At 37.5% G+C, this 72,089-nt stretch overlaps 5 protein-coding genes across 5 annotated transcripts; 2 read left to right on the top strand and 3 right to left on the bottom strand.

Annotated features, from left to right (window-relative positions):
* Positions 1 to 252: 252 nt before the first annotated feature.
* On the top strand, positions 253 to 822 carry LOC145090104 (non-classical arabinogalactan protein 30-like). The gene has a single exon (XM_079028447.1). It carries the CDS (start codon positions 253 to 255, stop codon positions 820 to 822), a length of 570 nt encoding a protein of 189 aa, XP_078884573.1.
* Positions 823 to 3,147: 2,325 nt separating this feature from the next.
* On the top strand, positions 3,148 to 3,878 carry MOP10 (Pollen Ole e 1 allergen and extensin family protein). The gene has a single exon (XM_079027012.1). It carries the CDS (start codon positions 3,216 to 3,218, stop codon positions 3,738 to 3,740), a length of 525 nt encoding a protein of 174 aa, XP_078883138.1. The 5' UTR covers positions 3,148 to 3,215; the 3' UTR covers positions 3,741 to 3,878.
* Positions 3,879 to 3,897: 19 nt separating this feature from the next.
* Positions 3,898 to 6,018, bottom strand: LOC145088636 (Mad3/BUB1 homology region 1). The gene is made up of 4 exons (XM_079027011.1): positions 5,841 to 6,018; positions 5,608 to 5,752; positions 5,057 to 5,214; positions 3,898 to 4,972 (listed from the first exon to the last, which is right to left on the bottom strand). The coding sequence occupies exons 1-4, from the start codon at positions 5,939 to 5,941 to the stop codon at positions 3,946 to 3,948; spliced, it is 1,431 nt and encodes a 476-aa protein (XP_078883137.1). The 5' UTR covers positions 5,942 to 6,018; the 3' UTR covers positions 3,898 to 3,945.
* An 18,840-nt stretch (positions 6,019 to 24,858) lies between these two features.
* LOC145090103 (uncharacterized) lies at positions 24,859 to 26,625 on the bottom strand. Its single transcript, XM_079028446.1, has 2 exons — positions 26,609 to 26,625; positions 24,859 to 25,411 (listed from the first exon to the last, which is right to left on the bottom strand). Exons 1-2 carry the CDS (start codon positions 26,623 to 26,625, stop codon positions 24,859 to 24,861), a joined length of 570 nt encoding a protein of 189 aa, XP_078884572.1.
* Positions 26,626 to 55,358: 28,733 nt separating this feature from the next.
* LOC145088635 (serine carboxypeptidase-like 17) lies at positions 55,359 to 60,711 on the bottom strand. Its single transcript, XM_079027010.1, has 14 exons — positions 60,456 to 60,711; positions 60,154 to 60,299; positions 59,167 to 59,243; positions 58,772 to 58,894; positions 58,228 to 58,330; positions 58,024 to 58,061; positions 57,814 to 57,915; positions 57,665 to 57,751; positions 57,014 to 57,172; positions 56,682 to 56,750; positions 56,460 to 56,608; positions 56,245 to 56,358; positions 55,771 to 55,825; positions 55,359 to 55,654 (listed from the first exon to the last, which is right to left on the bottom strand). Exons 1-14 carry the CDS (start codon positions 60,632 to 60,634, stop codon positions 55,571 to 55,573), a joined length of 1,485 nt encoding a protein of 494 aa, XP_078883136.1. The 5' UTR covers positions 60,635 to 60,711; the 3' UTR covers positions 55,359 to 55,570.
* Positions 60,712 to 72,089: the final 11,378 nt, after the last annotated feature.

Here is a 72,089-nt window from a genome sequence, read left to right as displayed (position 1 = left end):
GTAGAAATCAAATGGTGAGGTAAGAGGGACAAAAATAACAACAAATTAAGTTTTCAAGTCGATACGAGTAAAAAAAGAAAAAACAAAAGAAAGGGATGAGACTTGTAAACTACCCAAAACGAAAGGGGTCATTTATGTAATTTACTCTAAACCTTTATATATAACGCACACGCCATCACCCGTCATCTTCATCCCACAAACAACTTTCTTTACTAATACTCTTCTCTTCGCTCTGCAACAAGACAAACAAAAATGGCAAACAATCAAATGATCATTACCATTTTGATCCTCCTCCAATTAGCCTTCTTGAAGGCAAACACCACCACCCATGAGGTAGCCACCAGATATAGAGATGACCCGAGAGATGACTACCCGCCGAGAGATGACATTAACACAGCCCGCGTTGTGGTGGAAGGAAAAGTGTATTGCGAGAGATGTAAATATGGCGGACCATGGTCTCTCTCCGGAGCTCAGCCAATTGAGGCAGCCAGAGTCAGCGTTATCTGCAAAAACTATAAAAGACGACTGAGTTACTACAAAACATATTCCACCGATCATGATGGGTATTTTTACGCAGAGCTTAAAGGTTTCAGGATGTCCCATTATTTATTGGATCATCCTCTTCAAAGTTGCCGTGTGAAACTGGTGTCATCTCCTCTTGACCATTGCAACCTTATATCGAATGTCAACAATGGCGTCGGTGGCTCACCTTTACGATTTGAGAACAAGGTGCTGTTTAGGAGGAATACTGAAACAGTCATTTATGCTGCTGGACCTTTGGCTTTTCGTCCTAATGATTGCTACGCACAAACCACTCCCTAAACTTGATTTGATTTCATGCATGATTAATTATGGTATTTATATTATAGCGGGTTAATCAAAGGTATTGACGAAAAAACTGTCACCAAAGCTCTAATTCAGTTCAACAGAATAATAAACATTAAATTTTGTTTCAGTGTGATCGATCTCAACCAAACTTGTTATAATGAGTGAAACAAGTTTTCATGCCAACATGATCACATCCAACTTGGCTTCTTCGCGACATTTTAATTTTTAAATATATATTGACAACAAGTTATTTAAATTTTTTTTATTTAGATATCAAATTTCTAATTAAGTCAAATTGAGTCATAAACATCAAAATTTCTACAATCCTGTCCAAGATGGTGGGCACCCAGGGCCCCAAAAATTTTATTAGCTATTTTATGTCATTATTGTTAAGAAAAATAGATTACGCATGCTAGGAGCCCAAAAACGAGGCCCAGTTTGATAAAGAATTGGACTTTGGAATAGATCATTGTCACATTGTATAGGCTTCCTCTTCTATTATTCGTTGAATCCTTGCTTCAAAAAATCCCAAATCTCGGGAAAAAAATCAAACGAAGGAGGTGAGATGCGATTTTTCAAGAGGGAAATTGCGTTATGGAAATCTAGTCGTTGGGTATGGAATACAAGTCAATAACCCCAACAATTGATATGAAGGAAATTTATATTTTTGAGGCTTTTTTTTGGGCCAAAATATGTTTAGATTGGCCTGAATGGTGCCAAACCCGTTGTGTCAATGCCAACATCGCATCCAACTTGGCTCCATGTGGCAAATTAGAATTTTATTCATATTCCATGTTTTAATTTAAAATAACTTAATTTATATCATATTAAGTGACAATAATTTGTTCTTGAATGAAGATAGTGTGTTCACCAATTTCATCTCGTTTTCTTTGAAAGAAATTATTCAAGAAACAATAAAACCATAAAATATATTCAAAATCAAATCGTACAAATAATTAATGTGTGACTTTTTTTTTCGTGGATGGACGATATGTGTTTACAATTACATCGTGGGGTTTGAATTTTTTGGAAGTATTTCTTGCAAACTCTCAAATATCAAATTGATGACACGTCTATACGCAATGCCAATGTGGAAGCTAAACAATTGAATTAGGATACAAATTTCAAGAAGAATTATAATAAGGATGTCCCTATTATTTATTGGTGAGAAACACGTACAGAACGAGAGGGGGAAAAAACAAACAAATCTGAAAAACTGGAATGTGAACTTATCCCTTTTTACGTTTGTTTCTGTCTATATGGTCAAAACTAGAAGTTAACCCTATTGACAGAAATGGTGTCTGGACCATAGTATTTTTGTCACAGTTTTAACCAACAATCTCCACCTTGACCAAAAAAAAAAAAAAAAAAACTAAGTCCAACCAATATTTTCAATACTCGTCAATACATAACATGAGCAGGTGAAATATATTTATATTAGCTAACTAATATATTTATATTAATTAATTAAATAAAATAAAAAACATGATATTTAGATGTACAGTTATTGTTCAGCAAACTTAGGCGTTTATTTTGTCAAACCCTAATGACAAGTGTGGTTGTATGAAAAAAAATGCATCCATAAATATATACGTCCAAAGTAAATTCTCAGATGCAAATTTAATGTTCAAGATTTCTATAGAGGAGACAATTGAGAGGTATGGTAAGAAAAATATAATAGTTTAAGGAAAATAATATACTACAAAGTACAAACAACCCTAATACCCTATATGTATCAATAAGGCTCAATTTATTAAGTATGTTAAATCACAAACAAATAACACCTTGTTTAACAAATCAAGTATAAAGCATCAAATATGATTCGATGGTTTGATCAAATTCAACCATATATAAATTAGTAAAGAAGCGTCATTCACGTCTTCAGTAATTGCACATCAGTAAATCACAATATCCAATATAGCCTAGAAGAACTCTAGACACCACGATTGCAGGATGAATATATTCATAATTTGACTCATGAAATATGTAAAAATAAAACTAAATTATAACAAATAATGTTAATAATTAAATAAATAATTAGATAGGTTTAAACTTATATAAAGACACAAGCTGTATACCAATTTATAAATTATTAAAAAAATTGCAAATTTAGTATGTAAAATCAACATAATATGATTTGATTTATAAAAGATTCGTTTCAATGAGTGGCTTTCACGTAGAATTTTCATTTAAAAATGGGTTCATAAATTTGCATAGTAGCTACCACGTCTATCCAAATCCAAAATCAACTTTACTTTATAATTTTTTTTATCAATCATGTAACATTCACAACAAAACTATAAATAACACACACAATCTCCCATCATCTTCATCCCATAAACAGCTTTCAATCTTTTTTTCAAGTCCGCGACCCACAAAAAACAAAAATGGCAAACAATCAATTCATCATCACCATCTCCATCCTAGCCCTCCTAGCAGCAACCACCGCCGCCCATGAGGTAACACCCCTCAAACAAGACAAAACCGCCACTGTTGTGGTGGAAGGAAAGGTCTACTGTCAGAGCTGTAAATACTTCGGGTCATGGTCTCTCACCGGAGCTGAGCCAATTCCGGCAGCCAAAGTCAGTGTGATTTGCAAAAACCATAAAAAAAGAGTGAGTTATTACAACACGTTTGTGACAAATGAAGAAGGGTATTTCTACGCAGAGCTTAAAGATTTCAAAATGACACATTATTTGTTGGATCATCCTCTTCATGCTTGCCATGTGAAGCTTGTGTCATCTCCTCTTGCAACATGCAATCTTTTGTCGAATGTTAACAATGGCATCAATGGGTCGCCTTTGAAATTTGAGAACAAGGTGTTACATGGGAAGGATTATGAAGCTGTTGTTTATGGATCTGGACCCTTGGCTTTTCGTCCTTCTAATTGCGACCCTGAAACTGAAACCTAAACCGAAACCACTCCTTAAATTTCATTTCATTAACTGATTTCATGATTACTATGTTTTTTACTTTTTGTTGTATTCGAGTTGATTTTGTTACGTTCTATCTTTAATCATATTAATGCGCTTATTTGTAATGTTTAACTACACGAGTTTCTTCAAGGAATGACAAGAAAGGGAAACAGTTTAATGGCTCTTACAATTACAAAGTTGTTTAAAAGTCTAATGGCATTGCAAACATCTTGTTTATATCATCCATGGCCTCTTTTGTGCAAACAGTTTGCTCAAACAAATCGTTTTCTTTTCTTGAAGATGAACCACTCGGTTTGCAAATTTTTTCTTGAAATTTGTCATTTTCATCATCATCTGGAAGTATCAAAAACGAGCTGCAATTTTTCTTCTCCTCAAAGGGTTTCTCTTTCTCCTGCTTTCTTGGTCTTCTCTTCCTTACAAATTCTATAGGTTTCCCAAACATGCCATTAATGTCATCCATGGCCTCCTTCAAGTTCACTGTGGGCTCCACTAGACCATGGTGGCAAACATTTTCCACCTTTGGCTCGTCTGCTATGGTGGACCCCACAAACCTCAACATCACTGTATCTTCTCTGAATTTTTCTTGTGGACATTCTACAGGAATATCTTTAGGAATTTGAAAAACGAATGGAGCTTTTGTCATATTTGGATTCACTTTTTCCTCATTTTTGTCTTTTTGATTTTCTACTATTTTCTCATCTTCATCTTCATCATCATGATCACAATATATTTGAAATGGTTCCTCCACGGGTCGACCCGTGTCATTATCATTAAACACCTTGAAGCTGTCAGCATTTTCTTTATCTTTTTTTGGATTGGAGTTGGAGTTTCGAAAAGGTTCTGGACCTAAAGGCTCACGAAACATGCTGTTTATTGCATCCATGGCTTCTTTGGTGTTGATTGTGGGCTCCACAAGACCATGATGACGTGCATCTTCAGCTTTAGATTTACCAACAATTGCAGTCTTTGTAAATCTTACCACAACTGTTTCATCTACTCCACTTCCAATATTTCCCACCTTACCCTTCTCATCTTCTGTACTTGGTGAAATTACTTTTTTGTCCTCTACTTGTCGGGATTTTGATTGTGTTGAAGGCGGTTTATCCTTCACTAAACCTACCCCCCGGGTCTTTTTGTTTTTGTGTCTTTCCATTCTGTGAAGAAATTGATCGAATGATTTTTGAAGCTCATCCTGTGGCTCTGCAAGACTGCCACATATTTAGATGTTATATTATTAATTCATCATATAATCAGATAATTACTTGAAGTTGTAACAAATAACAATCACTTACTTTTGCACCCCTAAATGATACATCTTTTCAGCATCAGTAAATTTCTTCAATTTCTCATAGTAAAGAGCATAGGCCTGGTAAAATAGTGACCTCTTGTTCCCAATGTGATTTGCCTTCATGTTCTCCAGAACAGCACCAGGGTCATCAACAAAATCCAACTTCACATACATGACAATAATATAAAGATGAATGAGAATCATTTTGAGTGATAAATGATGATTTTTGTTGTTGAGTATGTTGTTCTTGGATTGATAAGTGTTAACTTATATGTGTTCATTCACATCTATAAAACATCAAATTTGTGGTTTTTAGTACTTTATATATCACATATAATGATGACTTTTCAATACAGCAGTAGGTTTGATCTAAAAATCAAAACGTATTTCTCTTTCGGAATAATATAAGTATAGTTAGAAGAAGCCTCTAAACAATGTTCAAATTAGTGTGTAAGCTTCTACATTCTCTTAAATCTAACATTTTACTATACAGATTAGAATCTCGAGAATTAGAATAAACAAGAGGATGCAATCAAAGTGAATGGCTAGGGTTACCAATTTCATCCAAACACGAAGATAGCGTAAATCATTGCGGTAACGGATGTCTGTTTCGAAAGTTTGAGCGCACTTTTGAAGAAACCGAGGAAGTTTCTGTTTGAGTAGCTGTTGTGGTATTAAATCCGTCATCTTCTTAATGCCTCTGTAAGAGATTATTCGATCATTCTATACAATCAATTCTGATATTTTATTTAACAGCGGGAAGAATAGATTTAGGGTTTTGTGCTTACCGGAGCCATGGGAGAAGAGGATCTGAGCCATTGTAGGTTTTGATATCACAAATCAATGAAGAAAATAGATTTTCATTGTTGTTGTTGGAGTTATTCGCCATTGTTGGACCTGGAGGTGAGGTGTGTGAGTGTGGGAACGTCTGTCAGGAGGGAGACCTAAACATTTGAATTCGGTAAAGGCGTTTGTCTTTTGTTGTACATATAATACATATCCCCCTCTTTTCCAGGTTTGATCCCTGTACTTAAAACATTATAACTTTGGTTCCTTAAAGTTTCAGAAATATCCCATCCACTCCTTTCATTTATTTTAGAGATTATTAACAACACAAACACAATAAAATGGGGTAAAGAAGATGGATGCAGCATGTCGAATATGCATCTTCCAAAGTTAGATTTATTCTAGTAATATAACACATGGATACCGCAGATAAAAAGGATACTTATAAGGCAGTTATTGAACAATAATAATAAAAAAAATTATAATTTATAAATATAGATGTTTTATCGGAAGTTCATAATGATATAATGATTGGTTGAAACTAAGAAAACATAGTGGTTTGAATATCTGATTTATAATTTTTATTTGTAGATATATTAGAAAATTATGGTTTTTTTTACAATGCAATATATATATATATATATATATATATATATATATATATATATATATATATATATATATATATATATATATATATATTCAACAAGTTGCTTACTAACCATGGTTACCACCTCTTTATCCCACCTGACCGTCTACACCGCTTACTTCCTATATCCATTTGTCGATCCTTTTCAAAGAGGCGTTCCACCGACCATCATCCTATTTTTTTCATCTGATTTTCTTCTTCTCTCCGCCACTTTACCTTCGATTAGACCAAGCCCCGATTGTTGATGTCTATGTTTTGCTGCATCTTCAGGATATGTACCTTCAAATCTTCAATCGAATGTACTTTTTCGTCCAATCATGTTGTCGAGAAGGAAATAGACTTCAAACTTATGGTTGAAGTGTAATAAGTGTGTGTGAGGGATGAACTTGATGGTTGCAGGTTGATGTTACAGATTAGGGTTTTCAGTGTTCAAGATCATGGAATGCTGCTTCGTCCTTGAGGGTATGTGTTAGCTCATTTAACTCTATTTCTCCATCAATCTGACCATTTTTATTTGTAAAGAAAAAGATTTTGTCTTTGCAAATTCGAACATTTGATTTTTACGAAATGCAATCTAAAACCCTATGTTTCCATTTGGAATTCTAGGGTTTTCTTCGTTTTTTGGTTTCATCTCTCTCATGAACTTGATTGACTGCAAAAATTAAGTTATGGCTCTGAACAATATGTGACACCTGTCAATTTTGGCCAACAGAAGTCAACCAATATTTAAGGTAAACATAATATATCCCTCACAACTATTACAATATATTAGAAAATCTTTCAATGGAAGTACATTTCCTTTTCAAATTTCAAACCGTATATAGTTTGGTACGTTTAACACTATAATACATACATGACAAAATAGATGATCGGTGAATGATTATCGGGTTATAACAACATAATGTCATACAATGTGTATGGAAATACAACATACAAACGACCTTTAGTGTTTAAGATCGTAATAAGTAATAAATGAACTATACTAACTTTCATATCACCAACCACTAATAACCATATGAAAAACTATTATGGTAACCAACTTTTATGACACTTTATCTAAGAATAAGAATTGATGTATTTTTATAAAAGTTAACATTGTTATAAAAACACCCTTATTTTATTAATTTATTATAAAAGAAAAGTCAACCCATTAAAATAATGCAAAAGCATTACAAGACATCATCATGGTGTCTACTTACATCTTTTTAATAAAAAAATCAAAATAATCAACCCTCCCATTCCCCAAAAAAATCAGCCCCCCATTCCCTATACACCATAGGGCATTTTTTGCCCTATAAATACTCCCTCACTTTCACTCATTCTCTTCACAACTCAATACTATACAAGAAGGCACACTCTTTTCTCTTTTTCTTCTTCTTGGCTGAGAGTTGCGCCACCACCACCATCACTCTCTAATTTCTTTATTTTAAGCTTCATCTCTTGTTCACACAACACTCACAACTCAAGATCTTGGAAGGAAATCTCAAGAACACCAAGATCCAAGCCAAGAACCACCATCTTAAAGATCTTTTAACCTTTGGACAATAACACAACAAGTGAGTTCACACCCCTTTTTCTATTAGTTTTCACTCATTTTACACTTTCGGGGGAGGTTACATGTCATGCTAACAAACTACATTTTGGACAATGACTTTACACAAAGGTCCTAGATCTAATATATGTTAGATAAAACTTTTAACATTTGGGTAATACTACATTATACAAGATTATATCCTAGTTACGAGAGTATATATACATATTAGATCTAATATATGTTGGATAAAACTTTTAACCTTTGGGTAATACTACATCATACATGTTTATGTCTTGGTTATGAAAGTATATACATATATTCGTATTTTCAAGGGAAGTACACAAATTTCGTTCCTTCATATGCATAAGCTTCTAAGTCTGGACCTATTGCATGATGGATAATACTATTACACAGTGGATAACCGCAAACTAACATTTTTATAAAAAAATCTAGATTTGAAAAATTAAAACTTTGTGTTTGCACATTAGATAAAACAATTATCCTGGGTAACCAACACACGTTTTGAACAATACACTAAACATGGAAAAACTTTTATTTCATTTACAACCTAAAATAACATACTTTTGACGAGTTATGTGAGACATTTCTCCAACCATTACGCTAAGTCCCGGACTTATAATCGTTAAATATTAAATGAGCGGGAGAGTTGTGTATAGATATATATAGGTTTGACAAGCCCCACCTATGGTTGCTAGCTACAACCACAACCGATGGGTCAAGGGTGAAAATTGTCTTAACATTTTCACGACGCCTGAAGAAGCGTTATGGCGGGCAGCATTATAGCCGATAGATCGATTATAAGGGCTCACAATAACATCGAATAATGAGATTCTAGTGCAAGGCACAATTATAAGTATGGTTATTTACTTATACACTACATTTATAAGTATGCTTATTTACTTATACACTTGATTTTTAGGATAATAAAATCACATGACAAGCCACACTTTTTATAAGTTTAGATGTTATAGGAACTTCTATTTTATAAATAATTTTAAATACATACTACACACATACATTCTTCTTTTACACTGAAGGCGTACAAAAACAAAAACTTTTTACAAGGAAGAGATACGATTTACACGTAAGCAAAAACAACTGATTTTCTACAGATAAAACTCTTATGAACTCACCAACTTTATACTAACTTTTTAAACAGAATGTAACCTTAGGAAACAATTAAGCTCGGATCAGTGGAGCTACTTTTGAAGTCAAGACACCAATTAGCATCGCTTGAATTTTGTGGCAAACTACTACATTTGATAACATGCTAAACTTGTAATGCGTTTTAATAGTACTTAACATTCAGATCATGTAACTTACCTAATCATATGATATGATGGTTGTTTATATACTTGTGTTTCAATATATTCAATTACTAGGTGTGAGACCCATGTAATACATGGGTTTATTTAAAAAAAATTAAATACCAAATTCTAAGCATTTGAGAATTTTAAATTTATAAGAAAAATAAGAAAATGTTAAATTATAAAAATTAAAGTGTTTTTTTTCTCTTTTAAGTTTAAACAAATAAGTTAGATAAATAAATAAAGAAAATTAATGAATCTTTAATTTAGTAATTTTAAAATTAGAATGAAAGTTTATTAATGAAACTGATATGCATTTATTATTACCTTTAAATACTATCTAAAATTTAATGAAATGAAAAAAAAAACCATATAATGACTTGTGGAATAAAAATTAATTTAAAATAACAACAAATTACACGTGGCAAAATAAATGAGAATGTGACATGTGGCAAAAAGATCTTTATTTATTAGGGAGGATTGTGATATTGTGTTCTCGTTCAACCCCCGGGCGTTTCCGCCATCCGGTTTGGGGATGTAACATCATATCCTCTAAGAAATCAAGAACAAAGACCCAAGAATCCATTTTAGGTTTGTGAATTTTCATAACCCTAATTGTTAGTTCGTTACCTAAATATGTATAGATGAATATTTTTTATCCTTTGTTTTTTCACAAATTTGTTTTGGAAAATTTAGAATTCATATCAATGTTGAACTTAAAGTTTGAATCTTTTTAGGAAAATGGCAAGTAATTCTGATGAAATATAGTTTACCCATTTTATTTTTTATTATGAGTTTAAGAATGTGTAAACTTTGTAGGAAAGCGCAATGGTGATTTAGTTTTATTTTCCACTTTTCAATTGCATCTGTTCACTATGAGAAAGGTTAAACATTCATATCATTTCACTGTTCACCACTCTCATCAGCTCATCCCCACTAGTGGATCTCTTGAAATTGCTTGTACATATAGTTGTTGCTTAATATAATGATTTCTGATGAGAATTTGGCAAGTAATGTGTTAATAATATTGATGATAAAAATACATTTTTATGAACAATGTATATAAATTTTGCTATATTTTAAAACCTTACATTAGTTAACCAATATTTTAGTAGTTGTGTTGATGAAGAAGAACTTTTTTTTTTGTGAAATCGGTTGGAGTAATCATAATATCTATACAAATTCCTCAGTTATTTTATATTTTATTACTTATATAAATTCATCAATGTTGTACATTGTATGTTTTCTTAAAAAAATATATTTACCAAAAATGTTGGAGTAATAAGTAAAGTAGAGAAATAACAAATTTGATTGTCAAACTTTGTATTTAATTCATCTAAAAGTGTTTATATGCTAATGGGTATTACATATTTATTCTTTCCATGCATTATTTTTAATGATCCATAATATAGTTCTATTAGTTTTCACTCATTTTACACTTTTGGGGGAGTTACATGTCATGCTAACAAACTACATTTTGGACAATGACTTTACACAAAGGTCCTAGATCTAATATATGTTAGATAAAACTTTTAACATTTGGGTAATACTACATTATACAAGATTATATCCTAGTTACGAGAGTATATATACATATTAGATCTAATATATTTTGGATAAAACTTTTAACCTTTGGGTAATACTACATCATACATGTTTATGTCTTGGTTATGAAAGTATATACATATATTCGTATTTTCAAAGGAAGTACACAAATTTCGTTCCTTCATATGCATAAGCTTCTAAGTCTGAACCTATTGCATGATGGATAATACTATTACACAGTGGATAACCGCAAACTGACATGTTTATAAAAAAATCTAGATTTGAAAAATTAAAACTTTGTGTTTGCACATTAGATAAAACCATTATCCTGGGTAACCAACACACGTTTTGAACAATACACTAAACATGGAAAAACTTTTATTTCATTTACAACCTAGAATAACATACTTTTGACGAGTTATGTGAAACATTTCTCCAACCATTACGCTAAGTCCCGGACTTATAATCGTTAAATATTAAATGAACGGGAGAGTTGTGTATAGATATATATAGGTTTGACAAGCCCCACCTATGGTTGCTAGCTACAACCACAACCGATGGGTCAAGGGTGAAAATTGTCTTAACATTTTCACGACGCCCAAAGAAGCGTTATGGCGGGCAGCATTTTAGCCGATAGCTCGATTATAAGGGCTCACAATAACATCGAATAATGAGATTCTAGTGCAAGGCACAATTATAAGTATGGTTATTTACTTATACACTACATTTATAAGTATGCTTATTTACTTATACACTTGATTTTTAGGATAATAAAATCACATGACAAGCCACACTTTTTATAAGTTTAGATGTTATAGGAACTTCTATTTTATAAATAATTTTAAATACATACTACACACATACATTCTTCTTTTACACTGAAGGCGTACAAAAACAAAAACTTTTTACAAGGAAGAGATACGATTTACACGTAAGCAAAAACAACTGATTTTCTACAGATAAAACTCTTATGAACTCACCAACTTTATATTAACTTTTTAAACAGAATGTAATCTTAGGAAACAATTAAGCTCGGATCAGTGGAGCTACTTTTGAAGTCAAGACACCAATTAGCATCGCTTGAATTTTGTGGCAAACTACTACATTTGATAACATGCTAAACTTGTAATGCGTTTTGATAGTACTTAACATTCAGATCATGTAACTTACCTAATCATATGATATGATGGTTGTTTATATACTTGTGTTTCAATATATTCAATTACTAGGTGTGAGACCCATGTAATACATGGGTTTATTTAAAAAAAATTAAATACCAAATTCTAAGCATTTGAGAATTTTAAATTTATAAGAAAAATAAGAAAATGTTAAATTATAAAAATTAAAGTGTTTTTTTTTTTCTCTTTTAAGTTTAAACAAATAAGTTAGATAAATAAATAAAGAAAATTAATGAATCTTTAATTTAGTAATTTTAAAATTAGAATGAAAGTTTATTAATGAAACTGATATGCATTTATTATTACCTTTAAATACTATCTAAAATTTAATGAAATGAAAAAAAAAAAAACCATATAATGACTTGTGGAATAAAAATTAATTTAAAATAACAACAAAATTACATGTGGCAAAATAAATGAGAATGTGACATGTGGAAAAAAGATCTTAATTTATTAGGGAGGATTGTGATATTGTGTTCTCGTTCAACCCTCGGGCGTTTCCGCCATCCGGTTTGGGGATGTAACACCATATCCTCTAAGAAATCAAGAACAGAGACCCAAGAATCCATTTTAGGTTTGTGAATTTTCATAACCCTAATTGTTAGTTCGTTACCTAAATATCTATAGATGAATACTTTTTATCCTTTGTTTTTTCACAAATTTGTTTTGGAAAATTTAGAATTCATATCAATGTTGAACTTAAAGTTTGAATCTTTTTAGGAAAATGGCAAGTAATTCTGATGAAATATAGTTTACCCATTTTATTTTTTATTATGAGTTTAAGAATGTGTAAACTTTGTAGGAAAGCGCAATGGTGATTTAGTTTTGTTGTAAAACTCGCAGAGTTGGCCGATTACTCGGCCGAGTACTCCCTACTCGGCCCCTTACCGAGACGAGTTACAGAATCCGAGTACTCCTCGATCGGCCCATTAGTGAAGTGAGCGGTGTTGTAATACTCTCACACCTTAATATATCCTTCAAAATTCGATCTACAACTTCAAATGCATGCTTGTGTACCATGGGTGCTTCATCCCAAATGAGCAATGAGCTTTTTCTTAATAAACTGGCAAGATCACTATCTGGCGTTATTTTACAACTAGAATCATTGTTAAGACTTAGGGAAATTATAAACTAAGAGTGTGTGTTGTCCTGCCTCCGGTCAATAATAATGAAGCAATCCTAATGAAGCAACATTAAAAACAATCTCACATTAGGCTCTAATTGTTGCAGAAATTGTCTTCCAAAAAAATGTCTTACCCGTTCCACCATAACCATAAATAAAGAATACATCTCCTTTATTATCTTTAATTGCAGTCTAGATATCAAGAAAAATGTTGTGTTGCTTATTTGTTAATGCAACAAAAGCCGATCAAACTCATTCTTTAAATTTGGTATGTCATATAATCTAGCATCTCGGTAATAAGACGATTGTTTGAAGATGAAATTGAATTAGCATCCAGGTAAATAAGATTATCTATTTTTATTGTTTTATATAGATGACTTTTCTCATGTGTACACATAAACCTGTAAATAGGATTTATCTATAATGATATTTATAAAAGTCATCATATTTTATAAATTAGTAGACAATTTGATCATCTATTTTGAAATATCCAAAAGAGAAATTAAATATCCAAAATGATCACAAACTTGGCCTGATAAATTTAGAGTTTCTAACTTCTTATTGTGCTCCTTATATCCAATATTTAAAGTGTTAGCCTTTTCTCAAAAGCAAATCAATTTTGAAATCTCGTATACAATGTTTTAAAACTCGGGTTTTCAGTTGATCCGGTGTGACGATCGGTTCACGGGTCAACCGGTTGAACCGTCGGGTCAACCCGGTTTATGGTTTTTTTCTATTTTTTTATTTTTTATATATTTTTACTTTCCTACATAATGCATAAACATATAAAACCAATAATTTGATGTCCACAAAGTTTAAATACTGAAAAACATTAAAGAAACCGCAAATGACTCGTTGTTTTGGTGTTCGCTACTTGTATCCAACTATCCAAACCCTATTAAAACGGGTCAACCCAGTTTTAACCGGTTCAACATAAGCGGTCGGACCGCGGTTCAAGGGAAACCCGGCCGGTTCGATCCGGTCCGTATTTTTACAAAAAAGCATTCTCAATTGACCCGCCTTTTATCCTAGGTCACGGTTCAACCGGTTGAACCGGCCGGGTCAACCCGGGTTTTAAAACATTGCTCGTATATCTATTGCTCTTTATAGGTAGTTTGAAACCAAATTCGGTGGTGTTATGTAGAAATTTTCTTTTTTGAGGTAAGATCTAATCCCTTTAGTTGTTTTATGATTTATATTGAACTTTTTAAGTAGTAAAATACCTTATTTCAGTTTTGAAAGCCTAGTTTTTCTCTGTTTAAAGTATTTAACCGTTAGTTTTGTGCATAAAGGGCACGATTTTAAATTAACCGAAAAAGATTTTTGCAAGACAACAAGTTTGAAACTCTTGTTTTACGTATTATGTTGTTAGATTTGTGCATAATTAATATATTGATTAGTAAGTGCCTTTTTTTTTAATAACACAGATCTCATTAAACAAGCCAACCTAGCAAGTGGTATCGCGTGCTTCATTTACTTTGAAAACAAGTTTCGAGATTCTTCTATCTTAAAACAAACTCTAAACTTCTATGAACAATTTCGAAACTTTGTGTTATTTGTTTTAAGTTTTATATATATATATATATATATATATATATATATATATATATATATATATATATATGTGTGTGTGTGTGTGTGTGCGCGCGCGCACATGTGTGCTTGTGCGTGTGCGCGCTCAGTAAATTGTTAAACTTGTAATAGAATGGTCTTGCGTTGTGCATAAACGCAAATAACCAAATTAAAAACTCTATTTATAATTTAGAATAAATTTGAAACTCATAAAATTATCAAAACTTGTTTCTTATGTTTTATTCATAACCAAGTTTGGAGGTTGTTTATGTTTTCGGTTGTCATGAAACCATGGACAAAAACACCCAAGTAATGATGAAATGCATGTATTTTTGTGATGCAAACGGTGGTGTTGATTGAATATATCTCAAATAACTTTATACCCAAAGATTCTTCTTCTTCTTCTAAGGGCCAAAAACCACCAAAAGAGATCTTAAGATCACCAATGGAGGTTAAAAATGATTTAGGCAGGAAAGAGGTGATTGAGGTTGAGGATGTGCAAACCCTAACCTCCCACTTCTCTTAAATAGGGAGCAAAACACGGGATTAGGGTTTTGCCTAGTCTCACGTCGTGAGACTCTAACTCTCACGTCGTGAGCCTTAAAATAGTCACATGCCTTAGACTGAAGTCACGTCGTGAGACCCTATCTCTCACGTCATGACCTTCGAAAATTTTGGGTTTTTACATTCTTATTTAGCTCAAAACATTAAAAGCTCGAGTATCTGCATTAAATGTTACAATTCTCCCCTACTGGAATTAGATTTCGCCATCGAAGTCTTGAGCCTCGATCAAAGCAGGATAATGGGTACACATCTCCTCATCGGGTTCTTAGGTCTACTATGATCCTTTACTGTGTTGCTACTACACCTTACCAAGTACACCACCTTATTTCGCAGGGTATTCGTCTTTCGGTCGACAATCGCTACTGGCTGCTCAACATAATTCAGGCAGCCATCCACCTGTATATCATCCAAGGGTACTACAGCGGTCTCGTCAGCCACACACTTGCGTAACTGGGATACAAGGAAGGTGTAATGAATCTGGATGAGCACATCCTATAAGTCCAAGCGGTAGGCTACTTTGCCCACCTTGGCTTCCACTCGGAAATGACCAATAAACTGGGACCCAGTTTTCCCAGCTTTATGAATCGGATGATGCCTTTCCAAGGTGACACCTTCATCAGTACCATATCCCCGACCTGAAACTCCAACTCAAATCGGCGTCGTTCAGTGCAACTCTTCTAGTGACTATGGGTTGTTTGCAATCTCTGCCTAACTTGTTGAATGAGCTTCGTCGTCTTGAGCACTATCTATGTGCTCCCCATGACGCTATGACAAACGTCTTCCCAACAAATCGGGGTCCTGCATTTTCTCCCATAGAGGAGCTCAAAGGGTGACATACCAATGTTAGTGTGATAGTCGTTGTTATATGAAAACTCAGCCAAAGGGAGTTAGGAGTCCCCACTCCCACCGAAATCTAGGACACATGCTCTCAACATATCCTCGAGCGTTTGTATGGTCCGCTCACTCTGTTCGTCCATCTGTGGATGGTAGGTGGTGCTAAGGTGCAACTGAGTACCCCAAGTCCTCATGGAACCTATTCCAAAATCTGGAAGTGAAGCGAATATCTCAATTTGACACAATCGAGGAGGACACACCATGGCGAGCAACCGCCTCTCGTATATAAATCTCTGTCAACTTCTCCGCAGAAGAGCACTCACAAATGGCCAGAAAATGAGCACTCCCCATCAACTAGTCAACAATCACCTATATGCACTACAAATAAAACGACATTTAGTGGCACAGAAAAAATGCCACTAAAAACCAAAAAATACCACTAAAGACCCCCTCGACAATCAGCGGCACAAAAAAGTGTCACTAAAAGAGCTGCAACTATAGGCTTTTAGTGGCACTTTTTGATTGTGTCGATGCAACCTTTTTGGGTTTTAGTGACACTTTTTTATGCCACTATAACACTTTTTGGATTTTTGTGACATTTTTTGATGCTACTATATAATTGATATAATTAAAAAAAACGTTTTTTATTTTTTTGGGATCACTTTTTTTACTACAAAACATTTATAGTACAAATTAGGTCCAATTTGTTTTTTTTAAATTGAAATGAAACATCAAATAATAAAAGAATAATTAAGATAATACATGAACAAAATAAAGCATTACTTAATTAAATCTAAATTGTCTTACAATAATATCCTCAATATTTAAAACAAAAATAACTTCCAAAATGCTTAATTAGTCTAAACATTGTGCTAGTAATTACATAAAATAAAAAACTATCAAACTAAATACTTGAACCATTTTCTTTTACAACTATCATCCTTCATACGAATCGAATGTACCCATGGTTATCTGTATCCTTAACTTTACAATATTCATCATTTGAATAGTTGTCTTCAGCATCCCTCTATTACGACCCAGGTCAAGCACTTTCTGGATTCACTTATGATATCTACCAAAAGAGACACGGATAGAAAAAGAATCTAAATGAAATGAAAGATAAAGAGTGGGGAATGAAAAAGAAATAAAAGAAATGGGAGAACTAAAAAGATGAGTAGTTGTAAAAATGACATGGTGCTACTCAAACACTATTAATTGATTTGTTGTTAAAGGATTTTGTTGAGATTCGAGCATTTAGTAATGTTAGTATAAACCTGCACATTGAATGAAAACAAAAATTTCACTTCATATTTCAAAACTGAAAACTAAATGATAATAACACGGTTTGGTGGGGCGGTAAGAACAAAATTTTGCCATAATTTACTTAATTTTCATAGAACTTAATTACTAAATTGTCCAAAAATATTTCTTAAATTTGTAGCAAACCTACTATGAGCACTTAAAATTGCATGGTTCAAGTCTAACACTCCTTATTTGTCTCCAGTGTTGCAGAAATCGGCCTTGGCGGCCGATTAATCGGCGATTAATCGTTTGGCAACCTTAAACCGATTACGATTAGGGTGTTTGGCGGAAATTGGTCAAAATCAGTCAATGTCGGGCTTGGCGGTCTCGGCGGTTATAGGCAGGAACTTTTTTAAAAATTTAAAAAAAAAATATTTTTCAAATATTACACCAAAATATTAAATTTTCAAAATTTTAAGCTTTAAAATTTTAAAATATTAAACTAAAATTTTCAATTTTTGAAAAAATTTAAATTTTAAATTTTCAAATACTTAGTTTTTTTAGGAAATATTAATTTTTTAAATAATTTTATTAATACATAAGGGTCCTCGATTAATCTCCGCCTAGTCCGATTAATCGTTTATCATCAGTCGACTGCCGAGCTACCGTCGAACGATTTTTACAGCCATGATTGTCTCATATTGTAGGCACCTGAGTAAGAGTGTTTTGTAAATCAGTAAAATATGGTCAAATTGATTGCCAATTGTCTATGTTAAGGAGCTGAACAATATCAATGCCACCTAGCACTATAGAAAATGATATAACTTTTATTATTTTTGGGAGCTTAATTTATATGTTGCTCAAAAGTGAATGATATATTGACATACCTAAAACAAAATTAAGATTTTAAAACAAGAAAAGAAAAAGTACCTCTATGTGATCTTATTTTGAGCTTTAACTGCATTAGAACGAATAATGGTACTTGCCACATTTCCATTAGCTCACCTCATAGGTTGACTGATAGTTTGAAGACATCTATCATGTAAAATTAGTCTTAAATTATTGGTTAGATAAGAAGAATCACAAAATGAAGAAGAAAAACTAGGAGGTAATAAGAATATACAAAACATAGATGAAGAAGAAGCACAAATTGATGCATGTTCTTTAAGCAGATGCTTCACAATCAACAAATCGACTCAAATGTAATTTTCTGTGATGTCTACTGACATCCACCTCAAAATGATAGAAGATTTATCTAATTTATGAAAAATAATCTTATTTAGGCCAATGGAGTAATTAAATTACAACTAGAATACACAACATCTCGAGGAAAAAAGTATTTATTCATGGGATTATGACATTTTCTCTCACAGAGATCACAAATTTATCAATTAGAAAGATAATCAGGAAAAAAATGAAAGATATCTAAACTTTGAATACGTACTATCATTATGACTGGAGAAACTAGTTTTATTGCTAAATAAATAAACACGATTAAGGTAATCAACCTCATAGGAGCATCAACTCCGAGGGCATAATTGCCCAGCCAGGCTATCTTTTTAATATGCTTTTAAACAAAAATCCAGATCACTTCAAATTGACAATATAAACTAAATACACCTCTATGCGCAGGGGATAGACCATCAAGGGCAGAATCGTCCAGATTGAAAAAAACCCTTTAAAAACCAATGCAACCAAAACGTGGTGACGATTACACCGCAATTTGGTAAAATTCCAAAGCCAAAACGAAAAACTAAATAAGAAAAAAAATTACATCTAGAAAAGCGAAGCATCAAATTGAGAACTGGGCAATTCCATAACAAGAGGGGCATGATCATACATAATAAGAATCAAACAGGAGAATACTTTCATTCCAACTCTAATGAGTTCTAGATTGCATAGATGAAAAATATTCTGAGGTTATAAAAATAAGAGCTTAACAGAAATCGAGAGACAATAGAGGATAGTTTATAGAAATCGAGATATAAGAGATGAGAGTTTATAGAAATTACGGTTTTGAAAAGAATCGATTCCATATACGAATAAGAGCCTCTTGACCAATCGAGCCCTCGTCTTCTACATCCTGACATTTCGGCTTTCAAGGCGACGATTGGGAAGATCGAATCGGACTCCTAAGAAGCGGCAGAACTGATAGGAGATGTTGGAATATTTGGGCCAGATACCTAAAATATTAACGTTATGGACTAAGAGCCTCTTGACCAATCGAGCCCTCGTCTTATACATCCCGACTCTGCCCATCAGCTAGTTCGTGAGCTTTTCTGGTGTGTGACTCGTGGTTCACCCAGGCAAACACAAACTAGGGATTGAGCATTGAGGAGAAAGTGTAACATCGTGAAAATTTACAACCAATTTAAACTTTTCAAAAACAACCCATATTCATTAAGTTATTACAAAAGGTTTTCAGTTCATTTATTATCAGAGTATCCCAGAAACATCAACATAAATCATAAAACATAAGGAGCGATACGATCACGCCTTCGCCTTGCCACGATCTTCTGAAGTACCTGAAACAATACACCGAAACTGTAAGCCCGAAATCTTAGTGAGTTACCCCCAAAATACTACATACATCATATATGCCCTTCCAGGCGATAACAGTACATACGCCCTTCCAGGCCATAACAACACATACGCCCTTCCAGGCCACAACTCCATAGGATCTTCCGATCTATATGTCTCAGGGGATTTCCATCCCATAACTCTGTTGACCTTCCGGTCCATATCATCTTGACCTTCCGGTCCTTACCATACATCGTATACATAGCACATACATAAATATCATCTTAACCTTCCGGTTGTTATCATACATAACATACATAGCACATACATATCATATAACCACATATAACATGATGACCTTCCGATCCATAATATACTGCTCATATCGTAACATAACACATACAATTCTCATAACATCTAACTATATATATCTCATACTCTTCATAGCACATAAGACCTTCCGGTCACACATATACCATCCTAACTATCAGGAGACCGACCTTAACCAGGTCCCTAATGTATACCATCCTAACTACCAGGATGCAAACATAGCAAAGCAATAATCATAACAACAATACCCAGATTTCCATCCGATAGAGGGCCAGCCTTGGTGTCGTAGAACCTGTCGGTATAGTTAGGATAACTCACCTGCAACTGCCGACTTGAAGAAATAAGATCATGCTGCTCCGACCACCAGTATGAGCTCCACCACTGAACATTACCAAATAACCAAAACCAATAAGCACCAATAATTACCAAAATACCCTTGGAAGTCAAACTGGTCAACCCTTGGTCCAAGTCAAAGTCCTTAGTCAAAGTCAACCTTCCTGGTTGACCCTACTCACCGAGTCAACTCGTTGACTCATTGAGTTCCTATGATCAGAAACTCCCCATGCCATGACTCAACTCGCCAAGTCACCCCAAGACTCGTCGAGTCCAACAATCTTTGAGTCCCATCCTGCTCAACTCACCAAGTCATCCCTCAACTCATCGATTCACTGCTCAACCAGAAAAGGCTAGGGTTCCACGACCAGACTCGCCAAGTCCAAGAACAGACTCGTTGAGTCCAAGGAAATCTTCAACAGACTCGCCGAGTTGTTCTTCCAACTCGCCGAGTCCACACAGGACTAATCGGACCAAACCCTACCCGACTCGCCGAGTCTTCTCCCAGACTCGCCGAGTCCACATGGGTTAATCCATAATCTGAAAATATAGAGCTTCTCCTTTGCTCCAAACAATAGATCAGGGTTCCCATGATTCATTAGCAACATAAAGTTGCTACCTTTACGTGCTTCCATGACCCATTCACCAAAAACCAAGCTAAAATGGAACTTAACTCATTAGGGCTGGATTTTGCATAGCTAAACAAAGGGCTTTCTTCACATAGAATCCATATAGAACTCAGATCTGGAGTTTCAACTCCAGATCTAGCTCATGCATCAAGATCTCATCATAAATCCCTCCAAACAAACCCTAAAGCTCCATGAAAGGTGGATCTAGAAGAAATAAAGCCAAGATGATGAATCCTTACCTCAAAACAACCTCTAACTGAAGAGTAAACCAAATCTCCTCAAGCCTCCTTGATCCAAGCTTCTTAATCTTTAAGACTTCCTTCCTAAATCCACTTATCAAACTCCAAAATGCTCCTAAGGCTCTCATTTATGATTTTAGGGATGCTGATTCTCAGGGGAGTAATAAGGGGCCGAAATGGGGGCTTAAGGCTCCTTAAATAGGGTGCAAACCCTAGGAATTAGGGTTTCTCATTCCAACACGGACTTGTCGAGTCCAGCCTCCGACTCGGCGAGTCCGATCACTTAACACATGTCCGACACATGCTTAGACTCGACGAGTTGTAGCTCCTACTCGTCGAGCTCCTCTTTTCCAAACTTACACTTTGCCCCCTGAACTCTTGATTCTGACTTGGGATGTTACAGAAAGGGAAGGCGGAATTTAGCAGAGCGGGTGATCGTTCAAGAGTGATGTTGGCTAGGGCTCTCAAATGATAGGAGGAATTAGGGAAGTTTTTGGTGTGGGGGAGAACTTGCTCAAAATCTAAAACATTGGGCGGAAACATTTTTATATTTGGGGGGAATGAAAAGCGGCATATGAAAAATTAAAATTTTCACCTATAGTGGCACAAAAAAAATTGTACCACTAAAATATATAATATAGTGGCGCAAAAAATATATGCCACTAAATGTAATTTTGTTTGTAGTGATGGCATCATACCCCTTTGTCATATTTGGTAACTTTATGATGAAATCCATGGTGATTTGCTCCCATTTCCAAAATAGGATCTCTAAGGGCTGCAATTTTCTATAAGGGTGCTGGTGTTCGGCTTTGACCTTCCGGCAGGTCAAGCAACGCTCCACGAACCAAACTATATCTCTCTTCATACAAGACCACTAATAACTATGACTCAGATCATGGTACATCTTCTCTACACCCGGATGAATGGAAACCCTCGATTTGTGTGCCTCATCCATCAAAATCTAACAGGTCCCACCCGAGTAAGGCACCCAAATCCTACCATGAAGTGTCAGCAACCCCGACCATCGTAATCAAAAGCTGACATCTGACCAATCACCCATTCACTATTATAATTTTCTACCTTGATGGCATCCATCTGAGCAGCCCTGGTCATCTCTAATACTGGAGTTACTATTGTCATCCTCAAGCATACCTCTCGAATCGGAGTACTAACTGCCCTGATACTTAACGCATTGGCCACCACGTTGGCCTTGTCGGGGTGGTACAAGATCTCACGATCGTAGTCCTTCATTACATCAAGCCATCTCCTTTGCCTCATATTCAGGTTGGGCTGGTCCATCAAGTATCTCAAATTCTTGTGGTCCGTATAAATAGTACATCGGACCCCATACACGTAATGACGCCAAATCTTGAGGGCGAAAACCATTGTCCCCAACTCTAGATCATGTGTAGGATAATTCACCTCATGAGGATTCAACTGTCTCGAATTGTAAGTGACCACGTGCCCCCTCTGATGGGTTTTATAGATTACAATAACTATATGCTTATGGAATTTCACTTAACGTTTAAGGGCACATGAAACCTAAATGATCTATGTTTGTAACACTTTGAATGTAACATGCCATGAACAAAAAAATAAATTGAACCCTCATGACTTTCTAGTATAATCAAATTACAAGAATTAAGGTTGCATACTTTTTGATTTGTTGTAGTAAATAAATCAACGAAATCCTTCTTGAACAAGCTCTAGAAGTCACGCACCAGAAATCTCGTGCCTCTGATGGTTCACACCCAAACCCTAGAAATTAAGGAAACTTAAAGAGAGAGGAGAGGGAAAGTATTCCGACTATACTCTTGTGGGAACAAGTGACCGAATATATGAAGGGGTGAAAGCCTATTAATAGCTGATAGGAAAACCCTAGATAACCCTTACTTGATGAAAATAATAATATTTCAAATCAAGTAATTATCTAGTGTTTCCTAACTATCTTCGAGGGATATTCTAGAAACCCTAGAATATTCCCCAAAACCATCCACCTCTTATAAGGAAGGTTCTCGAACCCTTTTGTTCAACTATTGAACAATTATGACTTAGGTCCTTGCGTTTTTAATTAATCCAATTAATCCCAAAATTAATTCTAATTAATTTTGGATTAATTCTTAATTAAATAATATTATTTTTGATTAATCTATTATTCTCATGATATATTAATAAATCATTAATTGTTATTTATTAATCATATAATAAATCAATAAATCAGTCTCTCTCTCCAAAAGTCATCATATTCATTTATAAGGTTTGAGGGTAACCCAAAGGACTTTGCTAATTATTCAATATTATACTAATTTAGTTATTGGCTTAGACACCTAACCTAACACCCTCTGCATCAGTTCTACGCCCAGACCCATGATTGATGCGTCACAATACACCACAAAATCCTCAACTCTCTTCAGAAGGGTAGGCGCCGATGCCTTACAGAGCTTATGCCGAAGAGTCTCAAATGTGGCCTGCTGCTCAGGCCCCCAATGGAAAGTGGCATCCTTCCTAGTTAGTATAGTGAGAAGAACCACAATCTTGGAGAAATCTCTAATGAACCTCCGATAGTAACCTGCCAGCCCAAGGAAACTCTGAATCTCAGATGGAGACTTCGGAACTTCCCACCGCATAACCACCTCAATCTTGGTTGGGTTGACCAAAATATCGTCCTGGTTGACAAGATGCCCTAGAAATTGGACCTCGCACAACCAGAACTCATAGTTGGAGAAATTGGCGTACAACCTCTCCGCCCGAAGCACTCCTAGAAGCTCATGCAGACCCTCCTGATGCTGCTCATTGGTCTTGGAATATACCAAGATATCATCTATGAAAACAATAAATGATAGATCCAACATAGGCTTACACAGCCGGTTCATGAGATCCATGATTGTTTCCAAGATATCATCTATGAAAACAATAAATGATAGATCCAACATAGGCTTAAACACCCGGTTCATGAGATCCATGATTGTTGCTAGTGCGTTGGTGAGCCCGAAAGGCATCACCACGAACTCATAATGCCCATAGCAAGTGAGGAAAGTCGTCTTTGGTATATCCTCCTCTCGAACCTTTATCTGATGGTAACCAGACCTTAAGTCGATATTGGAAAACCAAGATGCCCCTGCAACTGATCAAAAAGGTCGTAAATCCACGGTAATAGATATTGGTTCTTCACTGTCAATTTGTTCAACTCCCGATAATCAATGCACATTCAGTGAGAACCATCCTTCTTTCTAACAAAAAGGATTGGTCCTCCCCACGACGAGCTACTAGTCCGAATAAACCCCTTCCCTAACAGCTCTTACAACTATGAGGATAGCTGTTGCATCTCTGGTGGCGCAAGGCGATATGATGCCTTCACAATCGGGGCGGCAATAGGGATCAAATCGATCCTAAACTCGACCTACCTCTTGGGAGGCACGCCAGGAAATTCCTCCAAGAAAACATCGGGGAACTCTCTCATGATAGATCCATCGAAAATTGTCATCTCCTTCCCATCTCGTGTGTCAACTACGTATGCCAGATATCCCGTACATCTATGCTGCAGAAAATGTATCGCCCTAGCGGCTGAACAAAAAGAGGATCCAACCATGGTACCCTCCCGGTAAATGGTTAGCACTCCCCCATTGGGGTCGCGAATCGTTACTAACTGATTCTTGCAATCGATCAATGCCCCAAACCAACTCAGCCAATCCATACCCGCAATCACGCAAACATCTCTCACAGCAATAGGGATAAGATCAATCGGAAACCCAACACCAAAAATCTCCACTACACAATCCCGGTAAACCTCAATCACCAAAACCGTGATATCAACAGATATATCAACCTTCAAAGATTGTGCTAGGGCCTCATGAGCAACATTGAAACCTCTACATAAAGATGTAGATACAAAAGACCGACTCGCACCCGAGCCAAATAACACCCAGGCAGGTACAAAGCTCACAAGAATGTACCTATTAGAATCACATCATAAGCATAAACAATAAAATAAATCAGAAGGAAAATAAAACAGATACATACCAACGATGACATCGGGTGCTGCTCTTGCCTCCTCTACAGTCAACTGGAAATCAAAACCCTTGGCCTTTGGGTTCTTAGCCTTTCCCTGACACCCACTAGTAATGCGCACGATAGCGAGAACAGGAGTCTAAACCGACTTTTCCATACGAAGTGGAAACTCGGCCTTCATATGGTTCGCTTGGTTACAATTGAAACAAACTCGCAACCCCTTCAGACACTCCTTCGCAGAGTTCTCCTCCTTGCCACACATGTAGCATACCATCCCTGAACGACATGGACCCTCGTGACCTTACCACACTTGCTTCAAGTGTGGTGTAACATTCTGTTTAATTAATAATCAGATAGATAAAAATTGATGAACGAATAGTCGTCCTAAATCTATATTATTTAGTGGGATGTTGGTTTTGAGAAGCCAACTATTATAAATCGGGTTATTCGGGGCTTAAAATGTAATTTTGGGATTTATTTTGAAAATATTTTGGAGGCTAAAGGGTTGTTTAGTAACAGTTGGATTAATTGTGAAAAGAATTCTGAGATCAAGGGTGTAATAGGTAAATATGAGAGCTGATTTGGGAAGAATTTTATGGATAGAGACTGTTTATGCCATTATGGCAAACAACTTGATGGAGCCTGGTATTTAAAATTGCCAAACCCTAACCCTAAAGGAGAGGTCGGTTGTCACCCCCCCACTTCCTCTTCATCCTTCAGCCGCAAACCCTATAGCTCTCTCTCCCAGCCGTCATCTCATCGCCACCATTTAAGGACCACCGAGCAACTACCCTATTGCGTCGATGACGAAGACGGAAAGGCACGAAGAGATCGGGATACCGATCGTGGATGTTGCTGATGTTTACGTTTGGGTTGCTTCCTTGACCCACGTTCATCGTCGTCACCCCGCCAATGTCCAATTGATGACGAAGCCGTGAACACCGATGACAGTCGTCATGACCATGTACTACCACCTCTCTTTCTCTTCCCTATTGTTTCTCTCAGTATTCGACGTCGCAAACGTCGTTGCTACTGCCGGAGGTTATTATGCTATTGTGATCGTTTCCTCGGTGTTGGATTGCCACCATTTCCCAGCCGAAAACACCTCACTACCTCCATTTGCGTTCATGACTGCCGTAAACCTTACTGTCGCCGCCATTATCGCCTTAAGCCACCGATGTGACTGTTGTTGCCGTTACCGCGCACCACCAGGTGGGTGGTTGCGTCCAGTTTTCCGAACATGGGTGTATGGGTGTGTTTCTACTTCGGATGCACATGTATGTCGTGTGTGAATTGTCGGTCGGAAACATAAAGGGACCACCATGGCCGCCAGCCATGGTGGTTGCCACCAGGAACCACCACCAGGCACCACAAGGGGTGGCTATGTGTGTATTATTTTATGAGTGTGTGTGTGTGTGTGTTTAGACATTATTGTAAATTGTATTGTAATCCATATTGGAATAATGAAAAAGAAAAGTATAAACCATCACCGTGAGGTGGTGGCTGCCGCCACCAGCCGCCGTGTCGGGTGGCGATGTGCTTTGCATTGTTGCGTTTGATTCGTTTGGGGTACTTGAAACCCTAATGGGCCTAATGAAACCCTAATGAGCCTAAGGACTTAACTTTGGGCCTAGTCGGATTGTATTGGGTTGGAAACCCCAATTAGGGTTTGGAAAGCCCTAAATGCCATGAAGCCCTAATTTTAGGGAATGATCCGGACCCGCTATAGAATTGATTAATAAACTTAAAATATTAATTTACAACATTGGCAAATTAACCTAAAGGCTATATTGGACTTAATGGCTTAAGTAGGAACACTTAACCCTAATCAACATTTTATGTGAAAAACCCTAATTGGAATTGGGTTCTTATTGGGCCACTTATTGAACTAAGTTGTTGTGAGCCTTAATGGGCCAATTGGGAACATGTTATGGACTAAGGAAATCTGTGGACCGTAGGATAAGACCTGTTAGAGAGGCTTGGGTCCAATTGGGAAAATTGGGTCATAATTGGGCCATAACTGGGCCTTGAGGACTATGAGAGGTTAAGCCATGAGAATGCGCAATGTTTGGACTAGAATAATAGGTTGGGCCTTAAAAGAAGTCCATATAGAGGTTTGGGCCCAATTTGGAAAATTGGGCCATATGATTGGGCTTTGGCCCATTACTTGGCCTTTGGGCCTTTGGAGTATGATTTGGACCTTGGGCTTGAAACTCAATTATTAATTGGGTATTGTTTAATGTTGAGAGTTCGGGAGCCTGTCAAGCAGCAGCTAGAGTTTTATATGCGGGACTTCAGCAGTACGAGGTGAGTCTTCTCACCATACCAATGGGTCTAAGGCACCAAGGTCGACCCATTTTATACTAGTTTGTATACTTACTATGTAGAGGTGTGTGATATTTATGTATGGATGATATGTGGTAGAGATAGCCTTTGTGGCTAATGGTAGAGATAGCCTGATGGCTGATGGTAGAGATAGCCTTGTGGCTGATGGTAGAGATAGCCTTATGGCTAATGGTAGAGATAGCCTTTGTGGCTAATGGTAGAGATAATTTCTAAAGCTAGTTGATATGTTATATGTGGTAGTGGTAGCTCGTATAGCTAATTGATATGTATTGTGTGGTAAAGATAGCTTTTATAGCTAATTGATATGTGTTATGTGGTAGAGATTGCTTTATAGCTAATATGATATGGTTATGTGGATTGTGTGTGGGGTATACTTTGGGGGACTCACTAAGCTTTGTGCTTAAGGTTTATAGTTTTGGTTTCAGGTATCATCGATTTGGAAAAAGAGGGCTCGGATTGATTGCAGTACACACACCTATGATTCCGCAATGAATGATTTTAGGACAAACTCTGATAAATGTTTTAATTAACAATGTTTTGGAATGTTTGGAATAATTGGTAACTATGTTTGGGTTACATTAAAAATGAAATTTTTACCACTGATTATTGGGTTGTTACATGTGGCTCCTCTGACCTCCTGACCTAGAATTGGTAGGCTTTACCCGCTTATCCGCCGATTGCGAATGGACTTACCTCCTCTCTTTTCTCTGTACCTCCACATTGGACTCAATCGTCTGAATCTTTAGCTTAATCTACCTCTTCCTAGCATTGGGCCGAAGCTCATCCATTGATATGAACTAGGTGTTCGCCATGAACTCTCTGATGTCCCTCCTGAGCATACTCATGTATCGGGTCATCCGCGCCTGCTCAGTGAATACGTACTCTAGGCAGAGCAAAGCCCTCTCGTGAAACATCCTAGTGATCTCATTCACCGACTCGGTCGTCTGTCGGAGTGCAAGTACTCTTGCGTTAGCCGCTCCCTCTCCATTGCGGTTACGTAATCCTCTTGTAACATCCTGAGATTTGGCAGGTATTCCCGAACCCTCTTCTATCAGTACCTTGTCATTTATAGTCTTTGGGGTTAGAAGTGAAGAGCCAAGATAGGTTTAAGGGCCAAGTTTGCAAACTTGGGCCAAGAGGGAGTACGCTACGCGTACATAAGAGTACGCTAAGCGTACTAAGGTCCGCCTTAGTACACTGAGCGTACACTTGTGTATGCCGGACGTACTAATGTTAGGGTGAAACCCTAATATTTAGGGTTTGGGACCTATATAAGCAACATTATGAGCACCAAAACCTCCCTTACCTCAGCCTCCACATATTGCATTCCTCCTCCCTAAACCCTATCCTTTCCTTTGTGTGTTTAGGCTTATTGAGTGGGTTATTGAGTACTTTAAGAGGAAGTTATTGCATCAAAGAGTTGGAGAAAGAGATCAAGCTTGTAGATATGAAGTTTGCTTGTGCCCAAGAAGCTCCAGAAGGTATAAAGGTCCAAACTTTATGCATATATGCATAGATCTCACAATTTTACTTTAATAGAACCATTTCTTGTCTCAAAATCCATAAGGTGGTACATGTTGTGATTTGGACGAAAAGGATTGTCCTAGACTCTTAAAGGGACCTGAAGTGATAAAAATGAGGTCCCATTAGTTGTATGTGTCCCATGCATGGAAAAATAAGGTCTTAATGGATTAAGACCAAGCATTAAGAACTTTATGGACGTCGAAAGTGATAAAGTTCATGACTTTATGGACCCTAGGCATGTTAGGTCTCTGGATCTGAAATTTGGGCTTAAGTGCTTAAGCCATTAAGCACTTAATAAGGTTTTGACAAACTGTCGAGTATGCCCAGCGTAAATCCAATACACCCAGCGAAATGGGTCAACCACCTCGATTGTGGTCAACATCTGGATGAGTACGCCCCGCATACTAGAGGAGTACGCCCCGCGTACGTCCCCTATTGGGCCTTTGACAAATGGGCTTCGGATTTTGGGTTGTTTATGGACTAAATGAAATTGGGACTTTTCTGGACTTTGTAAATAAGATATTTTGGGCCTGGTAGTGATAGTGGATCATGGGATTAGGCCCAATTAGGAGGTTGGGCCCAATTTAGTAAATTGTACCAATAATGGGCTTTATATATGGACTTTCAAGTCAAGGACTAGGTAATTGGGCCTTGGCCCAATAAAGAGAATGGACTTAATGAATGGTGTGGAAACTTAGTCAAGAAGGTTATTTTGGGTATTAACTTAGTATTTATTGTGTATAGTTTTGGATTCCCGGTGAGATAGCAGTCAGAGATTTATAGTATTTCTGCACTACTTACGAGGTGAGTTATCCTCACTATATCAATAGGGTCTAAGGCACCAAGGGCAGTCCTTTATGGATTTGTATCCGGATTATGGCATTATATGTTTATTGATTACATCCTAGTAGTTGGGATGGTGATATGTTTATGCTTAGTGACCTGGTTAGGTCGGTGTCATGGTTATAGGATGATGCTATGTTAGTAACCGGTTAGGTCTGTATCCCGGTTATTGGGATGTTGCTATGATTAGTGATCTGTTAGATCGGTTTGACTGTTATATGATATGAGCTAGCGTATGATATTTATGTGCATATGTTTGTTTGATTGGGGGTTGGGCTGAGACGGTCTTGCTTTGTGTTATAGGCCAACATACCCGGTGGGCGGTCCGGATAGGCTGTAGGCCCTACGAGGCGGTCTAGTCATGCCTAAGGCTCGGGAGCGGTCCAGATAGGCTATAGGCCCTGCGAGGCGGTCTAGTCAGGTTGAAGTCTCATTATGCATATTGTTTTGTATTTTGTCGATATGATATGATTATGGTTATATGAGGTTGGTATTTTGGGGGTAACTCACTAATTCATCGAGCTTACATCTATTGATTATAGTTTCAGGTACTTCTGGTGATCTCGGGAAGGCGAAGGAATGATCGTACCGCTCCTCCTGCTGTTATGATTTTATGATTTGATATTGGGATACTCTGATATTTATCATTTTGAAAACAAACTTTGTAATGTTAAATGGTTTTAAGTGTTTTGAAAAAGTTTAAATTTGGCATGATTTTTATGGGTGTTACACCTCTCGAAACATCTCCACAAATCACTCCCATGTCACCGCAGCCCGCTTTGCAGGTGTGTTGTCGGTGGTCACAAACTTCCACCAATCTTTCGCCCCTAGGCGAAGTAGGTTCAATGCGAAGCGAACCCTCAGGTCGTCTGGACAACAACATGTATAGAACCATCACTCCACATTTGCAATCCACCTCATGGCCTCAATTGGATCCTGGATCCCATCAAACTCCGGGGGCTTCGTAATGTTGAACTTTCAGTACTGTATCAAATCACCCCTGTGTGGTCTTGTAGTTGAGACTGATGTGGTGGTTGCGGTAGCAACAAACTCGGTGAAAACAACATAATGCTCATCGAACAACTCGATCATCATGGTCTTGATATACCCAAACACTTCTGGGATGGCCTCCCGAAATGTTTTGGCCACCTCTACGGTAATAACCCTAAGGATCTCATCATCAATGATACCCTGCCTTTCCGAATCGCTAGATCCTGAACCTTGAGTGAACACCATACTGAAATACACAAGAAAAAATGTCAAAACCTGCAACAACGTATATAGACAATATGTACATCACAACAAATCCCCTAGTACACTCGAGATTCTTTCTAAATCGCATACGGATCCTGTGCTTCCAGTAGTATGGGCTCATACTACCTTCAACACATATTCGTAGTAGACTTAGACTTCATCCTGAGATCCTAAATATCAACAATCATCTTGCTCTTCCTATAGCTATGCACTCACACTAATGTGCTGTAATATGCTACATCTCATCTCCTAGGTACTCGCCCTAGGCTCCTCTCAGCCACAACTCCACCTTCCAGGAGTCTCTGCTAATCTTCACTAATGGCCCCGAATACACCAATTGTACATAACCCAGACTTGATAAACATTTGAATAAAAGGATCCGCCCCAAATCCACAACCAGAAAATGAACATGAAATAAGGCTAAACCAAGCATTCTAAGGTTATAAAATCCTAATCATATACAACCAAACAATATATGCAAAAACAATCATCAATTCAACCAAGGTATCTACAAAGGATCTACCGGGCTATAAAGCATCATACAATCAGGAAATATTATCCTGGAATTCGCAAGGGATCCTTAGCCTACCAGCTAACATGCATTTCTATCAGTTCGATAACAACAATTATAATACAACATATAATACACTTATGGATATTATGGGAGATCACTGCTTTGAGCTCCACCTGAATGTACACCCTACTTCCTCTGCTTCTTTAATTTAAATTCGTTCTTTTTGTAAAAAGGTTTGCTTAAAACTCTCAGTTCCTTAGCTTGAGTCTGGATTCCCACAAATGTTCATCCAAATCTCTCAAACTAGGGCTCTAATACCAACTTGTAGCAAACCAAAATTTCTAATAAAATTTTTATTTTTATTTTAGCAAAAACCTCTAAGTATCATAAAACCCAAAATAAGATATCATAGGTGTAACAATACAATCATCCCAAACAGAGTATCAAAATATGAAAATCATAAAAGATCTGTAATTCGAAGTGTACAATCACGCCTTCACCTTTCGGCGATCATCCGAGGTACTTGAAACACATATAACCCACAACTATAAAAAAATGCTTAGTGAGTCCCTCCTAAAATACCTATACATCACAACAATAATAAACAATTATGGGTTATCAGCAACCCTGAGGAATATCAGTAATCCTAATGGGCTACCACCACCCCATGTGGATCAACAACACTTTTCAAGGGTCATTAGCAACCATAGGGATTCTCAGCAATCCTAGAGATTACAGCAGTTCAATATAGATAAAACAACATTCAACAAACAAGACCCATCTGGTCATACACATAAATACCATACATGTAGAAGTAGTGAAAAGACTCACCTCATAGATAGCAACTAAAACACAACAGCTCTCGCACACATGGTATACAAGATTAACAAGACACTTAACAACAATAATGTCATACCCTATCAGCCTACACCCTTAAAACCCTAGTTTGACCTAAAAGTCAACCGTGGTCAAAAAGTCAACACTGGTCAACTCCAGCATGCAGTCATGTCGTGACCACCCATAAGTCACGTTGTGACTGATAAAGACAAAATATTCATGACCAACGAATCTTACGACGTGACATGATAATGCTCATGTCGTGAGAACTGCATATGGATAGTTTTGAGTATTAAGCTCTTAATCCCTTAAGCCATTATTTGAGATTTTCTAGAGGGTCTTCCCCAACCCTAAAGACTATAAAAATTGTGGTGTTTCAGTCATGCATGTCTAATGCATGACTTGGACACTAGCTAGGTCATTAAAAAGGAAAATACGATCAAGACTCACGTGCAGACTTGCCTTCTAGGGTTTTGGCACCTCCCTATGAGTCGTATTTAACACTCATGAAAATTCGAAGCTCTCTCCCTGGGAGCTGATGAGCTTTTATTTTTGACGAGTTTAGGTCAAGTCAGTTTGACTGATCCGGTCAATGGTTGACCGCTATTGACTTCGTAGAAGACAAGTCAGGATATTCTGGAAGGATCACGAAACGGCTTGCTTAGAGCGCAAGTTGTCGCCCTAGGGTTTCTAGGAGCCAGCCTACGAGGTCCTGTTTCATGCCTTCTAGGGTTTCGACACCTATAAATACTGCTCCCTAGGAGCTGTATTTAACACTTACAAAAATTCGAAGCTCTCTCCCTCTCTCTGCGATTTTCTTATAGGTTCCGAGTATTCGCTTTGTGTTTAACTATTTCTAGAGATGTTGGAAAATCCATAGATATGCATCAAATCCTGGGGTTTTACTATGTTGCTAACAACCACTAGAAATGAAGTAAAAACCTTTAAGGACAGGAGTCCGATCTGTGCAATTATTCCACAATCAAGATCAACTATTAACATGTCGGTTTTACATTATTGTATTGCTTTTAATTTCGTCCAATAATTGGACACTCTCCTTCTACCTTTCTTATAATCAGATCTAATCAAGAAGGATTAATCCGGTTTCTGGATAAAACTTGGTAATCATATTAATAATAATTGGGTCTATTATTCACAACTAATCGACATATAATTCTCAATATTTTTTGTTGCTTTCCTTGCTTGTTTATTAGTTTGATTTACAAAATATGTGATATATATATATATATATATATATATATATATATATATATATATATATATATATATATATATAGAGAGAGAGAGAGAGAGAGAGAGAGTCATACATGACACCATTGTCTTTTTAACTTGAGGCAACAACAACATATTCATAGTGGTCTTGTTAAGATATGATAAGCCCCTCCTTAAGAGATGAGAATTTTTAAAGGTATTTGAAGTGTCACAAACAGGATCTAAGATGTAATTCTTGTTACTTCTTTCTATGTACTACATATTCATGATAAGATAACATTAAACTAAATACATGTTATGAAAATGTCACATTGTATATCATCAAGTAATCTAAGTTGAAATCTAACTCATGGATGTAGGTTAAAAAACAATGCTAAAATATATTTAAAATACGCATAACTCAATATCGAGCCTTTGTGAAAACAATGACAAATAGCCATGATTACAAGGCGTTCAAGTGATTACAAAACTGTTTGCAGTTATGCATGTCTAATCCATGACTTAGACACTATCTAGGTCATGAAGAAGGAAAATGGGATCAATACTCATGCTTGAAGTCTAAACCAACACCAAACCTCATATTTGAAATAGACTATAGAGAAATGCCTCGATAATCCATAAAGTTGCTAACTTTATGTATCCCATACATGCTATCCCACCCAAACACGAAAGGAGAAGCATAAAAACTTAGATCTAACATGCATAGTAGATAAAGGCAATGACTTTAGGACTTACAAAGGTCCAAAAGCATTGCAAGATGAAGTGGTAGAAGCTTGATGGCCAAAAGGATGCACCCAAGGAGTCTTTTTCTTCTTCTAAGGGCCAAAAACCACCAAAAGAGCTCTTAAGATCAACAATGATGGTTAGAAATGATTTGGACAGGAAGGAAGTGATGGAGGTTGAGGGTGTACAAACCCTAGCCTCCCACTTCTCGTAAATAGGGAGAAAAACACGAGATTAGGGTTTTGCCTAGTCTCATGTCGTGAGACTCTAAGGTGGTGTTTGTTTTTTGTTTGCAAATCTTCTTCTGTATGCGCCGCGCATACCACGTGCAGACATTAGGCTTCGCATACTGCTTGTTTTTTTAAAGATTGTAGACCTAAAAATGTCTGCACGTCCTCTTCTTGGCGCAGATATGGACCAAAGTCTCCACTAGCCGAAAAAACGTATATATCTTAGTTTTTATTATTTATTATTTAATTATTTTTTTAAACTTAGATTTATTCTAACTTTATATATGATAAACAATTTGGAAAAAAAAAGTTACAATACTTAAAGAAAAAAGGTTCGATGACATAATCATGACGTTTGTGACAAATTTACAAATAAAAATTTAATTACAATAATAATCGTTAGAATTGTTTATATAGATACAAAAAAAAATCGTAATATTTTCTTATATTTTTTGTGTCGATATTTACAAAACATTATTTAATACAATATCATTTATTTCTTGGGATAAATATTGATGGCTAGTTTTTTTTATTTATTTAATTGAAATGGTAAAATGAAAATTTTTAAAATTTCATTTAAAATCAAAGTTTATTTCCATCCATTTTACGTGTTAAATGCTTTTATCCTTAATTACAATGTTTAGGTATATCTTTGCGACCAAAGTTTGTTGGTTTTTATCAAATATATATGTTAATTCGTACCAGTTTCTTCACTTTTTATACAATAATACATAAAATCTGATCTACATTTGTTAGTTATCTATAATAAAGTTATAAAGTTATTGAAAAAAAAACTCTTTTATTTTATTAAAAAAAATCGGTTTAATTAGATTTTAGTTTATTCTACCAAACTGCAGATGTTAAAAAACAATCTTCTTCTTTTAGACTCCAGACGTTTGGTCCACCTCTTCAACTATAGAGGTTCGCAGATATGGTCCGCAGACTGTAAACATTTTGCCTCAGAAAAAACGAACAACACCTAATTGTCATGTCGCGAGCCTTAAAATAGCCATGTGTCTCAGACTGAAGTCACGTCATGAGACCCTCTCTCTCACGTCGTGACCTTTGAATTTTGGGTTTTTACATTCTTATTTAGCCCAAAACATTGAAAAATCGAGTACCGACATTAGATGTTAAAAACGCACCCACGCTTCCTCCTCATGCTCTCTTTTCCAACCATCGTTAAGACGTTAATCCACCACCGACCTCCTCCAAAAAACTCAGCCAAAACCACCACCACTGATCTATAGGTTGTGTGTTTTGTGTTTCTTGTTTTCTCGATCAGTAACACAGAGAAAGGGGTGGGGAAGGTTCGTCTGAGGGGCGGAGTCAGGATTTTATGATAAGGGGGCCTACATCTTAGTAAGAAATTAAAATATTTTTATATAAAATTATCATAAGAGTGTAAAATTCGAAAAGAAATTGATAAAGAACAAAAATCGTCTAAATAAGAACTAAAATGATTTTTAGTAGTATCACTTACCGGATGCAATTGTAGGTCACACAAAAAGAATCAATGGTTATTTTTTTGTTTATGATTTACCCTATAATTATAATTAGGGATACCTTATAATAAACCAAATTATCATCCAAAAAGTAGTAAATACAAGTTATAAAAACTAAAGTATATAATAAGAATTAAAATGTACCTTTTAAAATCTTATAGATGTAGTAGTGTAGCCATAAACAACTTATTAACTACAACTAGTTATGAAACTCATGTATTACATGAGTTAATTACAAAAAGGCTAAATATAAATGTCCAAATATTTAAGAACTTTGAATTTATAAGAAAATAAGAAAAATAATAAATTATTATAATGAAAATGTTTTTTATCTTTTAAATTTAAACAGGTAAATTAAATAAATAATTTAAATAAATAATAGAAACTAATGAGCTTTAATTTTGGTAATTTTGAAATTAAAAGGTAAGTCCATTAATAAAATTTATATCCATTTATTACTACATTTATTTCAATTATTACATTAAAATATTATGTGAAATTTAATAAAATAGAAAAACTTATAAAATGACATGTGGAAAAAAAATTCAAAATAACCACAAAATGATATTTGACAAATTGAATGAGAGTGTGACAAGTGGAAAAAAAACATTCATTTATTAGAGAGGATATCACGGTGGAATAAAAATAGTCATTGATAATCTTGATTAATCGTTAATTACAAAAGCTATTTATAAACAGATGAGGATATTATCAAAACATGTAGCGACAAACTAATCGTAAATAGGGCATATAATATTACAATTAATCACCAATTAAAAAAATTAGGAGGGGGTGGAGGTAGAGAAATTTAAGGTCTGACATGTGTTTTAATTTTGACACAGTTCTCGTACCGTCATTGTTTTTTATATATAACAACCGTTTGCTCTAATAATTGAAAGGAGATCATTATTAATAATTAATTGAACTAGGCTACAAATATACTTATGAGCTTATTTTAGGTATAACATACACGAACATTCAAAGAGAATAGGGGCAGAACATCCGACATCCCCTTTGCTGTCTCCACCTTTGATAAGAATGGAGGCGATGCTGGTAGCTGATGACTGACTGACGAGTTGAAGGTCTCCGTTTTTCCTCTCATCAAGTCTATATGTGTGTGTAACATCCCAAAATACGGGCCAAAAATTTTCATTTTTAATTAAGTGGTTTGCAAAAGATGGTAACAAAATATCATACAATCATATCGTTTAATAAAACATGTCTCGTGACTGTAAACCAAAACGTGAAGCATAAAAATGTCAGAGTATAAATCCCAGAATATCTCATAGTGCGGAAAACGAAGAGCATGTGTGTGATGAGCCGCTACCGCGCCAACTCCTTCCCCTTGACTGAAGAGGTACCTGAAACAACAACTGAAAACCGTAAGCACGAAACTTAGTGAGTTCCCCCACTGTACCACATACCATATACTCACATAACATACATATATTGTCAGGCATATCTGGGTGCCCGACCTACCCCTTCGGTCCTCTCGACCGGATACTGATTAACACATCTGGGTGCTGGCCTCCCCTTAGGTCCTCCCGACCGGATACTGACTAGCATATCTGGGTGCTGGTCTCCCCTTTAGTCCTCTCGACCGGGTGCTGGGGACTATTTCACCCCCTACTACTACCACATAACACGTATCACATAATCTATCTAGCATGACTGGGCATAACCGCCCCTTCGGCCCTATCGACCGGTAATCTGGGGACTATCTCCCCCTACTGTCACCAGCACATAGCATCATATCATACAAGCACATAAACATATCACAGGTAGTAGCAACCCTAGATGAATATCACAAAGACAATCATCTATCATACAACTCCTACTGGTGGGCCGACATTGTGGCCGTAGACCCACCGCTACTGGAAGGTAACTCACCTCAAAGTAGCTGCTGATCTGCGTGGGAACTGACTGTCTTCTGCTGCTGTTGCCCCGGAAATCCTTCGGCTATAATTCCCACAAAACACTCAGTCAAATACTGCTAACCGACCTCAGGGTAAAATGACCATTTACCCCTAACCAAGCCAAGAGTCAAAGTCAAAGTCAACTTCCAGTTGACCCGACTCGCCGAGTTGGCTCGCCAACTCGTCGAGTCCCTATTCATTCGATTGACCATAATCCCGTCTCTACTCGTCGAGTTAGGCATTGACTCGAAGAGTTTTCCTTCTAAACCGATCTCCAATAGTCTTTCATCTTACTCGTCTAGTTGTATGAACAACTCGTCGAGTTCATCTTCATCCGAAGAAGATTCTATGCTGAGACTCGCCGAGTTGTATGAACAACTCGCCGAGTCTGATCTTGAGGCAAGAAGATTGCCTTGGACTCGCCGAGTTCCTCCATGAGTGAGCCTGGCTTCCGACTCACTGATTTGCCCCCCCCCCCCCCCATGACTCATGACTCCACTCAGCAACACGAAAAGGGGGAAAACTCGGGGACTCGCAACTCGACTCGCCGAGTCCGATGAACGACTCGCCGAGTCTACCACATGCAACTACTATATACTCGATTTTGCTTGGATCCAGCTCATTCCATACGTAGATCTGGGTTCTTAGGGCTTGATTAACACGTAAAGTTTCCAACTTTACATGTAAATAAACAACAATGAAGGTTTTAGGGCTCAAAATGCACTAAAAGAGTAGATCTAGGGCTTTCATGCAATATGGCTTCATAAAGGCAGTGGATCCGAGCTCCTGGAGCTCAATCATGCCTAGATCTAAAGGTTAATCAGCTTATCACAGACCCTAATTCATACCCAAGCTTGGAAATGGCTCAAGAAGGACTTTAATGGAGCTCTAAGGGACTATAAGCATGAAAACAGAGGGAAACTGAGTTATACCTCAAGGAAATCTCTGAAATAACACCAAGATGTCTGTCCTCCTTCTTCTCTTCTTGATCTACTCTATTTTCTCTCTCAAAGTCTTCAAGAAATCACACCAAAGCACTTCAATCTCACAAGGAACGAGGTTAGAACGATATAGGGGGTTCTGAGGGTGAAGGGGGCGAGCTTGGGGCGCATAAGGTTGGTTTAAATAGGGTGCAAACCCTTGAAATTAGGGTTTCATCAGACAGCAGGGACTCGCCGAGTCGTCGGCTTAAACGTACTCAATATCTCGGCTGTACTCGGCGATTCGGGCCTACATCTCGCCGAGTCCAAGGCTAAAATGCAAAATACTTAGATAAATTTTACGTACCAGGAACCAGGTGCTACAAATCTCCCCCACTTATTTTAGACTTCGTCCTTGAAGTCTGCTGCTCGATCATGGAACAGCTCAGGGTAATGCTCCATCATTTCTTCCACCGGCTCCCAAGTCCACTCCGAACCCTTTCGGTGTTGTCATTGCACCTTCACTAACTCCACCCTCTTGTTCCTCAGATCCTTCGACTTCCGGCCGAGGATTGCGACTGGGCGCTCAATGTAATTCAGGCTATCATCAACCTGAATATCTTCTAACGGAACCACCACTAAATCATCCACTAGGCACTTCCGCAGTTAGGAGACATGGAAGGTGCTGTGGATCTGACTGAGTTCGGCTGGCAGGTCCCGCCTGTATGCCACCTTGCCCACCCGAGCTACAACCCTGAACGGTCCAATGTATCTCGGGCCCAACTTGCGCCGCTTCCTAAATCGAATGACGCCCTTCCAAGGTGACCCCTTCAGGAGAACCATATCCCCAACTTAGAACTCCAGGTTTGATCGGCGCTTGTCGGCGTAACTTTTATGCCGACTCTGCGTAGTCTGAAGCCTGCTTCGAACCTGCTGGATTCGCTCGGTCGTCTTGAGCACCACCTCTGTGCTCCCCATGACTCTCTGGCCAACTTCACCCCAACATATCGGGGTCCTGCACCTCCGTCCGTACAACATCTCGAATGGAGGATGGTCGATACTTGCGTGGTAGCTGTTGTTGTACGAGAACTCAGCCAAGGGAAGATAGGTATCCCAACTACCACCAAAGTCTAGCACGCACGCCCGCAACATATCCTCCAGAGTCTGGATGGTCCGCTCGCTCTGACCATCCGTCTGCGGGTGAAAGGCGATGCTAAAATGCAGACGAGTGCCCAACTCATCATGAAACTTCTTCCAAAACCTGGAAGTGAAACGCACATCTCTATCTGATATCACTGACACCGGCACCCCGTGCCGTGCCACTATCTCCCGGATATAGATATCGGCCAACTTTTCGGCCGAGATACTCTCCTGGATTGGATTAAAATGGGCGCTCTTGGTCAATCGATCCACAATGACCCATATCGAATCTACACCTCGCGATGTCCTGGGAAGTTTTGTGATAAAATCCATCGTAATATCTTCCCATTTCCACAACGGGATATCCAACGGCTGCATCTTGTCGTGCGGTCTCTGGTGCTCGGCCTTGACCTTCCTGCAGGTCAAGCACCGCTCAACGTACCAAGCCATGTCCCGCTTCATGCAGGGCCACCAATAGTCTATACGAAGATCCCTATACATCTTCGTCGCCCCTGGAGGAATGGAGAATCGGGATTTGTTCGCCTCCTCCATCAAGATCTGGCGTACGCCCCCGTGATATGGCACCCACACCCTACGGTGTAGTGTCAATAATCCTCGACTATCATAATCGAAAGAGGTGACTTGACCCACTATCCGGTCGCTCTTCTGATGCTCCTCCTTCATAGCCTCCTGCTGAGCTTCCCGAATCTGCTCTAACAGTGGAGTCACCACCGTCATCCTCATACATACATCCATGATTGGTGCCGCCTTACGGCTAAGCACATCGGCCACCACATTGGCCTTCCCCGGGTGGTAAAGGATCTCACAATCATAATCCTTCACCACGTCCAACCAACGACGTTGTCTCATGTTCAGATTCGGCTGATCCATGAGGTACCTCAAACTTTTATGGTCCGTGTAGATGGTACATCGAACCCCGTAGAGGTAATGCCGCAAAATCTTAAGGGAGAAGACCACCGCCCCCAACTCTAAATCATGCGTCGGGTAGTACGCCTCGTGAGGCTTCAGCTTCCTTGAAGCGTTGGCAATGACATGCTCTCTCTGCATCAGTACCGCGTCAAACCCCGAAATGGACGCGTCACAGTATACCACAAAATCCTCTATGCCCTCGGGCAGGGCTAAGAATGGCGCCTCGCACAATCTCTGCCTGAGAATCTTGAACGTTGCCTGCTGCTCAAGCCCCTATCGAAAGACCACAACTTTCTTAGGTAGCCCGCTAATCCTAGGAAACCCCGAATCTCGGATGGAGACTTTAGAACCTCCCATCTCATCACGGCCTCTATCTTGGCCGGGTCGACCAATATACCCTTCTGGTTGACAAGGTGCCCAAGGAATTGCACCTCGCGCAACCAGAACTCACATTTGGAGAACTTAGCGTACAAGCTCTCCCTCCTCAGGGTCTCCAAAACCTCCCTCAGATGCTCCTCGTGCTCCTCTTGCGTCTTGGAATAAACCAAGAGGCCATCAATGAAAACTATCACAGACCGATCCAACATCGGTTTGCACACGTGATTCATGAGGTCCATGAACGCGGCAGGAGCATTGGTGAGCCCGAACGACATCACCACGAACTCATAATGGCCATAACGCGTCCGAAACGCGGTCTTTTGCACATCCTCCTCTCTGACCCTCATCTGATGATAACCTAAACGCAACTCGATCTTGGAGAACCAAGATACTCCCTGTAACTGATCAAAGAGGTCGTCAATCCTCGAGAGTGGGTAACGGTTCTTCACCGTTACCTTGTTCAGCTCCCGGTAATCTGTATACATACGATGCGGCCCGTCCTTCTTTTTCACAAACAGGATCGGGGCTCCCCAGGGTGAACTGCTTGGTCTAATGAATCCCTTGTCTAACAGCTCCTGGATCTGTGTAGACAACTCCTGCATCTCAGGAGGAGCCAACCGATATGGTGCCTTGGCTATCGGAGCCGCACCAGTAACTAGGTCGATCCTGAACTCTACCTGACGCTCCGGAGGTATTCCAGGAAGCTCCTCTGGGAACACATCAGTGTAGTTTCGCACCACTGGAACCTCGCTCCCCGTCGCCTAACCCGCCTCCCGGGTATCCATAACATACGCGACAAATCCCACGCAACCCTGCTGAAGGTAGCGCCTGGCTCTCGCTGCTGAACATATTGTGGGTCCACGCAGTGGCCTCTCGCCATGGATCACCAACTCTCCCCCACTTGGGGTCCTGATCCGCACTAGTTGTTGTGCGCAATCTATCAATTAGGGCTCAACCAATCCATGCCTATAATCACTTTGTTCCCATGCAACAAAATGGGAACCAAATCCACCAAGTAGCGCTCCTCAAACAACCTTAGAACACAATCTCTGAACACTGCTGATGCTCACACTGATCGGTCATTGGCAATCTCTACCTCTAAAGGGCAATCCAACATGCCCGAAGACTCGGTAAACTTCTTGCTAAGCGCAAGAGAGACAAATGATTAGGTGGCAACCGAGTCTAACAACACCTGAACTGGGATACCGTTCACATGGAATGATCCTAACGCATATATACAGAGCACATATCAATATCATAACATCATAAAAATAAAATAGAGGGAAAGAATCATACCCGTCACCACATCGGGTGCAGCGCGAGCCTCCTCGGTAGTCAGCTGAAACGCCCGACTCCTCACCACTGGAGCCTCTGCCTTGCCCTACCGGCCATCAGTGATCCGCAGGGTCGCTGGAGCTGGCGCTTTCATTGGTGATGTTGTTGTCAACTGAGGGCAATTGGCCTTCTTGTAGCCCCTCTGGTTGCAGTGGAAACACAGCAACTCAGACGTCTGTATCACAGGTGCAGGGGCGGTGCAATCCCTGCTGAAGTGCCCTGACTTGCCGCACTTATAGCAGCCTGACGACCCCAACTTGCACGCTCCCTCGTGCGTTTTGCCGCATTTCCTGCAGCGGCCCTGCCCATGTTGGCCTTTCGGCCCCGCATCTGGTCCCTTGGGCTTCTTCCCCGAAGCCCCCATAACATGCCCCTCTTCCGCCTTCCTCTTCCGGATATGCTCCAGATCTATCTCCCTCTCCCTTGCCCTGGCAATCATAGAGTCCAGAGTAGGGTAAGCTGAAAAACTAACATGCTCCCGAATATCAGCTCGTAGCATGTCATGATAGCGGGTCCTCCTCATGTCCTCATCACCCGCATACTGGGGCACCAACAATGCCCTCTCCCGGAACTTGGCGGTGATCTCCACTACAGTTTCTGTCGTCTATCTCATGTCTAAAAACTCCCTGGCCAGTTGTTGAAGCTCGACAGCCGGCGCAAACTCTGCCCTAAACATGGTCATGAAGTCCGTCCAGGTCATAGCCTCGACAGCTGAGGCTCCCAACGAGTCACCAACGGACTCCCACCAATTCGTAGCTCGATCTCTCAGACATCCTGCTGCAAATCACACTTTCGACCCCTCAGGGCAGAAGCTAGTCAGCTGTGCAGACTCAATGTCTGCAATCCATCACCTGGCAGCTATGGGTCCTTCACACCGTGAAAATCCGGCGCACCACTACCCCTTAAGTCCTTAAAGGACAGCGTGCAAGATCCCGACTGGCCAGATGCCATGTCGCTCCTGAACGCCCTGAGGCGATCCTCCATCAACTCAACTATCCCTTCCTTGATCGACCCGAAGATAATGGGGGTCGACTAAAGGATACCCCTGGTGACTCTGACGTGATGAACTCGCATAGTCCCTCATCTACTGGCTCGGAACCTGATCCCGAACCCGATCCCTCTTCTAAAATGCCAACTGTCGGCCTCGGTCATAGTACCACCATTCTGCAATACATAAATAACACCCGATAGTGATACTAATACCCCTTGAGGGATCACACCCACAATAAGTTCCCCGGTCTCGTCTCGGCCTTCCTTAGTTCGGGTACGGATCCTATGCTTTCAGTAGTACGGGCCCATACTACCTTCCACATCTATCCATACCTTCTTCAAGGACTTCCTTGACTCCACCAGATCCCTTTCACTACTGCTGGTCACTGCTATACTCATCCCAGGCTTGCCCTAGGGAAATCTCTGACTCCACCCTACCCAGTCCTCAACTGCTGAAGGCCTCCTTATAATGCCAATTAGCCATTACCTGAATACTATCACCTGTGATGAGGCTCAAATAATCCTTCGAGTAATAGACTCGTCCCTACAACGGTTAGACTCAAACGAAATTTGCGCAATAGGGCCAAATCCAGCACTCTAAGATTATTCAACCCTGATCACATGTGACGTGACGTATTCACCTAATGGCTAACTCCCATCACTTAGAGTCCCACAAAGCACAAAGCAAGCAGCATTCGAACAAAAGGAACAATCTCAAGCAAATCCGCTCTCATAGAGAGAAATTGAACTAGCATACAGAGCTAAACTCATACTATCAGGCATAACCTAACAGGCTATCCTATTGTTGTCTGCTCAATTCTAGCATGCAATTTTCATACACTGAAGCACATAAAGCAGGCACATAAGGCATCCCTCCTAGATCCTTAATCCTATTTTAGCATGTTGTTCTACTGAAACAGATAAACATAACATAAGCTTGCATGGGTACTTTGGGGAATACTTGAGCTCGGCCGGTCGTGCACATCACACACTTTGTTCCTTCTTAAAACTCTTTACTTAGCCTTTTAGAAAACATTTTCTTTTTCAAAATCTTTTAATCCCTCAATTTGAGTTCAGACACCCCCGAAGGTGTGTCTGAATCTCTCAAACCAGGGCTCTGATACCAACTTGTAACGTCCCAAAATACGGGCCAAAAATTTTCATTTTTAATTAAGTGGTTTGCAAAAGATGGTAACAAAATATCATACAATCATATCGTTTAATAAAACATGTCTTGTGACTGTAAACCAAAACGTGAAGCATAAAAATGTCAGAGTACAAATCCCAGAATATCTCATAGTATGGAAAACGAAGAGCATGTGTGTGATGAGCCGCTACCGCGCCAGCTCCTTCCCCTTGGCTGAAGAGGTACCTGAAACAACAACTGAAAACTGTAAGCACGAAGCTTAGTGAGTTCCCCCACTATACCACATACCATATACTCACATAACATACATATATTGTCAGGCATATCTGGGTGCCCGACCTACCCCTTCGGTCCTCTCGACCGGATACTGACTAGCACATCTGGGTACTGGCCTCCCCTTCGGTCCTCTCGACCGGATACTGACTAGCATATCTGGGTGATGGTCTCCCCTTCGGTCCTCTCGACCGGGTGCTGGGGACTATTTCACCCCCTACTACTACCACATAACACGTATCACATAATCTATCTAGCATGACTGGGCATAACTGCCCCTTTGGCCCTATTGACCGGTAATCTGGGGACTATCTCCCCCTACTATCACCAGCACATAGCATCATATCATACTAGCACATAAACATATCACAGGTAGTAGCAACCCTAGATGAATATCACAGAGACAATCATCTATCATACAACTCCTACTGGTGGTCCGACATTGTGGCCGTAGACCCACCGCTACTGGAAGGTAACTCACCTCAAAGTAGCTGCTGATCTGCGTGGGAACTGACTGTCTTCTGCTGCTGCTGCCCCGGAAATCCTTCGGCTATAATTCCCACAAAACACTCAGTCAAATACTGCTAACCGACCTCAGGGTAAAATGACCATTTACCCCTAACCAAGCCAAGAGTCAAAGTCAAAGTCAACTTCCAGTTGACCCGACTCGCCGAGTTTGCTCGCCAACTCGTCGAGTCCCTATTCATTCGATTGACCATAATCCCGTCTCTACTCGTCGAGTTAGGCATTGACTCGACGAGTTTTCCTTCTAAACCGATGTCCAATAGTCCTTCGTCCTACTCGCAGAGTTGTATGAACAACTCGTCGAGTTCATCTTCATCCGAAGAAGATTCTATGCTGAGATTGCTGAGTTGTATGAACAACTCGCCGAGTCTGATCTTGAGGCAAGAAGATTGCCTTGGACTCGCCGAGTTCCTCCATGATTGAGTCTGGCTTCTGACTCACTGATTTGCCCCCCCCCCCCCATGACTCATGACTCCACTCAGCAACACGAAAAGGGGGAAAACTCGGGGACTCGCAACTCGACTCGCCGAGTCCGATGAACGACTCGCCGAGTCTACCACATGCAACTACTATATACTCGATTTTGCTTGGATCCAGCTCATTCCATACGTAGATCTGGGTTCTTAGGGCTTGATTAACACGTAAAGTTTCCAACTTTACGTGTAAATAAACACCAATGAAGGTTTTAGGGCTCAAAATGCACTAAAAGAGTAGATCTAGGGCTTTCATGTAATATGGCTTCATAAAGGCAGTGGATCCGAGCTCTTGGAGCTCAATCATGCCTAGATCTAAAGGTTAATCAGCTTATCACAGACCCTAATTCATACCCAAGCTTGGAAATGGCTCAAGAAGGACTTTAATGGAGCTCTAAGGGACTATAAGCATGAAAACAGAGGGAAACTGAGTTATACCTCAAGGAAATCTCTGAAATAACACCAAGATGTCTGGCCTCCTTCTTCTCCTCTTGATCTACTCTCCTTTCTCTCTCAAAGTCTTCAAGAAATCACACCAAAGCACTTCAATCTCACAAGGAACGAGGTTAGAACGATATAGGGGGCTCTGAGGGTGAAGGGGGCAAGCTTGGGGCGCATAAGGTTAAATAGGGTGCAAACCCTTGAAATTAGGGTTTCATCAGACAGCGGGGACTCGCCGAGTCCAAAATATGGACTCGCCGAGTCGCCAGCTTAAACGTGCTCAATATCTCGGCTCTACTCGGCGAGTCGGGCCTACAACTCGCTGAGTCCAAGGCTAAAATGCAAAATATTTAGATAAATTTTACATATCAGGAACCAGGTGCTACAGTGTATGTGTGTTATCTCCGATTGTGGATGGATTGGGGAAAGTAAAGAGGCTTCTATTATTTATTTTTTAATTGAAACTTATAATAAAAGCATGGAAGTAATTGAAAACTAAAAATACAAGGGTATTTTGGTCATTTCAAAATTGACACAGACTATGTTCACAACAAAATCGTCTTCAAGGATGAGGTGTACAAGGTTAAATCAAATGAGGGACGGTCTGAGTTAATTTTTTGAAAATAATGATTGAATGTCTTTTTTGGCACCCACACGAGGGATGATTTGTGTAATTTACCCTTATATATTTGAATCCAAAAAAAATAAAATAAAAAAATAAGTTCCATTTCAAGAACACGATACAATCACTACCAAAAAAATGTTATTTAGTGGCACACAAAAAAGTGCCACTAAACACCCAAAAAAGTGTCACTAAAAGCTTCTCAGAGAATGAGCAACACACATAATAAGTGTCACTGGAAACGCTCCCACTAAAACCCTTTAGTGACACTTTTTTCTTTTGCCGCAAATTTTTTTTAAGCTTTTCGTGGCGCTTTTGTATTGGTCACAATAGAAAAAAAGTTTTTTGTGGCACATATTCTTGTGTCATTGAATGCTTATTTGATTCAACAATTCTTGCTATTTTTAGCGACACATTTTAGGATTTTAGTTGCACTTTTTTATTCGCCATAATAAAAAAAATCTTACATTTTATGCGGGTAAATACTAATGAAATTTTATACTTTAGCCTAATTATATCTGAATAATTTTTATCTATAATATAAAATAATCTAAGTAATTAAATTGCGGCACACAAAATAATAAAACTTTCATCCATTCGAGGAAAGAAACAATATCTTTTTTTTTTCATTCCAAATTGGAATGAACAATTCCATTACTTCCATTGTACAATCATAACAAACAAACACTTCCTACAAGAAAAATTAAAAGTTTTTCCAACCTTGCAAAAACATTCACCAATCTTTTGGTTGACTTTGACTAAGTCATTGATGTCATAATCAAGCATATCTTTTGCAGCTTTTAAATTCAATTCAACATTCACTTGTTGTCTGCTAGTATATTCTCTAGTTGTTGAGCTTGCATTTTTTTTCAATCTCCTGATAAAAAAACATTTTACATAAATGTTTAATAAAGTCTTATATGAAAACCAAGATACATTTATTTGTCAAGAGTTTAAACATTACAAGAACCAAACATAAGGACCGTAACTGAAAAAATCAGGTGTACTCAAGGACCAAAAATATAATTTGTCCTCCACCTCAAGTGTCAATAAAAACACACCTTAATTATGATTGCGCACGTTTCCAAATATTTTGAGGCATTCCAAAATCTTGCATCTTTATTTCAAGGGCAGTCACATCAACATCTTGCATCTCTCACATGACCGTTTTATTAACTTTTAGTCTACACTTAAAACCGTCAAAAAAACAAGGTAGTTTCCATTATGACATTTTTTTACCCTGGTTCAAAATACAAAACAAGATCAAAGAGAGGGGATCAAGCATCATTTAAGGTGAACACACCTGGAAGTGTTTCTCCTTATAAAAGCTCCAAGCTGGCACCGCCACCTGTCGAGATGTAGCTCATCTTATCGGCTAGCCCAACCTTCTCCACTGTTGCAACTGAAACACCACCTCCAATGATTTACACTAAGTTCCTCCAATTTCTTTGCAATAGACTATGACCAAAAAACCCATTCACACATCATCATTCAAAAGAATTGGTTTTACCATACAAAAGGGATTAGCGGCGCAACTTGTTGCCCGTTTGCCTTCTTATTCGTTGTATGATGATAACTAAAACAATTATAATACATTGTGATACTCTTATCTAGGGGATTTTAGTAATTTGAATAAAGATTTTTTAAAAAAATCTTAGAAGGTAGTACGTGTGTGTACCTTTGTTCTTGCATCAAGCTTTTCAAGATCAAACACACCCATAGGTCCATTCTAAGTAACGGTGTTGGTAATATCCAATTGAATAACTTAATGGAATCAGGTCCATTGTCCAATCCATCAGGAATACTATTGGTTAGAACAATCTATAATAGAACAACAACCACACCTTTTAACCATATACTAGTAAATGATCAATATTAAGAAAAAGAAAATGATAATAAGAAAAGAAAACCTTGTTGTTGGCATCTGCAACAAATTTTTCAGCAATTACAACATCAGTAGGGAATTTTTCTATTAAGTTGATTCCTTGACAGATCTCTACATAGTTTTATCATATGAAATTGTTTATTTTACTGAGTATAATAATCTAAAACAACACCCTGTAAAAGATCAAATGTTTTTACATCGTGGTGATATCATCAGAAAAATTCATGGGTGGTATGGTTCCATTAAGATTGTTATTGCTCACGTCTATAAAATATATATAATTCTCATCAAACTAAAAACTTACTAATAGTTTTACCAAATATCTACAAAACATTTAATAATTATGTCATGCTTACATATAAGCTATAAAAATGTGGTATCCTGCTAAGATCAAGGATTGGTCATGAAAGGTGCAATTCCTTAAACTCCTGCCACACCTAACAAAAACCAAACCAAAATTATCACAAACTTGCAAAAACTCTTATCTAAGTAAATATGTGAATAATTAAATTAGACTTACATATTCAACAACTAAAGCATATTACCATAAGAGGGAAGTATATTTCCTTAGGAGAGATCTTAAAGTCCTAAAAGAAAATATTATTCATGTTAAGAGAGATAAATTTGTTTTAGGGAATAAATTCCCATTATATACTTATATGTGCTTCTAAGTAGTAAGATTTCAAATAGAATCTGAGCCCAAACGGATGAAATATATGACTACGTCTAAATGAAAGATAGCAAGAAAAAAGGAAAAAAAATAATTGAAATAGAACAAACATGTGATAAAATCAAGATACCTTTCTAAAAGGAACAAAGTCAATTATAGGGCCACCAGTGACCTCCACAACAACAACACCTCTAAGCTACAAATAGAAAGCATATACAAGTCAACAATCGGTTAAACTTCACATGCCAGGTAGCATGTGTACTTTTGTGTATTTTTGAATTGAAATAAACTCATTAGGAAATATAGTTCAAATTGTTTGAGAATGCTCGCACACAATGCCAACTATCAGCATATGAATGATTTAGCAAATTGTTTGGCGTTATCAACTACATAACATAATTCATTAAAATGAACTTCTTTTGTATAATTGAATCCACCTCATACATATCTTCATATGCAATCCTTATATGTTTGGACTTTATTTCTTCTCCAGTAAGAAAGAAGATACTCATTAAAGTAACAAATATAATAAGTGATTCAATTCAAATTGTTAGTGATTAGGGTTTAGGTTGTTCCTATGAAGCGGGAATACGAGAGGGAGGCTTGTTAGTGATTAGGGTTTAGATTAGGTCTCTTATGTATCCCTATTTATATGAGGTTTAACCCTACTATTTATCAATGAAGCATTTTATTATATAACATGGTATCAGAGCTCTAGGTTAAAATCCTACTACTGACCACAACCCTCTACCGCCGCCCTCCACCTCCGACGACATTCTCTCATAGTCGTCAGAGGTGCCTTCATTATGCTTCATATTCCCTTTGTTTGTTTTTTCTCCTCCTAAATAATAAAACAGCCGTCGACACCAAACTAGAGCTCTTACATCGAATTCTTCTACTGCCTCGTTTGCTTATGTCTCCTCACCGGATGGCTCCTGCCTCTAAGCTTTCTGCCTTCTCCTTAACTTGCCACTTCTTAAGATCTATTTTCTGATTTAGTCGGAATAGGCTTCATCGGCCGTAGCTCGAGACCTCTTTCTTTCTTGTTTCTTTTCTTTGGAATCCTCTACCGCCGACTTGATGATCGTTGCTGCCGCCGCTCCTCTCTTCTTATACAAAGGAATCACAGCTGACTGTCACTTCTTCTTTCTCCTTCTCCAACGAGCAGTTGTTGTTAGCCGTCATCATTAGAGCTTTGCCACCGTCGCTGTCGTTGTCTTCATTTATGTTATGTTTTATGTTTTTGTTTTTACATTTTAATCGTCCCCCTCTTGATCAAACTGTAGGGGGATGTTAGTGATTAGGGTTTAGTCCCAAGCCCTTTAGGGTTTAGATTAGGTCTCTTATGTATCCCTATTTATATGAGGTTTAACCTCACTATTTAGCATTGAAACATTTTATTATATAACACAAATTAATATTGCTTTTCTTTGTAGTGGAAATATTAAGTCTATCGACAACAAAATATTAATCAATGACTACCAAGAATTATAAAAATGGATGAGCAATCTGAAAACATCAATAGAAATACAAATATGTGTAGAGTTAATGTCCTCAGAAATTAAACCCTGATTTTTGCTTAACCCTGTAAAATCGAATTCAAGTAAGATCCATTGAAGAATTGAGGAAGTATACCTTTTATATGAGAACACAGTCCATGAAGACCAAGGACTCCTCATGTTCAAGTCTTGATTATCTAACCTTTCCCTATAACATCATAAAATCAAAGGAAAATAATAAATGATTATATATTGCAATGAATTTTGAAAGTATATTGAAGCATAAATGAAACCTTTCTCCCTAGATATAATAGCATTTCTGAATGAAAATCCAGATTTCAAAGAATAATTTACATTATTAGATGCATCCTCACCTAATTTTATTCCATATTGTAAATTAGGGTTCCGTTTTTGAAAATTCGAGTCTAAAAATGTTGATTCTTAGCATCAATTATATAATCAGTAGAGACATATTCAAAAATCAACTTGCGTATGATAAAAAAATAATGGAGACCGATCCTCATGTGTAAGTATATAGATGTAAACAAATGTAGATCCATATGCACATATATTATATGCGTACAATGTATGTGGACGAAAGAACCTGATGAAGAATATCAGAAGTTGAAAGAAGAATGATAACCACAACGGAATAGCAACTCATTTGCAAAGTGTGTGTTTATTCTTTTTAGTTCAGATAATTGAGAATCGCTTGTTTAAATTGGGGAAAATTTGTGACGATTAGGGTTAATGATGGCGGTGGAGAAGGCGGTAGGTGGCGTAGTTGGTGGAGAAGGCGATAGGTAACATAGAAGGATATGAAATGCTGGTGATCAATGAGTTTCATTGAGAGAGAAGTCTTTAACTAGAAAGCTAGGTTATATTGAAACAACTGAAATTTTAATTTAGCACGATCGATGGGAGACAGTAATACTCAATTTATGACAAAAAGGGGAAAAATGAAGATAGCATCTCAGGTATTAGATATAATGGCATAAAAAGTAAAATGCCAATAATACTAATTTTTATTCTTTTATGGTATATGTAAAGTGTGACATCCTCATTTTCACGGCCATAAAAGACCGATTTTGTTTATGCTTTGTAAAAATCAGAGTACTTCTTTTCATAAAATGTTGCGGAATTTGTTCCCAGAAAAACATGATAAATACGTTATTAAAACATTTTCGAAGGAACGTATTTTATTCATTTCAAAACGTTTGGGATGTCATCGTCAATACAAAAACATAAGCATAAACAGAACTTACTTTTATTTACACTAGTGATCTACATCTCTTTAATCTCTCAGTGTAATGTGACTTCATACCAACACTTGAGATATAAATAAACTGGAGTGGGTCAGGTTGGGAAACCTGGTGAGTACATAGGGTTTTCAACCCACAATAATATAATTATTATGTTTAAACAATCAAACAATTAAACCCCATTACCCATCCTCATTATCTTCTTTATTCTTAAGGATCTACCCTAAGAATCAACTATTTTTCGTTCGTTCATTCCTAAGGATCATCCTAAGGAAACAACATGAAGTCCATTGTTGCCAATGACACATTGGTCAAACGCAGCTGCTAATCTTGTCACTTAGGCGCAGCTGCCAGAATTGGGACATTTTCTATGAGGCGCTTCTGTCGGTATTGACCTTTAAACGCTACTGTCATGGCCATAAGGCTCCCTATTAGGCGCAGCTACCGATACTGTTCTTAGAGCGCAACTGCTAGGACGTTTACCGTAGATCTAAAACATCTACGGGTTGTGGCGCAGCTGCCAATGCTCATCTATAGGGTACTAGGTCCACTGCTGCCAATGTATACTTATAGGGCACTAGGTCCATGCTACTAATGTTCCTCTATTTCAGCTTTTATCCCTCATCATTCATCTACCCATGTTTTACCCAACATATTTTGTAGATATAAAATACTTTATATAGTTTACATCATTTAAAACATGTATAAAAATCTTTCACCAGCATAGACAACAAGTATTCAGACAATATGCACACATAGCACGTAATTTATAATAAAATACTTCATATCTATGTGTAAGATGAAAGGGACCATGCACTCACCTGAAAGGTGGTGATGCAGTACTCGGACAGCGCTTCGATACTCTCAAAACAATTTTCCTTTGATAAAACCTAATACCAATACCACTAGGGTTTAGTCTAACGATAACCGCGACAAATTAATAGTCTAGCTATTATTATTATTATTATTATATAAGCGTTAAATAACACTCAATATAACTCATAATAATAGCCCAAATACTCGTTATAAGTTCCTAATAACGTTACTATATTAAAACATAAGTTATACTAAAGATAGGGTAGGCATAACTCACTTACAACGGGTTTTCTCGAAAACCGGGCTTCGCTGGAGCAGCGTTCCCGAGCCGAAAGGCTCTTTTCTCGGAGCCATCGGGTGCTCCGGGGCTTCTGCCTCGTGCTAGGGAGTTATCCTAGGCTTTGGGGGGTTAGGGAGGCTTAGAGAGAGAGAGAGTTTAGAGAGAGAAAGAAGAGGGTTGAGGGGTGAGGAAGTTGGAATGCCCGACACCTCTATTTATAGGGGTGTTGACTGACCTACTCGCCGAGTTGGTGCATGTGGCAACCTTCTGGTGGGTGGTGCCACGTGTCCAATTCTGGTGGTGCCACGTCACCCCTTATCGCGTATCAGCCTTCAAACTTAGAAAAATCATAACTCTCGCATACGAGCTCCGTTTTCGACATTCTTTATATCCACGTGTAGGTAAAATCAAGATCTACAACTTTCATTTAGACTCCATCGGCTAATTCTCGACCGATCTTAAATTTAACAGTAGGAGGCGTTTAGACTGTTAAATGACCGCGAAGAATTCGTAACTCCTTCATACGGACTCCGTTTTCGTCTATCTTTTTACCGTTGAGTTTCTATTAATGAGATCTTCAACTCTCATTTAGGTCGCGTAAGCCAAAAACCGCTCGAACTAAAATTCGAGTTTCGGGTCATGCACTGCTAAGCCGAATCTTAGAAAAATCATAACTTCTTCATACGAAGTCAGATTTGGGCGTTCTTTTTATGGATTTTCTCGGTTTAACATATTCTACGACTTTCGTTTAGATCACTAAAGCTAAAAAGTCATTCATCGTAAATTCACTATTTACGTCTCCCGGTGTCGTGTCGGTTTTGCCGTAAAACTTCGACGGGCCATAACTTCTTCGTTATAACTCGGATTTCGGCACTCTTTATATGTACGGAAACCTTGTGATATATTCTAAAACTTGGTTAAGGTTATTTATTCTAAACAATCTTTTGTCGAAAAGTCATTTTCGACCCCTATTGCCTCTAAATTGACTAGCCCGGATCTGCGAACGTTACATAAAGTGTCATTAAAATTATAAATTAATGGCATATAAATTAAGTACCACTAAAAACATGTGCCACTAATTTTAATTTATTTGTTTACTTTTTTTTTTTGTAGTGAATGTATCACCATACAACTTACATCATTTCATTTTATTATTACTTATTCTATACCACCCTTATACTATTCTATTTCACATCTTAATACTATTCTAATTCACATCTTATACTCGACCTCATCTTTTATACCATTCCGATAGAGATGCTATAGCTTAAAACATCAAATTAAGATGAAATTCTCCAAATCAACTAAAAACAAGATAAGATCCGTTAATTGTTTATCAACGAAGACTTCAAAGATTTATTTAAAGGAACCACAAATCAAGTTATCATCGACAAATGTTGTGTTTTCATATTAGGAATATGTGTAAGTAATCTCATTAGCTTTTACAAATGCATTCCATGGTTTAGGAGAATGGTTGAATGACAAAGAAATGAAAATAACATATTACATTATTAATAGAAATTGACTTATATATAAAGTTGTGAATGGATGCTTATAACATAAGAAACTAACATAAAACTCTTGGATTGTTACTTAAAGAGCGTTATCAGAAAGCCACCTGATCACCATGCTTAAACTTTCTTTGGGTTTGTATAATGAAGTTATGTGACCTCCTCCCTATAACAATAGAAAAGTCAACCATCGTGGTCATCAATAAATGCTTCTTTTCCTTATGAAAACTGCAAAAGAATTTACAAGTTTAATAAATAGTCAACGTCTTTACAACTTCTCACCTTTATAGTAGCAAATGTTAAGTTGTAGTTTCGAGTTGAGTATTTCATGGTGTATCTGCAACAAAATAAAATAGCAACACAGTTTTAGCATTTATTTTGATGATGGTAACTAAGAACGTCCACAATGCGTAGTTTAATGGAAGAGTTGAATAATATGGAATGTAACATTTGATATTCAATAGATTTATACTCATCGACGCCACCATCTAAGAGTTCAATAAATATGAAGTTTAATGGTCATTAAACTCTTCAATAAGAAAAAAAAAAAGTTATCCTTAATTAAATGTCATAATTTAGTTTTGTAATAAATGATTTTTATAAATATGTTTCACTAACTTCATAAAGTTCAATGCATTATAGAAAAAAATTTGATTGAAAATTATAATGATTATTTGGTAATCCGTTAAACTTTATAAAGTTTAGTATTCCTTCGTAGATGTCCCAATGTTGCTCCTAATGAAAAAAACAACTAACCCGGCTACTTGTTTGTCGACAAACCATGGTCTCCAATCATTTGTAAGTATCAAATTTATTGATTCAATCCAGTTCAACGTACCCACATATGGAACAACCATGTCATGATCTCCACTGCCCAAACAAAAGCCAAAAAGTAATTAATGCTTGTTTGCTTTCAAGATCTTCAAATACCACATGTATGCTTAACATAGCTAAGCAATGTTAATTTCTACCTATATATAAGAGCTCGACAATTTTTATAAGTAAGTTGTTTATGATATGCAACACTACTGAGGACATTGTTCGTGTAAGATATAGCTTCCTTTCCATAATCAAAAGTCAAGCTTTCATTACATGGCACCCATTTGATTTCATCATATTCCTAGTGATCATGAGATTAGTGTTATATATTGTAATCAATATGAACATTATAGAACTCAGAGTGAACTTCAAACCTCATTAATACGAAGAGCCTTGCGTACATCTTTTCGATTAGCCCATACAGTGGATAAAGTGTTGTCTCCCTACAATGAGTACATATATAAGAAAAAATTATAAAATGTATAAGGTTTCAGTAGTGATTAATCAAACTCTTAAGAGTCTAATTTCATATTTTTCATTTCAAAAAGAATACCATAATGTCCTTCGTAAATCATTTTAGTTTAATTTACAACATATGTGACACACACACACACACACACACACACACACACATATATATATATATATATATATATATATATATAAAGAGAGAGAGAGAGAGAGAGAGAGAGAGAGAGAGTCATACACGACACCATTGTCTTTTAACTTGAGGCAACAACAACATATTCATAGCGGTCTTGTTAAGAGATGATAAGCCCCTCCTTAAGAGATGAGAATTTTTAAAGGTATTTGAAGTGTCACAAACAGGATCTAAGATGTACTTCTTGTTAATTCTTTCTATGCACTGCAGATTCATGATAAGATAACATTAAACAAAATACATGTTATGAAAATGTCAAAATACATATCATCAAGTAATCTAAATTGAAATCTAACTCATGGATGTAGGTTCAAAAACAATGCCAAAATATATTGAAAAAACGCATATCTGAGCCTTTGTGAAAACAATGATCAATAGCCATGATTACAAAGCGTTCAAGTGATTACAAAACTATTGTCCCATAACAAATCATGAAAATGTCACAATATATATCATCAAGTAATCTAAGTTGAAATCTAACTCATGGATGTAGGTTCAAAAACAATGCCAAAATATATTGAGCCTTTGTGAAAACAATGATCAATAGCCATGATTACAAAGCGTTCGGGTGATTACAAACTGTTGGCACCTAACAAATTACGACCATCAATGAATTTCATCCAAAGGACAATATTGAGTTTTTTTGGCATTTGTGTATATTTTGGTCTATCTTAAAAGCACCCATCGCTTATATACCTTATATACGATCTGAAGATCATGCATGCAGAGACTGTTTTTAGGATCTACATTCAAGAACTCTCCATGACAATTTTCTTCAGCTGACTGCAAAAAATGCAACGTAAGTACACAAATGATGTACAGAAAACTCAGTTATACTTATTTACCTCGTAGATCATATCTGATAATAGTGCCACACGATGAGCAAATGTAATTCTTGAATTATAGTCTCCACGTCTGTCTGTTAGTGGATTACCAAGCATGTACCCCTAAATTGGAAAACATATATCAAATATAATATACCAACAACTGTTCATTTTAGAATTGTATAAATGAATTAAAACAAGCTAGTAGATTAATTGATTGGTCAATTGTACTTTGATTTTGATTTGTGGTTCTTCTCCAACTTCATTACCTACAAAAAATGGAAACAAAGAAGCTGAAAACCCAAGTAGAAAGACTTTATTTATTCAACCGAACCTTGGTGGACTTGTAAGTATTTTAAAACTATAACGCAAACAAGATGATTGCAATATTTTTAATGTTTTCTTCAAAGCAAGACTTGAATTATTTAAGAATACCATTGTATATTTCTTGAAGAACCATTGGCACCAATATGCCATTGTAGGAATCACCACCAAGATAGAATGGATTGTTGAGAAATTTAGGATGATCCACAAGCCACTGTTTATAGAGTCATAACAAGCAAACACGTTCATCTTAATATCTAAGACTTAGAAGCAACAACATAAAATTCAGGGGCGGAACCAGAACTTTAGAAAAAGAGGTGCAACGTAATACACTTGAAAACGTTCTGCAATCACGAATCAAAAATCAAAATTGACCTTTTAAAATTGATGTATCATTTTTTCAAGTTCATATAATCACATTAATTGTTTTTTCAACATTACTATTCTTTCCGGTTGTGGACGTATAACATCATGTCTGCTATTACTAACGAGATGCTATATGTGTAACATAAATTTTCTTTTGGTTTGGAAAAAACGGATGACTCTTTAATTGCTCTTGATAAAATTAACGATTGATCCGTTATAGAAATGAGCATGTTTGTATACATGGGTCCTGAAAAATGAACTATATATTTTCATAGGAAAACAAGCTTGCCTTCTTTAGAAAATCGTAAATTTGCATTGTTGATAAGGTATCGTTTGTTGTGTAAGCTTCAGGAGTTTTTGCATACGAGAATCCAGCACCAGCAGGTTGATCAAGATATAATATGTTAGCCGCCTAAAATGTGAAAAACTCATTGTATCAATTATTAGAAGATTGTACTCATAATATTTGACTTGTTTAACATTAAACAAATCGTAAAACTCAAGATGGACAGTACTCCAACTTCCAAAAAAACAAGAGATCTCCATTTCATAAATTTTTCTTATCATCTAATATTCAAGCCAATCATCATCAAGTAATTGCAAAGTGAACGTTTTTTCAGTCAAGTGGTGGCGTAGTTTGGATTACAGATTGTATATACAACATGCAAAAATATTATAAGACACCTGTATCCATCTGTCATGATTTATCTCGAGTATTGGCTTCTCCAAAGTGGAATTTGCTTTGTTGAATATAATCGGACCTGTACACATAAATACAAGTACATCAACAATGTAGATAATAAAAAGAATATCATAAGTTCTTTATAATAAGTTTAAATATTTAATGCAACCAAGAGCAACTTGTGACTTCTAACAAGTCACGTCAATTGTTTTTTTTTTTTTTATTTATTTATTTATTACTAGTTTATAACATGTGGGAATCAAGATTATAAAATTAATTAAATTTTTATAATAAGAACTCAAAATTATTAATCAATTATTTTAAATAAATTATTAATTAAGAGATATTTTTTAGTTATATAAAATTATAATCGTTAATTTAAATAAATCGCCTTATAATTTGTATTAATTTTATTTTAATTTTTTTTCTAATATTATTAATTTAATGTAATTAGAGTGAGAAATTTAAAATTTAAAATTAAGAATTAATAGGTTGATAAGTGACATGTATTAATTAGGAAGCATAATAAGGTGACACATGACAAAAGTAGAATAAAATATGCATTAATTAAGAGGCTTTATAGGATGACACATGTAAAAAAAAAAAAAACTAAAACTATTCTTTTATTAGAAAAGGAAGATGAATTTTTTTTTTTGCAATACATTTGAAAATACACGTATTGTGTCATAAACCTTTACGATATTGGATTATTAAGTTGACAAAAGTGATAGTGGAATGTTATGTTTATAACCTAAAATACCATAAATTACATATTACTCCTCAACTTTATATAATGAAAATTTATTGATAGAGTACAATTTTATCCTTATGGTTATGGACATGCAATCATGCATACTCATATATTCCTGAGTTAAGTATTATTTTCTTCTTTTATCACCACACATAAAATAAGAGAAAAAACGTGTGACTATTCCACCCGAAGTTAAAAAATGGCATCGCCCCCTTCATATGCAAGATCTTAGAAATACCTGTTTCAGACACAAGAGTCGTAAGAGCAGAACAACCAGGGCCTGCCGTGAGCCAAAGCATGAGAGGGTCTTTTTCTGGGTTCCCTTCAGACTCAACAAAGTAGTAAAACCACTGCACATCATTGGATTCTCCTACCCCGATGTATCTGAAACCAATTTGCTGCCTTAAGACTTAATATATACTTCATGAAACCAATTTGCTGCTTTAAGACTTAATATATACTTTATTAAACAAATGATAAAAATAAACAAGCAACCAGAGATTAAATAAATGTAGTTGTATTACAAACAGCATGGCTTACCCAGTTTCGAGAGTGAAAGGTAGATCACCAACAAAACCTGGTAGTGTCTTAACAATTGACTGAGACTCTATAACCCCCGATGAAATTACTAGAAGAAAGACACCAAAAAAGACTAGGTTGTTGATCTTCTTAACATGGTTCTTAGGTTGTAAATGATAATATTGTGATTGTGGTTTCATGGTGTTTCTAAGAAAATAATTCTATGTATAGAGGTTCGGAACCCAAAGATTTATATCACTTGTGTAGTGGGATAATCGACATCTTTTATTATCATTATATATAATTATAGATTAAGAATCAAGTCCCCAATGAAATGCTTTTTCGTAGCAAAACTAAACAGTTGTAAACAAGAAAAACATTTTTTTCAAAAATGTTCACGTTTTTGTGTATTAAATTATAGGATCTGCAATTGGCTATAAGTGTTCATATTTTTTCATTTATGAAATTGGGTCACTTTTTGTGTGGGGTTGGAAATGATTTTTTTTAATTTTTTTATTTTGTAAAAAATAGACCACTTTTAGATTTGGTTGGTAGAAACAAGGGTGCTTTTATTTTATTTTTTTTGTATAAATAACATATTTTATCGTAGTCACTAATAACTAATTCATATATTAACAAACAAACCCTCATAACTTACAACTTTGATCCTTCAACATATATCTCATGTTTTGTCCATATCTATAATTATTGAAAATATAAAATTTAATTTTATTACATATTACACATAATTTAGTTTATTCTCAATATATATATATATATATATATATATATATATATATAATATATCTTGGCGGTCGACTGGTGTTAAGGGATTAATCGGTCTTGGCGGGGATTAATCGAGGATTAATCGGGGACCATATATTATTAATAAAATATTTAAATTAATTAAATATTAATATATCTTAAGAAAAACAAATACTTCAAAATTAGAAAATAAGAAAAATTATAATTTGGAAATTTGGAAATACGAAAATATGAACATTTTGGTATAATATTTGAAATTTTGAAATTTTGAAAATTTTGGAGTAAAAAAAGAAAGTTGGATTTTTGAATTTTTTAAAAATATTTTTGAACTTATTTTGACTTTTTTGACTTTTTTTGATTTTTTTGACTTTTGTTGACCGATTAATCCCGCCAAACCCGATTAATCCTAAATTTCCGATTAATGCCCTAATCCTAGACGGTTGGAGAACGTCAAACGATTAATCCACGATTAATCGCCGATTAATCCCGATTTCTGCAACCATATATATATATATATATATATATATATATATATATATATATATATATATAAAAGATAAATTACAAGATTCGTCCCCCATGTATCATGTATGTGTCAAAATACACGTTTAGTCTCTGTTGACATTAAATGACTATTTTACTCTTAATAAAAAAAATTTCTATTACTTATTTAACAGGTTTTAGATTAAAAAAAAAAAGAAAAAAAATTAATATCCTACCCCTCCCTTCCCCCTTTCTCCAGTTTCCTTCTTCCCCTCTCTCATTTACACTCACATCCGACAATTACGTGTAGCATCCATAGATTCGGGCTAGTCAATTTAAGTATTATAAACGTTAAAATTGACTTTCTGATAGAAGATTATTTATGATAAATAATGTTAACCAAAGCTATAATATGTGCGACAAGGATTTCGTACATATAAAGAACACTGAATTCGACTTCGTATGAAGAAGTTATGCTTCTTCGAAGTTTTGCGATTAAACTGGCACGAATTTGCGTATCCTAAACAGTAAATTTCTGATAAATTATATTTTTTGCCTAAGAGATCTAAACGAAAGTCATAGTAGTTGTTAACCCGAGAGTGTGTATGTAGAGAACGTCCAAATCTGACTTCGTAAGAGAAGTTATGATTTTTCTAAAAATCAACGCAACAATGTACAACACTGATATCGACTTTTAGATCGGTTGATCCTTAGCCGAAACAATCTAAACGAGAATTGAAAATCTCGTTAATAGGAACCTGACAACATAAAGACAGTCGAGAACGGACACCAGACGAGAGAGTTATGAATTTTTATGTAATATCCCAAAAATCAGGGTAATTTATTTTTTCATTTTAAAAATCAAATCACAAACCATAATTGTTTACAAAACATCGTTTCCAAAGATAACAACACATATCATAGTGTCCCAAAAACCAAATGTCATAAAATCAGAAGGATGTGCATGATTATGCCTTTGATTTCCCCTTATCTTCTGAAGTACCTGAAACATAAAACTGAAACCGTAAGTCATATCTTAGTGAGTTGCCCCAAAGTACCACACACAACTAAACATATATACATAGTGCCTGTTGGGTCCACCACATCCAAGTTGGCTTACCCTGGCCCACAATCTCCCGGTTAGATTGCCTCGGTCCACAACCTCTTAGTTGGATTGTCGTACGTATAGTGTATTGGGTCCACAACCTCCTAGTTGGATGACCCTGACCCACAACCTCACATTTGGATTGCTCTGGGTTTGTTGCCTTACAGCACAAAGCAGTACATCCTCAACCCAACCATCCCATGTTCACATATACAACAGATAAACATAGAACCAATCAACAAACAAACTTGCAACTTTACTGATCAATATTGCATAACAACATCCTATAAGCCAGGATACATATCTACATATCACTACATCATAACAACATCCTATATACCATGTTACATAACTTAATGGGCCGATATTGGTGCCTTCGACCTACATGTACAGCTACCTCACAGTCTGAAAAAATAGCTAAACAACATGCTGCTCCGAATACCAACTCTATCGTTCACCTTTACAACCAATAGTGGCCAAATATTAGATTACAACTTAAAATACCTAAAATACCCCTAGTTCAAACTTGGTCAAAATCCTTTTCAAAGTCAAGAGTCAAAGGGGTCGAGTCAACTCAGCTGAGTACGCCCATCATACTCAGCTCGTACATGCGGCATAATACTCATTTTGACTAGATTGAGGGGAGTTGACCACATACGCACAACGTACCATCAAGTATGCCCAGCGTATGCGTCTGCCAGTTTTCCTTTCTAATAAGTTCTTAATCAATTTATACACTTCGTCTAAAACCCATATCTAGTCCTCAAATGACGTTCTTGATCATAAAGTTTCCAACTTTATGATCTTGTGTGGTTATTAACTTCCCAATACCAAAAACCTAACTTAACACAAAGTCTAAAACACTAAAGAGAATGCATGGAGGGATATGGAAAATCAAGATTCCATTTTTATCACTCTAGAAACCTTAAAACGTCCAGAAGGACAACTCATTTGGTCTAGAGTAGCTCATCCTTAAATAAACCAAGTCTACGGGACTAATAAGCACAAAACCCCACCTCTAACAAGATCTAAAGGAATAACCAACAAGTTCAAGGCTTTATACCTTCAACTGAAGCTTGAAGGCAAGATACTACTGGATCTAAAGTGCTTTACTCTTCTAAGATGGTTTCCTATCCTTCTCCTTCCTTTAAGGACACCATAAGGCACACTTTCAAGCTAAAAATGCACACACAAGGAATTAGGGTTTGCTTAGGATGAAAATGGGGATGAAGGCTAATGAATAAAAGGGGTCTTGGGAGTTAAGGATGTTTAAATAAGGTCCAAAACCTAAAAATTAGGGTTCGAACCCTAACCACGTACGCCCAATATACCAAATGTATGCCCACCGTACCTGATAAACCCATGTTTTTCATAAAAAGGCTAAAGGGACCAACTTTGCAAACAATTTTCATTCCAAGGGTTAAAGATGTAAATTACTGATGTGTGTAAACTCACTTAGTTTTAAACCTACTTTTAATTATCAAATAACACACAAAAGGCAGTGAACCTATCAATTGTGGTATAGCTAAATAAGCAGGGTATCGATCACAGGGAACGGTAAATTATAATTAAAAACTAATTTTATCTAAGTTAATTAATAAGTAGGGTTTTCTCTAGTTTTACAAGACTAGAAACTTAATAACTATTACTAATTTAAATACTAGAAAATAAAGACTTAACTAGATTCAATAATTGGAAAGGAACTTCTGTTTAGTTCAACTTGGTTGACTCTATGGTTGATTTCAAGGTAATGGTGCAATGGATTAATTCTTTCGTTGATTACCGATTCAAGTGATTAGATTCGTATTCACTACCCTAATCCTTAGCAAATAAACTAACTTAAACAGTGGCCAATTGTCTAATTTAATTAAATTCACTAGATTAATTATTTGGGTTAAGTTAGACTTGCAATAGTTAACTAATTTATTCTTTTAATTAACTTCTTGTTTGATGGTCATCTTACAAGCTTGCACATGGATTTATTCAATTTTCTTATTAATTCTAGTTTCATATTCATTAATCCTAGACATATGGCATAGTGATCACATAGCATATGAGGTTAATAATTAATAGATGTTCATGCTAATCAATTATCTTCCTATTAACAGAAAATTAATTATTATTCACACAAGGTTCTTTAGCAAGCTAAAATAACAAAAATTCACCAACTTAGAATTAATCCTACCAATCAATCAAACCATATTGTCAACTTTGTATCCCCAAACAGAAGTCTAAAGGTTTTAGCTCATAATTGAAGTAAATAACAGCAAACAAACAAAGTCAAATTGCTTAACCATAATGATAAAACAAAAGAATAAGTGGAATGATGAAATTTTGCCTCAATTACTCTCCGGGATTGAATTCTAGCTTCTTTCGTCGTCTTCTAGGGTTTTTCTGCCTTCTCAATCGCAGCTAAACTCTTCTGAATCGTTCTAGAACTCTCTTCTATTGTTCTGAGGAATTATCTTTATATATTCGAATCGACTCGTCGAGTCAGGTGGTGACTTGTCGAGTCCCTCTCACATTCCCCGTATTGTGATAACTCTCTGGGATCCCGAGTCATTATCTTCTCGATTCTTCGATTGGACTCGCCGAGTCAGTGCCATTTTTAGTGTTTTTCTTCTTTATTTCATCCTCGATCTTCTAACTGTTTCTCCCGCTTCCTTTCGCTTCCGAGCTTCATCTTTGGACTGAAAAACATAATTTAAACACTTTTAGGTACCTTTTGTCCATAATATGCAATAATTTAGCTAATAAATGAATAATAATGTATACTTAATATGAACCAATTATGCACATATCAATTACCTAAATCAAGATGTTACAATTCTATCCTACTTGAATCAGACTTCATCCTTGAAGTCCGCTGCCGCAAATAACTTAGGGTAGTGCTCTCGCATCTCTGCGTTGGGCTCCCAAGTCCATTCAGAACCCTTCCGATGTTGCCACTGGACCTTGACCAAATGCACCACCTTGTTGTGCAAGGCCTTTGTATTCCTATCCAAGATCGCCACTGGCCTCTCAACATAATTCAGACAATCATCAACCAGAATATCATCCAAAAGAATAATCGCTGAATCATCAGCCACACACATCCGAAGCTGAGAAACATGGAAGGTTTTGTGAATCTGACTGAGCTCCTCAGGAAAATCCAACCGATAAGCTACCCTGCTAACCGTGGAAATCACTCGAAACGGTCTAATATATCAACACCCCAACTTGGCTCTCTTCCTAAAGAATATTACACCCTTCTAGGTTGATACCTTTAGTAGTACCATATCGCCGACCTGGAACTCCAACTCTGATCGTTGCATGTCAGCATAACTCTTCTGTTGACTCTGAGAAGTCTGGAACCTCTGTCTGATCTATTGATTAAGATCTAGCGTTTGAAGGACTACCTCAGTCCTTCCCATAACCCTGTGACTGATCTCTCCCCGACAAATTGGGGTACGACACTTCCTCCCATAAAGAAGCTCAAACGGTGGCGCACCGATACTGGAGTGATAATTGTTGTTGTTGTAAGAAAACTCAGCTAGGGGAAGGTAGGAGTCCCAACTCCCACTGAAATCGATCACACATGCTTGCAACATATCCTCGAGCGTCTGAATAGTCCTCTTGCTCTGGCCATCAGTCTACGGGTGATAAAAAGTGCTAAAGTGCAACCTCGTACCCAGTTCCTCGTGGAACCTCTGCCAAAATTGAAAAGTGAACCGAACATCTCGATCGGATAAAATAGAAACTGGAACACCATGCCGAGCAAAAATCTTGTGCAGATAAACATCGGTCAATTTCTTGGTCGAGGTCCGAGGAGCTCTCCCAAATAGCTAAGAAGTGGGCACTCTTGGTCAGACGGTCCATTATCACCCAAATCGCATCAAATCCCTTAGCCGTATTAGGTAACTTGGTGATGAAATCCATGGTGATCTGCTCCCATTTCCACATGGGAACCTCCAAAGGCTGAAGCTTTCCATGCGGCCTCTAGTGCTCGGTCTTGACCATCCGACAGGTCAATCACCTCTCAACATAACAATAACTAAGTCTCAAATCCCAATACATCTTGGTGGCTCTAAGGTGTATCGAAAATCTGGTCTTATGTGCCTCCTCCAGCACAGACTGCCTGATCCTACCAAAATATGCACCCAAACCTGACCGTACCGAGTCAATAATCCATGACTATAAGTAGAAAGCCTGTTGATCTCACCCCTAATTCGCTCCTGATTCCAATTCTCATTTTTAACTCCTTCGGTCTGATCCTCCTTAATCAGATCCAGTAGTGGCGAATCAATCGAAATCCTCATACATAGGCTCCCAACAGAAGAACCATACGACTTACGGCTCAAGGAATCAACGACCACGTTCACTTTTTCTGGGTGATACAGAATCTCGCACTCATAGTCCATGACCACGTCAAGCCACCTACGCTATCTCTTGTTTAGATTCGAATGATCCATGAGATATCACAAACTTGTGTGATCCATGTAGATGGTACACCGAACCCCATACAGATAATGTCGCCAAATCATGAGAGCAAACACCACTGCTCCCAACTCCAAATCATTAGTCGGGTACCGAACCTCATGTGGCTTCAACTGCCTAGAAGCATATACAATAACCCTTCCTCGCTGCATAAGAACTGTCCCCAGATCAGTAATGGAAGCATCACAATAAACAACAAAATCCTCGACACCCTCAGGAAGGGTCAACATTGGGTCCTCACATAACTTCTACCTCAACGTCTCGAATGCAACCTGCTGCTCGGGCCCCTAATGGAAATCCATGCTCTTCCTCGCCAGACAAGTGAGGGGTACAGAAACCTTTGAGAAATCCTGAATGAATCTCCAATAATACCCTGCTGATAGCAGAAAACTCCTGATCTTCGAGGGAAACTTCGTAACCTCCCATTTCATAACAACATCAAACTTGGTCGGGTCAACCAATATCTTGTTATGGTTAATGAGGTGTCCCAAGATCTGGACCTCTCGTAACCAAAACTCGCTATTCTAGAACTTGGTGTACAACCGTTCCCACCTCAAAACTCCTAGAAGCTCTCTAAGGTGCTCCTCATGCTGCTCCTTGGTTTTGGAATAAACTAGGATATCATCAATAAAAACAATGACTGGTCTATCGAGCATCGGCCTGCACACTCGATTCATCAAATCCATAAATGTCACGGGCATCACCACGAACTCATAATGACTATAATGATTCTGAAACGCCATCTTCTCCACATCCTCCTCTCTAACCCTCATCTGATGGTACCCCTGACCTCAAATCGATCTTGGAGAACCAAGATGCACCCTGTAGCTGATCGAAGAGATCATAAATATGTGGAAGTGGGTAACGGTTCTCCACCATCAACTTGTTCAAATCCTGATAATCAATACGCATGCGATGAGACCCATCCTTATTCTTCACAAACAAGATCGATGCTCCCCTAGCCGAACTGCTCTGTCTGATAACACATGCATCTCTGGTGGTGCCAATCGGTACGAAACCTTAGCAAACGGGGCCGCACCGGGAACCAAATCAATCCTAAATTCAACCTGCCTCTCAGCAGGCACATTAGCAAATTCCTCTAGGAACACATCAAGGAACTCTCTGACCACGGGCACATCCAAAACTGAAACATCCTTCCCAACTCGGGTGTCAACCACATACGCAAGGTAACCCATACACCCATGATGAAGATACTGACGAGCCCTGACAGCAGAACAAAAGGCTGATCCAATCCTGGTGCCCTCTCCGTAGATAATCTGTTCTCCCCAACTTGGGGTTCAAACTACCACCCGCTGACCCTTACAGTCGATCATTGTACCAAACTTGCTCAACCAATCCATCCCTCCTATCAAGTACACCCCCATGGGAATAGGGATCAGATCAATCGGATAAGGCACCCTAAAAATATCCAAAATACAACCCTGATAAACGATCGATGCAAAAATATATGTTCATTGGCAACAGAGACCAGCAACGGACACTCTAACTGTGACATCCCCATTTTTACGGCCAGAAAAGACCAATTTCGTTTATGCTTTTTAATAAAAATCAGAGTAACTTCTTAAGAAAAGTGTTGCGGGATTTTTTCCCAAGACAAAATATGATAAAAATTTATCAAAGCATTTCTTAAGGAAATGTATTTTCATTACATTACAAAAACTCGGGATGTTAATCATCGATACAGATCATAAGCATAAACCAAAATTTTCATTGGCCACAAAACAACATACGCCTGACAACGTTCCATTTATTTTCTACTAGCCTAAAATCCATAATCTCTCGTCAAGTCATCCAACTATGCTTTTGCCACTGCCTATAATACAAGAAACTGAGTGGGTTAGGTTGGGGAGCCTGGTGAGCATATAGGGTTTTCAACCCACAGTAAATAAGTTTATTATTTTCAACAATTATTCAACCCGATTACTCGTTCCCGTTATCCTTACCATACGTTCCTAAAGCATCTATCATAAAGGACCTATCCTAAGGAATTTCATCGGGATGGACAATACTGCTAAGGGGATTCCTCAGCTATATGTGTTCGTAAGGCAACCATGGGGGGATGGAAAAATCTAGATCCGAAGAAAGGTCTTAGGTCTGACAAAAAAAATACATATACCATTCAAATATGAATAAAAGTCTTAGATCTAACAAGAAAAAGTTTAGATCCGAAGGAAAAATCTAGATCTGAAGGAGAAAGTTTAGATCTGGAAGAAAATGTTTAGATCTGAAGGACGAAGTTCAGATCTGAAAAGAAAGAGGTTTAGATCTTTCATCCAGCAAACATCTCATGTAAACAGACAACATATATTTATACACATAGCACGTAATTTATATAAAATACTTTATATCTATGTGTAAGATGAAAGTGACTATACACTCACCTGATAAGGTGGTGCTTCGGACAACACTTCACTTCTTAAAATAATCATCTTTGATGAAACCGGGAGGTTTGCTTGAAAACCGGGCTCTGTGCGGGCAGACTTTCAAACTGAAAAACTCTTTTTCTCGGAGACTACGGGCTCTCCGAGGCTTTCTTCAAGTGCTAGGGAAGTTTCCTAGGCTTGGGGGGGGGGGGTCTTAGAGAGAGCTTCTAAAGAGAGAAAGAGAAGTTGGAAGGTGTGAGAAAAGTGTTGCACCCGACACCTCTATTTATAGGCTGGATGGCAGCCCAACTCATCGAGTTGGCCTCCAACTCGTCGAGTCCATGGCTAGGTGTCACCATTCTGGTGAAAGAACTGTTGGTTTTTGGTCCTAAGAACATCTGTAACAGCTTGGATTCCCAGGTATTATTCATTTATTTATTTTGTTAATTTGTGAGGAGACTCGGCGAGTTGGAGCCTAGACTCGCCGAGTATGATCGCGGATTTGGATGCGGGTTCGCGCCTGGACTCGGCGAGTCCAAGGAATGGACTCGGCGAGTCCGCGCTGTTTAATGAAACCCTAATTTCCTGGCCTTGAGCCCTATTTAAAGGACCTTAAACCTCTCCATTGCGGCTACCTTCGACCTTGAGAGCACCAGAGCAGCTGAGAGTTCTTGTGAGTGAGATAAGAGGCCATTATTCACCATTTTTGTGTGTAATTGCAAGAAAGGAAGAGGAAGTCCAAACTAGAAGAGTTGGGGAGCTTGGATCTACTCCCATTTCGGCAGAAGAAGCTATTTGAGGTAACATTCAGAGCTTATTCTCGTGTTTTCTTGATATGGTCAAATCTAGGGTTTCTTCATGCCTTGTTTGCCTTGTATTTGGAGTGTGAGAGGTCCCATGGGGATATGGTACCTAGATCTGGACCTTAGTAGGTCCAGAGAGTCCCAAATGCCATGCTTTATGCCTTTCCTTTTGAGTTGGAGACTTAGGTTGCCATTTTAGAGGTCATTTCTTCAAAAGAAGCTTTGTAGGCGTTGCATGGTAGCCAAGACTGTGACTTTACGTGATGAATGTGCTTGGGAGGGCCAGATCTATGAGTTGTTGGAGCGGATCTGACCTCAGAAGCGAGATTGAGTTGATGCATGGCATGGACTCGCCGAGTCCGAAGAACAGACTCGGTGAGTAGCATGAAGATTGTCCTTAACCACTCAGCGAGTGGTCTTGCCGAGTTAAGGGTTGACTCAGTGAGTCAGGGAGAGTTAGAGAGGGTTGACAGGTGGACTGAGTCGAGCTGGAACTCGCCGAGTTGTTCTTGAGACTCGGCGAGTTGAGTCGTGGTGGCCCCGCGATTCATGCCAGGTGGAACTTGTCGAGTCAGTGGAGTACTCGACGTGTCAAAAGAGGATCCTAGGGAGTCAGTGAACACGTATAGACTCGCTGAGTCGCTCTAGTGCACTCGCCGAGTCCGGTCAAAGTTGACCGTTGACCGTTGACCAGAGTTGACCAATGTTGACTTGATGGGGGTAGTCAACCTTAGTTGAGAAAATGTTAATTAGAGGTATATTGTGTTATAGGAGGATTATAGCTCGGAGGATCGAGCGCGAGTGATTTCCTGGATTTGCGAGTTATCGAGATACGCGAGGTGAGTCTTCTCACTATACTTTACCTTGAGTAGGTAACCAGAGTTATGTGACAGAGTGTTTGTATGCTATATGTATGTTATGTGTTGTATTGCATTATTTCTATGTGATTTATGTTGTGCATGTTTACAGAGTTGGAACCGGAAGGTTCCCAGAGTTAGAACCAGTGGGTTCACGGAGTAGGGTCTACGGACCCACAGAGTTATAGCCTCGAGTGGCTAACATGTGTTATGTGTGGTATTTTGGGGAACTCACTAAGCTTTGTGCTTACAGTGTTAGTGTTGTTTGTTTCAGGTACTAGTGATGACTGTGGGAAGGCGCCGACTTGATCTGTACACACGCATGGGATTTTTATGATATGTGATCTTGGGATTTTGTATGATATGGATTGGAGTTTTAAACTTGATGTTTTATGAAAATTAAATGAAAATGTTTTTATATTATGCGAAAAATTATTTTGAAATTCACGGTGTTACAACATCCTATGTGCTTATACAAACCCTAATGCTTGGATCTAGGTTTCTCTATTGTACATGCAAGTTATCCAAGACTATAAACCCTAATTCTAACATTATTAATCATATTAACGTGAGAATAGGTTTAAGATGTTACCTTGATTGTTATGTAGCAATAACAATCCCAAATCTCCTTGTATTGACTTTAGAAAGCTTAGAGTCACAATTGTCACTCCTCTAATGGTTCACAAACACCATAAGCAAGAGGATGAAGAGGAGAGAGGATGGAGGCTGCCCAAAAATGTCTACAAACCCTAGAGGAGTCTTAGCCACGTTTTTGGTCCTCA

Source organism: Lactuca serriola, chromosome 2 (genome assembly GCF_051521515.1).
Source record: "Lactuca serriola cultivar US96UC23 chromosome 2, Lser_US96UC23_V15, whole genome shotgun sequence".
Taxonomy (NCBI): domain Eukaryota; kingdom Viridiplantae; phylum Streptophyta; class Magnoliopsida; order Asterales; family Asteraceae; genus Lactuca; species Lactuca serriola.
This window is presented reverse-complemented; position numbering and strand designations above follow the sequence as displayed.

Excerpts from the sequence above, each read along its gene's own strand:
- LOC145088636 (XM_079027011.1), bottom strand. The coding sequence starts at position 5,941 with ATGGCGAATAACTCCAACAACAACAATGAAAATCTATTTTCTTCATTG. Across the intron at positions 5,215-5,607 it reads TTCGTGTTTGGATGAAATTG|TTGGATTTTGTTGATGACCC; the intron begins GTAACCCTAGCC and ends ATGTATGTGAAG. Across the intron at positions 4,973-5,056 it reads TATCATTTAGGGGTGCAAAA|TCTTGCAGAGCCACAGGATG; the intron begins GTAAGTGATTGT and ends AATATGTGGCAG.
- MOP10 (XM_079027012.1), top strand. The coding sequence starts at position 3,216 with ATGGCAAACAATCAATTCATCATCACCATCTCCATCCTAGCCCTCCTA.
- LOC145090104 (XM_079028447.1), top strand. The coding sequence starts at position 253 with ATGGCAAACAATCAAATGATCATTACCATTTTGATCCTCCTCCAATTA.
- LOC145088635 (XM_079027010.1), bottom strand. The coding sequence starts at position 60,634 with ATGAAACCACAATCACAATATTATCATTTACAACCTAAGAACCATGTT. Across the intron at positions 57,752-57,813 it reads TATCAGATATGATCTACGAG|TCAGCTGAAGAAAATTGTCA; the intron begins GTAAATAAGTAT and ends CATTTTTTGCAG. Across the intron at positions 55,655-55,770 it reads TAACATTTGCTACTATAAAG|GGAGGAGGTCACATAACTTC; the intron begins GTGAGAAGTTGT and ends CTATTGTTATAG.